At 35.7% G+C, this 72,089-nt stretch overlaps 1 pseudogene; it reads right to left on the minus strand.

Moving 5' to 3' along the window:
- Nucleotides 1-27,719: 27,719 nt before the first annotated feature.
- On the minus strand, nucleotides 27,720-27,838 carry LOC149191966 (5S ribosomal RNA; annotated as a pseudogene).
- Between the last annotated feature and the right edge of the window lie 44,251 nt (nucleotides 27,839-72,089).

Consider the following 72,089-nt stretch of genomic DNA (forward strand, 5'->3'; position numbering starts at 1 on the left):
ATAAATAATTAAGGGAACCCACTCCCTTTAGTAAATGTGTGATAAGACTCTTAGGTCTTATAAACCTTGAAGAATGCTCCTGCATCAGACTCCCCAGGTTGAAATAATTCATGGACTCCTGTTCATGAGTCTTCCCACTTCCTCTGTTGTAAACTTCATCAGATTTCATCTTCCAATTGGCTGTCTGACCTTTTCCAATTGCAGGTGTTTTTTCTACATCCTCTCCTTCTCCTGGATGCCAAACTCTATATTTTGGATGTCCTTGTGCTCTGCTGTCATGAGCATCTCCACTGCATAGTGTTTTTATGCTGATATCCTGCATAAACAACTCCTCAAACAACATATATTTTTGCTTCTTTGTCTGCTGCTTTCTTGTTGTCATCTCAATAGAATTGAGCTCCAACTTTATGTATTTTCCATTGTCTTGTACCTAACTGTATATTCTGATTTCTGACTCAATCACCAACATCTTCTTCTGTCTATAAACCATTTCCTTTATGTTGTCTTGTATATCCTTCCATCTTTCCTTGACTTGCTGACTTTGACAATTTCTCATGCTCATCACCTTTGTAGTTTTCATCATCCACCTATCCAATAGCTTGAGTAGAACCCTCTCAATTTCAAAAGAATATTGGTTCTTGTTTGATACAAGAACATATAACCTTTCAACCACATACTATCCACCAGTTGCAAAATTTTTAGTTATTGAACCTTGTTCAATTGTCTCCATATTCATATTAAATTTAACTAAACTGTTCACCCAATTTTCCAATTTCAAACTCAAGATAGATTCTTGACATTCAAATCTTCTTTTTATCAAAAACAAAATTTGTTCATGGACTATAATTTCACATCTTTTGCAATCTTCTTTCTCTTCTGCAATGACTTATTTAAGAGCTATGCCAACTCTCCTTCCTCTATTCCAAGCTTTTGATCCAATTAGCTGCTTTCTCCCATCTTCTTGTGTCCATAAGGAAAACATTATTTCTACAATTTTGGAACTTACATACTCTTTCATGTTTGCACAAATAAACATATCTCCAAGAGAAATTTGTCCTTCATCTTGAAAACCACATTCTACAATTAATAATTCAAAATCAGAAAATACATTACATGTTCCATTAATTTTGCTCCATAATTTCTCTGATTTGTCATCCTCCTGATATGCACATGACATGCCAAACTTGTTATGTTGTCTTGTCTTGAAAAAGTCTTCTTTGTCTTCACTCTGTTCTGAATGCTGTCTAATTTCTTACTTCTATTCTTTGTCCTTCTCTTTGGCCTTCCTTCCTTTCATATTTCTCTGCATCCTTCCCTTTTCTTCCTTACAAATATGTAAGCCACTAAGTTTCTTTTTCCATTCCTCTTTCTCTTCAATCAAAATTTTCAAATCTCTGAATTTAGAAACTAAAGTTCTCTTTGTTTTTATACAGGAAACAAAATCACCATATACAACAAATTTTCCATTCCACTGTAAAGTCCCTTTTACAACAGTAAAAATTATTGTCAACACCATGAATATCACATTCCACTGAAGTACTTTGCTACTTACTGCAAATGCATACTTCACGAAAGCATCCTTGCCTTCATCCTATGAGATTTCCTGTCTCTTTCCAAGTTGGTAATTATATTCACCCTTACTCTTTTTCAATTTGTACAAATAACACTGTCTTTAATTTTCTGCTGTGCATCAGTCTCTATCAATCTCTCTTTAAGTTCCTAATTGTCCTCTTTTCCTTTCTTCTTCACAACCTTTAATGGATTAACTGTACCTCCTTGGGCTGAATTCTCCTTATAAATTTTTGTTTTTTCATCTTCCATAGTGCAATCTTTAATAAGAGTCCTTTCCATTAATGCTTCATTATATGCTCCCAAGACAATTTCTTGCCCATTAACTATCAATACAAGTTCATAATTTTTGAATAAAATTTGAAGAGATAATCCCATTACCTCAAGTGTTTGTACTGCACATATACTCTTGTTTGCTCCTGTCATAAGGTTATATTCATACCTCTTTTCTACTTATCCTTTTGCAATCTGCAATTTTCTTTTGTCTTCAGATTTTCTGCCATATTTTTTCCAAGTCTTACTGGACTCATCATCTTAACCTTCCATGTTAGTCTTCAACAATTGTCCATCTTCAGTGTCTTTGAACACATGTTCAATTAAAAACTGTTTTATTACGACTATCTCTTCTAACAACTTCATTGCTTCAGCAACCTGCATAAACATATCTTCTAAAGGTTGTTCACTACCTACATACATACACAAATCATCAGTTTCAAAAACACTAGGCTCCTATTTCTTTGATGTCTCAATCATTACATCTCTCTGCTGATTCGAACTTGTCCAACAGTTCAAAAAATCATCAATGATTCCTTCCTCAACAAGGTAAACCTCTTGCTCAGGTCTACAATAACTATCTTTCACCTCTAACTCAACTGCTTTAAGTTCCTCACTTAATCTGATGTACATTCTCCTCTTTATCTGTCTCTGTAGCAACTTCCATTTTATTTTCTTTCTTTTCATAGTCCAACCATACCTTTGGTCTTTCTCATTCCTTTGTAACAGTTCCATCAGTACTTCAAGATGGACTATTATCTTAGCCTTCTCCCTCTCATATTCTTCATTAGTCAACTACTTCCATATGCCATTTGCCTTGGCACCTTTCTTTCTTCTGTTGTGGCTTTTCTCTGAACCCCTGCTATGAATATTAGTAGTCATTTTCTTATCTCACTCTATGAGTTCCTCACTCACTATGAGCTGCACTAAGCCTCTTGCAATACCAAGTCCTCCCTCTTGTCATTTACCTCACCAATCCCCTCTCCGGACTTGGTCTTTTGGTAAACACTTGTTCTCTATCTCTGGAACCTCTTGAGCACTCCCTTCTGCTCTCTTTAGGCTTATATCCTCAACTCACCTCTCTTGAGAACACTTTAACTGTACTCCCTATCCAACTTTCGGCTGGAATATTTAGGTTCACTACAACTAACACAACTCTCCTCTTTCTTTACACAGTCTGCTACTATGTGTTGCTGCTATCACTCTCTTCCCTATAAAACAATTCAAATGAAACTGACATCAAAATATAACTCATACCTGAGAGATATTCAAATGATCTATCTCTTTAATCTTTCACTGGCTTGGGAAATACACATGCTACTTTTCTTTTCATTGTTTGCACTTCAATTCTTCTTTCAACTAATTTTTTTTTCTTGCTGAGTACATCCATATTCACTTCATTTGCTGCAATTTCTTCATTCGCTTCTTTGTCACAGCTACTTGCTGGAACATCTGTTGTTACTTTGCATTCTCATATATATCATTGAAATTTTAAAACCTGCACAACCTCTACCTGATTCTGTCTTTCTCAAATCTTTTCCACAATCTGTCTTTGATGAAATGCTGAAGTCCTTATTGTCTACAACATCTCATATTTCCTCTATGCATGAACCATTGTGTCCTGTTCTCCCTCTATATCAGATCCATTATAATGAAAATTATATACCTTTTGGGAATAAAATTCAATCTCTGAACAAACTCCACAGAGCCTTAGTCTAGCTCTGATACCAAAAATGATGCAGCAAAGCCGCATCTTTCCATCGTGGCTGGTGGGTTATGGGCCCACTGTATGGTTAATTTTTATTGTGAGACGCTTTCATTGTGGTGGCCCATATTTTCCTTCACAAAAATCCTTCACAATATCGCAGCTCACACAATCATGTGACTCCTCTCGCATGCAATATGCTTAAACACAGCCGAAATGAAACAATCGTTTGACTTGTATGACCAGAATTCAAATAAAATTTAACCCTCTTTGATCACATATCGGGTCACAACAAGTACGCTAACCCACACACATGTTCATGCTCGATTATCGTCCGATCAATCAACCAAATAACGGTCTTGATGGCCGGAACTCAACGAGGTTTTAATCCTGTTGTATAAAACCTTATCACGTCCATTTCTAACGTTAACTTGCACGCACTTTCAAAAGCAATATGCATTTGATCACCCATTAAACGGACGGTCCGATCACTCTGAACCTTAAACTCTTTTTAATAATCACATCACGTCCATTTAAAATGTTAACCTGCTTGCATGTTTTGACGTGATATGCGTCGATATCCTCTGATCGGACGATCACCGCTTCCCCGCGATTTCCGTCAATTTTAGCAGTCTGCCAAATTTCTTTCTCATCCGCCACTTTTACCTTGACTCCAGTCTTCACTCTGTGGCCACAATACTCCTCTGAATTCACATAATTTCTGTCGATTATCTTCAATCCACTAGATTTTAGACTGTCATGATTATTCCTTCGAGGCTAATCAATAACCAGACATGAGTTTACAGAACATCCAACCACCAAGCCAAGGGTAGTTACCAGAATAATCCTCTATCACCAAAAGGATTATTACAGAATCAAAACATAACGAACACAGAATCGTGTGAGTTTGAAACATAAGGAACACAGGTTCAATCATTTCACAGGGAATCTAAAACCTCTGGAATTTGACCATTCATGCGTATAAATTACAGAGATGCAGCAAGATACCAATTAGGAAATTAATAATCACAGACTCTCGCTATCAATGCACAAATTCAACTATTCAAGAGAAGAAACCCTGATTGTCACACAGATATATACAAATCCACACTGTTTTGGTATTTATAAAATATTTACAAAGGAAACTGTCACATTCGACTGTTTCAGTTCTTTTCCATAAAATCCCTCTACTACTCTTTCTAACCTATATCTAACCTCCAGTTCTCTTCCCAAAAGGTAGAACTCTTTATTGAAAAAAACCTCTTGAATGTTTTTAAATCTTACAATATATAAAAGAAAAGGATTCATCAACCATTTCAGTTCTGATCCCAAAATTCTCTCACTTTCTCCTAAAGTATATTTTCAGGTCCATTTTTCCCTCAACAAAATCCTAAATTAGATATTTAAAATCCCTAAAATCCTCACTCTTCCTAGGATTACTCATTCATTCCTAAGATCTCTACAACTCATGAGATATTCCCTATTAATCAAATTACATTCCAATCTCTTTAAAACTCAAAATAAACTTAGGAAAATAAATAAATAATTAAGGAACCCACTCCCTTTAGTAAATGTGTGATAAGATTCCTAGGTCTTATAAACCTTGAAGAATGCTCCTGTTTCAGAGCGTCGAGCAATTTAATGGTCTAAAACTTAGTTGGACCCAGGGATTGGTCATGGGGATGATTGGGGAGACTTCTATGAGTCCTGTAGCAGGTACATAAGGTCTGTGTTTTGGGTTTCCTTCAATTCCACTTCCTTAAGGTCACTTAGGAGGCCGAGTCTTGTCATTGTAGCCCCTCATCTCATGTTTACCTTGAGTAAGCTAGTGAAAGTGGGTATAAATGAGGGAAGGCATGTTATAGAGTGGTATTAGAGTATGGTTGAACACTTAGACTGGATGGGAAAAATGTGTTTGTCATGCATGCATATAGGTTGTATATGTTCTTGTTATGTATGCATGGTAGTGGGCATTGTTATAGTTGTGTTTCCATGTGGAAGTTGATGATGTTGATGTCGAGATGTGGTTGTCATGAATGCATATCGGTTGTATATGCATGTCAGTGTCTATATGTTGTTATGCATGCATTATTATGGGCATGGTTTTCGTGCATGAGGTAATCATAGGAAATTTTAAGGTCATCATGATGTTATTGGTATGTTATGATGCTAATGAATTGGTTGAGATAAAGCAGGAGATGCAAACCATCAAAGTGAAGTTTTAGCATTGGACCTTGAGGCAAGAGAATGTCGGCATATAGGTTTTTATGTTGTGCATGCAGGTATGTAGGTTAAGGGTTGTTATATGCATTATGGTTATGTGTATGCCTTTCATTTTATTGATGTTATGGTTACATACATGATGTGTGCTAGTTGATTAGTGTAGTCATATGCATGTGTCAGATAGTCATGAATGATAGTAACCTGTGGTTATATGCATTGTTATTGTTGTTTTGTGTTAGATAACTTGATGATTAGGTTATATGTTGTTGATGAGCATGATATATAACTTTTTGTTTTTATATGCTAGTAACTTGATGATTAGGGTTATTACATTAAGATCTTGATGTTATATGTATCATACTAATTTGGATTCGTCTATGCAAATGGTTAGGGTTATGACATCTAGGTATGAGTTAATATGTTGTGATATTATGTCATACTAGTCTAGACTGACTGTGCAGATGTCATTATTATGTATCAATGATAATGTTTTATGAGTTTATGATGTGAACATTTTAGCTAGTGACTATTATGGATATCATGACCTTATTTATGTTTGAGTTGATATGTCTTGAAGTTATATCATACTAATATGGATTTATTTTGTAGATAAGGTAACCTCCCCTGAGATATGTTAAGGTATGAGATTACTTATGTCATCTACTTTGTTCTTGAATGCTTGATTTTGTCGTATATTTGGTGTTTGAATGTTGGTGTCTATTATCTCGTCTATCTGTTGTGGAATGTTTGATTAATCGCATGATATGAGTATGTGTCTATAAGATTGCATGAAGACATGATCTTATTTTAAGATGGTTTTACTCACACATATGTGTTGAGATAGCTGACATGTACTTGAGTGTAATAGGTGACAGTTGTAGCATTATGTCTAATGACTATGAGTTGATTATGGATTATGACGTGATTGTTAGTCTTGGTAAAGGTTGATTTTTAGATTGATAGATATGATTGTCTTGATATTTGGAACATATGGTTGACATGCGTGAGCAGTTGCAGGGTAACATGCTTGGCATTAGTATGACAAGGTAAGGTAACTAGTATGTTATTATGTTTACTTATGCATTTATAATCATGTGTTTATGGCAGTATGATGCAGGGGATTGCATGGAAAAAGAGATTTCCATGAATTATTAAAGAAGGATCGGGTTGATATTTCATTTGGAGGCATTGGTAACCATGGGGATGGAGTCATGGTTTCAGATGCTAGTTTTTTGCTTTCAGTATTTTTGATTTGGTTGCACTTGATTGCATCCTTGTTATGTTTGGTGCAAGGCCTTGCCATTTTGTTTGTAGTGTCATATTGTTATTGATTTTCATGGTTTTCTTCTTGTTTGTTTCTTGTATTTCCTTTTATATTTTGAGTCTTGGGAAATGGTTTGGGAAAGAGGAACGTTAATGGAGTTAGGGGAGAGTTGTGTGGTAGCTAACGAGTGATGTACGACTTGGATGAGGTTGAGTGCATGTATAAGGGCAGCTGAAGGAAATCATATGACATCTAGTTGGATTGGTTGGGTCCATTGAGGTAAATGGACAGTGATAGGACAATCATGAGAAAGGTAACATAAAGGGTAAAGTAAATGGATTTGAGGTTCAGATGCATTGGCTATGTTGGGAACTATTGTTCTCAATATTGTGCATGTTGAGCATGAATAAAGGAAGTTCTCTTAGCCTTGGCCTTATGATATCTAGTAATTATGTTGTGACCATGATTTTTTTATGCTAATGTTTGCACATATTGCTTTACGCTAATGTTTGTATATCTCCAAACCATTTAAATATTTATCCTGTTAGTATTGATTGTAACTAGGTACATAATGGTGTTGTCTCATAATCAAGAGATGAAAATATTGAATCCCTTGCCCGTGATATTTTCAATATGCAATATTTAACAAGTGAACAGGAAGATTCTACATCTCGAAAGGTTCAAGAAAGTCCTCCAGTCATTTTGTCCTTCTTAATCCTTAAAGAGTCTTTTGTGTTAGATTCCAAATCTGGTCAGATTAGTGGCTTTAAGTATTGTCATCCTATTAACAAGGTATTCACTCATACCTTTGATGATAGTTGTTTATATTCACTTGTCAATCTCACCAAGCCACCAAAATTTGACGAGCCACCTTATGAAAGTTTAGGGAATTTTTGGAATCAGTATTCGGAATATTAACCACAATAGTCATTTTTAATGTCGGCGTTCCAAGTCTACAACAAGGCTTATCATTAGGACAAATCCACAGAGAACAGTAAGGAGGAAGGGAATAAATAGAGAAAAGAAGGAAGACTTGAGAGAAATGACCGACCATGTAACCCTAAATTATTAATAGAGGAATAAACAGAAAAATGGGGGTTTAAAAATGATAAGGAATAAAAATGATGAGGGGAATTAGAAATGAAAATTACAAATGATAACAATAATTATTTATAAATGATATAAATTGTTAATAATAATTAATATAACTTAATTTAACATAATGGTTAATTAATAAAGTTAATAATCATGTTATTATTATAATAATTAATTATTATCATTATTGGTAATAATATTCATTACTAATAATGAGGTTGAATTAATTGTATAATAATTATATCATTAACTAGATTAATAAACATGATACTAAATTAAACCTATGCTAATAATAATTTGAAATTTTAGAAATTAATACTAATGATTCATATTAAGGGGCGGGTGCAGTGGTGGCAGGTGGGGGTAAAAGGGGAGGAAGAGATTCATTATAAATGATGAAAGATAATATTATTATAAAGGTTTAATGGTTATTATTAAGGAAATATAAACTAATCTTACATTACGATATTGGTATATTATTATTAAAGGGAATGATTAGTTTATAATAGTTAGGGAGATTTTAGGGAGAAAAAGAATGGTTATGGGAAGGGAGGGAAGGGAGAGAATTATGAAGGAGGGATGAATATGAAAGGTAAAAGGGCAGATTGTATACTGGACTTGTCATGGTTGAGAGCTTTAGCGTTTTGGGTGAGGATAGGAATCCAACTTTTGCTTACTTCCAGACCCCATTTCTATTAAGATTCCAAGGATGCTTTATAATTTCAAGAGCTTCCCAAATTTTCTGTTTATAGTGATGCTTCTAATTAGAGATTATTTTAGAGTCTTCAAGGCATATGTGGTGACATGTCTTAGCTGACTGTTCTGCCAGTAGACAACCTAGTTTTGTTATTTTTTATGTTAGCACCATGCTATTTGAGCCTTATTTTAAAGGACCTTCCTATCTCACCAATACAACAATTTCCACATGAACACGTTATTTTGTAAACACCTTTTTGCTGGAGGTGATCCAGACTATCGTTAACATATCTCATCTTATGTCTAATGGTAGTTAGGGGTTTGAAAGAGGTTCCGATACCATTCTCTTTGAGAACTCTGACAAGCTTGTTAGTGACTCCTTGAATGAAAGGAAGATAAGATTTATTGTTAGAAGATTGAGAGTTGGTAGTAGGGGGTCTAACTTGATTTTTGGTCTTATCTCTTTTTATGGTCTTAATAATGTCTTTATTTTTATACTCAATGCTTAAAAAGACCTTCCTTAAATATACAATTTCTTCCCCAAGGCGATTGACATCATATATTATTAAAGCCCTAGTGAAGCGGGTTTTCAGACTTGAAATATCGACATTAAAAATGACTACTGTGGTTAATATTCCGAATACTGTTTCTAAAAATTATCACAACAAAAATCTTCAATCACTCAATTTAGGGACTTATCAGGAAGTTGAGGCACTTTAGCTTCTGCTGATGGTTATGTAAGGTTCTCATGTTCCTGATGAGATCCATGAACTAGGTCAGATTAGGGTTTCCTCCCAAGATTATCCTTTTAGCATTGTCTTTCCAAATGAAAGCCCATTTCTGAAAGACTACACTGGCAATTACTTCAAATCCTTTGACCTCTCGTCTTGTTGTTTCAAATTGTGATAAGGTATACGTTGGTGTTATATTACATTCCACTATATGTGAGGGAAGAAATCACATGAATCATCTCTTTAATGAAACTCATATGATAGATTCATTTACATCTTGGAAACTAGAAGAGTCTAATCTTTTTAACAACCAGTCTATCAATATTCAAACATATAATCAATCTAGCAACATAGTTAATAATGATTTTGTTTTCATAGTCAATGATGACTGCATGCATTCATCTATTGATCTTACGAAATCACTGATATTCGATGATTTACCATTTGAGGATTTAGAAGTTTGTTAGAATGGTGGGGCACTTCAACTCTCCCTGATGGTTATACCTGGTCCTTACATTCTTGACAAAATCCCTAAACATGATCAAATTATGGTTTTTGCACTATATTCCTCTTGTATCTCAGTTGCACCAGATGGATGCCCATATTTGGAAAAATTTTAGGGTTTCCAAGTTTGTCATTTTGAATTCCAATGATAGGATTTTTGATTGGCTAGGAGAGTCTTATTTTGTAAATTCCTTTGCAAACAAGTGACATCTCATCTCTCTCATGCTAGAATTAGGGTTATGAACAAATGAATAGATACCATGGAGAGATTTTCAGGATTTTCAAGTTGATCAATCTATTTATCAAGATAGAGTTTCTGCCTAGTTGGAACAATCCTTTCTGACATGCTTTCCTGCCAACAGACATGACCTTCTTGCTATTGTACATGTTTTACAGGTAAACATTTTTGTTTTTGCACAATACTGCATACTAGGTCTAATCGGTTACACCTTTGTTTTTGTAGTTCGAGGATAGTTGCAGTGGTTACATTGAAAGTTTGACTTCACTTGACTTGACCTCCTTTTGGTTAAATTAGGGTTTTAGGTTTAAAATAGTTAGGGTTTACTTGTTAGCATTTGCTCTTGAGGGTTTTAGGTTTAGAATAATTAGGGTTTAGACATGCTTTTGTTGTATTTTCTTTATTGCAGGTAGTTTAGTTCACTTCATGGAATTATGCATTTATCTTGCATTCATATTCTCCCATTTCTCTTCACTGCATTACATTTACAAATTGTCTGCATAAGCATTACATGGCCCATTTAGTTGCAGTTAGCTAATTTTCCTTGCATGGAATTGCATTACACTGCATTATTTTTCCTATATTTTTGTCTATTGCATTATGTCATGCATTCATTTTACACTTAGTACTATCATCTCCTTACATAGCATACACTAATTTTTTACCTAGCATTGCATTTGTTCTTTATGTTACACGACATTACATTATCATTCATGTTTTAATCTAAGCATTTTTCTATGTGTTCTCACTGCAAACCTCTGATGCTGTAATGAACTTCTCTAATGCTTCTTTGCACATGTTAAAAACCTAGAAGAGCTTCTCTTGTCACTCTTCCCCAATGTTGAAACCCTAATTCCACATTTGTGTATGGTTGTGATGGTTGCTTCAAGAGGAAACCTCTCATAGATCTAGCTATTAAAAAATGTGTCCCAAACCTCCTTCCTACGAGTTTGACTCATTAACAAGGAAAATATGAATCGACACTTGTGGGGAATCCTTATTAGATCATATAACCTATATCTATAACATGAACCATGTGTCCTACTTTGTCTTGAATATTTCAATGGTATGTTTTCATTGTTCATTGATAAATTGGAGATACGATGTAGAAATGTGGCATAAGGGAAAACCTAAGTAAAAAAGCCCTTTAGTTTCCGAAAATAAGGAACAACCTCTCTTGTCTGTAAAATAAGTTAGGATCCTTCATCTCCCCTGGTGCAGTAAATGCCTAATAAATGATGCCAATGTGCACACAAAAGAAAATTAATATAAAAAAGACTAAAGGATTGAGAAAGGCTTCCAACCTTCCTGTACAGAGAAGTGATGAAGACTAAAGGATTGAGAAAGGATTCCTGTATAGAGAAGTGATGCAAGCAACCTCATCAGGGTATTGAACAAGCTTGCTGGAAGCGAAGTGATGCTTGTGATTTCTTGAGTGACTCTATCAGGGCACTGAACATGCTTGCTGGCAACAGTGCAACACCTAAAACTCACTTTAAAACTTTGTATACAATAATCCCTCTATCATGTTTTTGCATCATCATCGAAGACTTGCATGTATGAGCTCTTGTTTTAGTGTGTAAAGACTGACGAGACCTAGATAAGGAAACAAAGGAAGGGAAGATCTATAAAAGGTCAAGTAACCCAAGGGGTACCCACAATGTCTATTCAATACTTCATTGCATCATTCACAAGCCTCGATCTGTTGTAGGGACGTAGGCAGAGATGTTTGATTCTACTAGTGGTTCACCAATTGTTGCAACCACTACAACACCACCCAAAATTTTAGCCTAACACACATTTTGGGTCCCCCTATGTTGTTCAAGGTCACAATGGTTACCTTAGTTTTTTTAAATTGTTCAAACCTTTTAATGTTTTTGTTGCCACTAAATCTTATGGGAGCTTATACCCCCAAGATGTGTGTTTCATTTATTCACCCGGAATCGCATTGGTTCATGTTCTTGTGACTGCCCTAGGGTTTGAATACTTCTCATGACATGCATGTTCTACCATGATTCTTGCTCTCTAAGATGCAACTTTAATTTGATTCCTCGACAACGTAGTTGCATGATCATCATTGGAATTGTATTGCATAACAATACCACCTACAATTATTGAGCCAATTCATATGATTGAGGGTTTGAAAATTTTGAGGAAGACGTTTGTGCACATATTTGAAATAAAATCATCTAAAGAATCCATATCACATGTAGTTGCAAAGTCATCCAGAAGCAACTCTTACAATTTTACAATGTCTCATGCTTGTAATTCATTTTGCTTTAAAATTTGTAAAAGTCCATGTCGCATTATTGATTAATTCATTTTATGGTTGGTTATGCATGACAATATTTCAATATTTTGCATACTCAATGATTTTTTTCATTTAAAAATCCTTAGGATATGATACATGGGACACCATAGTCATGCCTTGGAGGAAAATCGACAAAGGCCATTGAAAGAACCTTCTTCAAGCATTGAAACAAGATTCATTCAATGACCTTTATAACAACCCAAGTTCCCTGTTATTTACAGACGTTGAAAGGTCTCGATGAGGATTGTAATAACACATTAAGGTGAAGGACGATGAAATGACATAGAGTCCCTTTCAAGTTTAGCACAAGTGATGGCTATGGTGCAATTTTTCTAAAGTCACAATGAAATCCATATCCTTGGACTAAGGTTTCTAGCATCACATTTGTGGATTCATTGGTTGGAGTTGGATTTTCATACACTGATACAACAAATTCCTATAAAATGGATAATGAGAAGAGAACAATAGATGCATATACCATCATCCTAAAGTGGTTTAATGAGTACCCAGAATTCCTATCTAATCCATTTCATGTGGTTGGAAGTTCATATTAGGATGTTTATGTACCCACCGTAGTAGAGGAAATAGTGAATGGCATTCAAGCTGGTGTAAAACCTATCTTGAATTGCAAAGGCCACACAGTGGGAAATGGTTTGACAAATAATGATTTTGATTTGAATTCAAGGATTCCATTTGCTTATGGAATGGTACTTATACAAAAACAACTTTACAATGATTTAAAGGAAACTCACAATGGAGATTACTAGAACCCAAAGAATTATGGATGTATGTCCAATTTGGAAGCTTACCGACAAGAAATTGATGGAATGAACTACTATCATACTCTTTTCCTACCTTGTCACTATGAAATGAGAACATATGAAGTTGTTATTGGAACTTCCGTGGATGCTTACAAATTATTATATAATGTATATGGTCATCTTTCATCATCATACCATCACAAAGATGACTTTTTCCACGACTATGATGAGCGTCCACAAGTGGAATACAAAATTTTGGATTTAAAATGTGATATCTTATCATACAACGTTACTAGTAAGGGATATCATGCATTCATCTACATTGCAACAGTGATCACGACTTATCTTTTCCATTCCTTGAAATTTAAGCTTGGGTAATATCCTTGGGATATGATATCTTTGAAAAATGGAAAGCAGGAGGCCCAAATGAAAATACAAACAAGAATGAATCAATCCTTGTCAGATGACTGGGCATGACTAGGGGAAGTTAAAGGTAGAGGCAGAGTAGAAATCACTTTCATAATTTGTAGTGTATCTATCTTTTAAAAGTGTGATTTGAATTGCATTATTGATTTGTGACTAAGCTTAGGTAACAAATTTGCGATTGCATAAATGCAACTAAGTTAAGGCCTAAACCTACGACTTGTGATCCTGTTAGGTTGCAAATCACATTGTTAATTCGTAGTATATTTATCACTAAGATTTGTATCTGTGATTTGAGACCCACTGAACCTTGTGCATGTGATAAATTTACAGTGCATCTTGAACCTATGACCTCTCTTATCTATGGCACATGCAACAAACATAGAGTGCACTTCCTAGTTGTGACTTACCCTCTGGGTTTTATTTTCATCTACGAATATTGAGTAAATAGCACATATCCTTCATCATCATTAATTATTCTCATTTCCTTGTCCCCTGCCTTGCATCTTTATATCTCTATTCTGAAGCCTATTAGGGTGAGTCATATGAGTTTACCTCTATTTGCTTGGTTGATTGAGTAGCATTGGTTGATAAATGAAAGTGCAGGAACCCATTTAATTGCACTTATGTATATATCAAATGAACTAAAATATGTCTGGTTTCAGGTTGTGTTAAGAATTATATGATGCAATTCAATATGTGATATGACTGTTGTGACTACCCATTTGACTTTTGGGTTTTCAATTTGTAGTAACAGATTTTCCTAAACTCAAAGAGTGATCCTAATCAATACTCCAAACCCTATCATTTGAATATGAGATTAGAAGCTGCAAGTCCCATTCATATGCCACAATGACACTGTGACTCCAATTAGTGACTAGGCTCAGAGACTTTGGAAGTCACAAATCACATTTACAAACTAAATTAAGAATGTGATTTGGACTATATATGGAGCTTGTGATTTGGCTAGAGATCGATCCTATAATTGGCATGAGTAATTGTCAATACCAAGCCATAAATCACACTTGCAACGTCCAATGCAACTAGCACTAGGAAATGAAACTAAGCCATGATTTTGATGGTGTGATTTGCACTGTAACGGTGAGATGCAACTAGGTCAATGTTGCAGATCATATTCGTGATCCTTATCGACCTTGTGACTAACAATACGAATTGTAGTGTGACTTGAGGAAGCTTCTATCATACATCACATCATATAGCTTAGGCATCTAGTCAAATCTCAATCTGAACATGGGGCGCTTTGCTAATTCTTATGGGCTTCTTAGAAGAAATTAAAGGTTGTAAATGAACCTATAATATAAAGAATGGATTTGTAATAAATGGCAACAACACCCTTGTGATTTCAAGATGGCTTCATAGAGTCCTATTTTCTCGCTAAATGTAATCTATTGGCACTTACATTATCCCTTGGTGTATTTATAAGGAATATATATAATGTAGGTTACACCCATTTCTGAGCATGTAAGCAGGATTAACTTCTGACAAATTTTGATTTTTTTACCTACTTTCCTATTGGCAAATGGTTTGATTTGAAAATGGGAGAACAACACTGGCCGATAAAAGCCGATTGTCCTCTAACACTTTGCAAGTTAACAAAATGGGTCTTTAAAGGTAAAATAAGTTTCACAACCTCTTCAATATGGTGAGTTAAGTTTTCAAATGAACTTAAAAGAGAAACAAAATCATATGCGACTTAAGATGATAAACATGAAGAGAAGAAATCCACATTTGATAATGTAGTTCACCCTTCCTGGGTTACATCTTTGGGCCCTGCTCCAATGACTAGGCCTGCTATATTGATTTCAACATCAAATGAGTACATCACACAAGAGTGGCTTGTTTCTACTACCAAGAAACATTCTCCTACAAAGAATTCTCACTCAAAAATATGACTCCCTATAGTAAGTCATGACTGTCAACAGAAAAAGGACACTCTCATAACAGGTCCCTATACTCCACTTGAAATCCAAGCACATAAGCATACAAAAACTCCACAATGAAGTGTAAGAGCTTCTCCCATGAGCACATTGACAAAAGACTGAAAATAGTTGCCCCGCTAAAGTAACAGTTGATGCAGATGAAACTAGAAGGCTATAAAACCTCTGACTAGGCTCTCTCCATGCTCAAATATACCTTCAACTTGCTGCAAAACTTTGTCTGTCTCTGGCACTAAAGGACTTGACTCTGCAAAATGTCCATCATGCAATGCTCAAATCATAAAATTGAGGATGCCATTGAGTCCAAGACACTAAAAAACCCCTATCTATGCTCTTCTTGAGCTCCTAAAGGTTAAAATATGAGCAAGAGATGCTTCTCCAAGCCAAGCTATGCTATATGTCCTGCAAATTGGCAAAACCTGCTAACTATGCAATGCTTTTGTCCTTTTGACAGTTCGTCAAGCGACAATTTTGACTAAGACCGACAATATTCCCATTGCAAAAAGGTTCATTTTGTCGCCTGTTTAAATTCACCAATAACCCTTAAGTTCCAAATTAGGGTCATATTATGCTATGTGGCCAAGGGTCGGGGCTAACTGCTGGCCAAGCTCGTTCTCCGTCGGGATAAGGTCACATATGGTGCGATATGGTCGAGGGTCGGGGCTAACTTTCTGCCCCGCCTGGCTTTGGCTCCTAACTGTTTTCATCGATGGTCATAATCATTTGCTGAGAACTAGGGGCTAGGGATTATCTGTCTGGACCTTCTGCCTAACCCTCTACATGGTCCTGTGGTGAGTGCATGTGACCAGGGCCTAAGGCATAGCCCCCGTCCTCTCTACTATAACCTCTGCTTGGTATTGTGGTGAATGCTGAGACCAGGGGTTGAAGCTTCTCGCTCACCCCTCTCCACTCTGCATGCAGTTGTATGGTGGTTGTCTTGACTAGGGGACAAGGCTTACCACCCAACCCCTCCTCCCAAACCATCGACCATTCAAACATAAATGTAGCTAGCAGCCTATGGTTGTTAAGGACCAACATTCTGGCTTGGCGGTAGAGAATTGTGTTGTTGTGTAGGAGGTCTAGAGGTCGAACCCTGTAGAGGCCCTAGGCCCGATATAAAATTTTTAACCAACCATAGAGGTCCACGTGGCACCCTCTAATTGGGCCACATGGTATCCTCTTATTGGGCCACCTCAAATCAAACCACCAGTCAAATGAGCCACCTGCAACCTGTATGGTGATGCCACATGTCAAGACTAGATTGGTCCACCGCCAACCATACCATGCACAGTCAGCAGATGACGTCAGTTGTACGGACTACCCAGTTAGCAACCCAATCAACCTTGTTGTTGACATTTTAGATGTTGGTCAAAAACTTCAGAACACCATAACTTATTCATACGACGTCAGATTGAGGCGGTTCAAGTATCATTGGAATCAGGATGATGAACACTATGAATTGAAGCTGATTTCGAGATATTTTGAGTACTTCCATTTTTTTAGTCTATTTTTAATCTCCAGATCATACCTCCCCACTAGGGACTTTTGGACCTCCAAAATTCTATCTTCACTCAGAAAATAAGTAAGGAAAAATCTCATTAAATTTCCTAATCTTGATCCTTCTTGTTATGTTTGAATTGTTGCCTTAGAGATCCAATCAGGGTATTCCGCCTTGCCTCTGCATGAAGTCCTTATCTTCCTGGTAAAAAATGTGGCTTGCTGCAATTCTTCTAAACATGCAGGAACAAAAACTTTGATGGATGGAATTTGATCATTCTCTCCAAAACCATATTTCTTTGACTCAAACAAAATTCACCTTGAAGTTTCTCTTTGTTGAAACCAAACTTTATTTTCCACCTGGAAATCATAAGCAACTATGCTTGCCATGCATTGCTTTGTACTTTGCTTTGTTTTCCTCAAGATGCACTTGTACTCTTAGATGCATTGGTTGCATTTGTTCAATAACATGCTCAGGTTTTTCCACATTACCATGGTCATATTCTGTACAATATTTACCAAATATCAAATTCACAAACAAGTTTCACATCAAAATACTTGTACAAGTGATGCTTGACACAAATGTAGACATACCAGATGAAATATAGTGCTCATCCCAAAAGTCCTAAAACAACTAGACTCATCATCAAGACAAAATAGCATAACATGCAAAATAAAACACACTTGTTGCAAATAAGTGATTTGTACATGAATTCAATTTACAAAGTACCCAAACAGAATATACAACAAGTAATCACAATTTTATAAAGCAAGTAGACTATACAAAATAGTCTACCCATTATTTCTCTAACTAGGTTTATGGGTTCTCTTTTGGCACCCGCTCTACTTTGAAGGCTGCTTCAGGAACTACATAAATTTCCACTTTTCCACTCCTCACTTTCCTTGCAAGGGATTGCATGACCTCTTTGTCCTTCTTGGGATGAATTTCTGGATGGAGTTTCCAAAAATTTTCAATCCAGTGCCCATTCATGCTACAATGGGTAAAAAAATGCTTACACTTGCCCATTGACAAGGAAGTCTTCATAACTAAGAGAGGTTCATCATTCCTTGTCCCAAGGATTTGCTCCATTATTTTGACCATTGCCTTATGTTTCTTGCGATCAACCACACAATGGTCAGATGCATCACAAAATGTGCAAGGAAACATTTCCCATAAATAATCAAAATCATCAACATTTCTGAAATCCCCATGACACTTATACCTGTCCTTTGGGTTGTGACTTTGATGAGAAGAAATGGACTTTGCATGTCCCTTGGAGCATTCATCTCTCTTTGGGAACAATTTTCCTTTATCACTACCATCATGGTGTGACATATCATCACTTGATAATTTCTTTTCCTCAATAATTTTAGACCACCCTCCAATTTCTCCATGGCCATAACCCAATCCTTCATATCGTGGTCGTTCCTTCACCTCGATAGGATTAATGATACCTTGGCCATTGAATTTGAGGCCTCTTCCATCATAACCCATCTGAGTTAAAAGATTCATACCAATACCTTTGGTATGCTTTTCAAAAGCTGCAAAAGATGTGTTATCAACATTAGCTGAAGGAGTAGAACTAGAAACACTAATTACCTCCTTTGACCTATCATCCATCTTTTCAGTTCAGATGTTGATGACGAAGTGGATGATGACTCTAGCCAACCACTTTTACCAAATGGAACATAGGGAGAATCTTTTAGATGATGACAAAAATTGCAAGCATCATTCTCAACATAGGGTCCATATCCTGTGTACGAACCATGCCCACAAATTGGCTTCATCTTGGAGGGATTATTTGTTGCTTCCAAGATGGAACTCTCACTAATTTGTTCCTCCACTACATGTTGCAACTGTAGGCACATTTTCATTTTCTCCTCCTCTGCAATTTCAAGCAATCTCCTTAGCTCGACATTCTCCATTCGAACAGATAAATTAATCTTCTCCAACTCTTGGAGTCTTTCATGCTTTTCTTGTCCATACTAGCAGCTTGGTCAAAACCTGCTCTGATACCACTTGTTCTAAAAATTGGAGAACAACACTACTTGATAAAAACTGACCGTCCTATGACACTTTGCAAGTTAACAAAATGGATCTTTAAAGGTAAAATAAGTTTCACAACCTCTTCAAGATGGTGAGTTAAGTTTTCACATAAATTTAAATGAGAAACAAATTCATATGCAACTTAAGATGATAAACATGAAGAGAAGAAACCATCATTTTATAACGGAGTTCACCCCTCCTGGGATACGTCTTTGGGCCCTTCTCCAATGACTAGGCCTATTATATTCATTTCAATAGAAAACGAGTACATCAAAAATTGTTTACACAAGAGTGGTTTGCTTCTACTACCAAGAAACATTCTCTTACAAAGAATTCTCACTCAAAAATATGAATCCCTATAGTAATTCATGACTGTAAACAGAAAAATGACACTCTCATAACAAGTCCTTGTACTCCATTCGAAATCCAAGCAAATAAACATACAACAAATCCATAATGAAGTGTTGAAAAGAGCTTCTTTCATGAGCACATAGAGAAAAGACTGAAATAACTACTTTGCTAAAGTAAGAGTTGCTGCAGATGAAACTAGAAGGCTGGAAAACCTCTAACTAGGCAATCTCCATGCTCAAATATGCCTTCAAGTTTCTACAAAACTCTGTCTGTCTCTGGCACTAACGGATTTGACTCTACAAAAATTCCATCATGGAGTGCCCAAATCAGAAAATTGAGGATGCCATTGAGTTCAGGACACTCAAAAACCCCTATCGAGGCTCTTCTTGAGCTAAAAAAGGTTTAAAATTGAGCAAGATATGCTTCTCCAAGCCAAGATTTGCTATCTGTCCTACAAATTGCCAAAACCTCTTAACTGCACGATAATTTCGCTCTTTTCACAGTCCATTGAGCAACAATTTCACTCGGGATTGGAAAGATTCTCATCGAAAAAGGTGCATTTTTTCACTTGTTTAAATTTGCCAATAACCCTTAAGTACCAAATTAGGGTCATATTATGTTATGTGGCCAAGGGCCAGGGCTAACCGCCCACCCCCGCTAGCCAAGATCCTTCTCCGTCAGGATAAGGTCACATGTGGTGCAATTTGGTCAGGGGCCGGGGACAACTTTTCGCCCTCACCGACTTTGGATCCTAACTGTTTTCGTCAGTTGTCATAACCATTCGCCAAGAACTGGGGGCCAAGGCTTATTTGCCCAACCCTTCCACCTAAGCCTTCACACAGTGCTGTGGTGAGCGCATGTGACCAGGGCCTGGGGCTTAGTCCAATTCCTCTCCGTTATAGCCTCCACTTGGTCCTCTGGTGAATGCCAAGACTAGGGGCTGGAGCTTCCCTCTTGTCCCTCTCCACTCTGCCTACGATTATATGGTGGTCGTTTTGACCAGGGGCAAGGGCTTACCACTCGACCCCTCCTCCCAAACCATCAGCCATTCAAACTTAAATGTAACCAATGTCCTATGGTTGTTAAGAACCAACATCATGGCTTGGAGGTAGAGAATTGTGTTGTTGTGCAGGAGGTATAGGGGTAGAACGCCACTGAGGCCCTTAGGCCTGATATAATTTTTTTAACCAACCACAGAGGGCCACGCAGCACCCTCTGATTGGGTCACATGGCAGCCTCTTATTGGGCTACCTTAAATCAAACCACCAATCAAAATGAGCCACCAACAACCTATACGGTGATGCCATGTGTCAAGACCATATTGGTCCACCACCAACCGTGCCTTGCACAGTCAATTGATGATGTCAGTTGTACGGATTGCCTAGTCAACCTTGCTGTCGATTTTTTAGTTGTTGGTCAAAAACTTCAGAATGCCATAACTTCTTCATACAATGTCAGATTGAGGCGATTCAAGCATCGTTGAAATTAGGACAACAAACACTATGTTTTGACATTGGTTTTGGGAGATTCTGAGCAATTTCATTTTTGAGCCTATTTTTGATCTCCAGATCATGGTTTCCTCAATGCCTCCCACGCAAGTAGATGGAAATATAATAGTTCCTATTTCAACTCTATTTTGCAAAAAATCTAGCGTCTTTGGGAAACAAGGGAAAATCCCTCCATCTTGATCTATACATCCTTCTCTTGGTGGAAGAAATTTAAACATCGACATAGATCATGCTTTCAACAATGAAGTTGTTTCATAGTATGTCTTGGAGGATTTGGCACCACAGGTGCATACCATGGTCACTCATGGATATAGATTTTTACAAATCATCAAGTTCTGCAAATCAATAGTAGGCACAACAACATAGGAAAAATAAATGTCAACAAAGGGACACACACAATTGCAACAAGTTTTGTGATGGTGTCAAGTCTTCAACTTGCACTAAGGAGCTACAAGTTTAGAATATGCTAGGAGCAAGAGGCTCACCACAATTTCAAGGCTTACATGTTCTAAAATGAGAAGTGAGCCAATAGAAATAAAGGGAGTATTAAATGTAAGGAGAACAAGACCTTCCGTGCTATGGACAATATACAAATTTGGAGTTCCTTGGGCATTAGGGATTAATTCTTACTAACAATTCAAATGACAAGATATATATTGATTCAAATGATGATATGAGTCGTGTGAAGTCTGAAGCTCCTCATGTGCCCAAACACGAAGTCACTCTTGTTAGCGCTTGAGATTTCACCCTAGGCTGAGGAAGGTAAACCTTCAAGGCAACATCAAACCATTTCACCTCGTAGCTAGCCCTACGGGGTATGAGAAGGCTCTCTCCGGTCTATCTCGGCAAATTTTCAATGGGATGAGATGACCAAATAAAAGGTAACACTGATATTAGGCTAGTAAACTGATTAAAAGGTTGATTTGGGGGTTTTTGGGGTTTTTTGGTGGCTAATTGAGGATCTGCAATTTTAGGGTGCGGGGATTTGACACAGTTTCTGCAGGTGGGTCTTTGGGGCAAGGTAGGAGTTTGTGCTGATGCCTTTAGCTGAGATGGATGATCAAGGAAGAAAAAAGAGAAGCTAAAGAGGGCAAACAATGACTTTGAATCCTCTCTAGACAGTGGAAAACATAAACATTAAACAAATTTGAAAGCTGAGCATGGCAAGCATGAATTCAAACTTTATCACTTCATTTGTTTAATAAGCTGCAGTAAAGAAAGAGATGGAACACATAAACACACTTACAATTACAATAAGAGAACACACCATCAACACAAGAGTCCACAAGAATCCCAATGATGTCTGCAAAACCCTGGTCTTCCTTTTCCTCAAATTGCAGAGATACAAGTAAAATATACAATAGGAGCTTCTCCCCCAAGAGTCCAACCTCTCCAACCATGAAAATGATTGAGAAAATACATAATATAGGCAAGCCAAACTCTTCCCTTGCCTCTAGGGGTCGAGCTCATCCTTCTAGGAGCTGTTTCAACCAATTCTAAACTGAGCCCTAAAACCTAGGCAGTCAAAACAACTTGCCTCTAAAACTTAGGAAACCTATCCATGCATTAAATTTTTACCATTTACATTCAAGAATCTTCTAGAAGTGATCAAGGAGAGTAAAAGCATCATAGAGCCATGAAAATTACACAAAAATCCATCATTTACATGCCCAAAACATTAAACCAAGTGAAAACAGTGTTTTTCTGGCCGAACTGGTCAAAACAGGCAAAATTCCCTGACATGTAGCGCACATGTGCCTGACGGGTAGCGCACATTGAGAGGCCTATTTGAGGGTCTTTCCGGTGTCCAAATCAGGTGCAAGCTAGCTCATTGGAAAGGTCTGCGAGTCTTCTTTCCAACCCCACTGGAATTTTTGAATTTGGAGTTCATTTGACCCCTCAAAACTTAATTCTCCCAAGACAGCTTTCTGCAACTCAAAATAAGGGCAGAAAGTCAAAATTTGCATGTGTTTTGACCTTTTGGAGGCCCAAATTTCCATAAAAACTGAAGTCCATCCATAGGTAGGTGTAACTTTGCATGAAAATTCCAAAAATGCTGAGTTTTGCCCATTCTGAGTTGCCCCCATGTAGGGTAGCGCACGGGGCGCTACCCGTTAAAAGGCCAAAACCTGTCATTTTCCCAAAAATGCCAAAAATACCTCAAAACTCTCAAAATTTCTTGTGCTAGCTGCTAGGAAGAGGCTAATGAGTATCATGGTGAGTGAGAGAAGCCTCGGCCAAGATACGGAGTGGGTTGGTCTTCTTCTTCCTCTTGAGGGCCTCGGACAACCTTTTTTGGACTTGGGGAAGGGATAGGGTTTACATATTAGGCCATGGGGGGAAATTTACATTTCTTTGCAAATAATAAGGGCAGAGACATAAGCATGACTTTGTGAAGAAAAGGGGGAACAAGGGAGGGAATCAAATGGGACCAAAAAACCTTGAAACAAACATAAAACCCTAACATTCTGCCCACATTGACAAACAGTTACAAATATCTTTTTCCCTTGTATTCTTGGAGGCATAATCGCAAGCATGTAGACCCATAACCATCATCAACCCATCAAACAACATGTATAGAGCCTACCTCAACCCAATTTTAAAATTTGAAGAATATTTGAGTGAGTTTGAGGTGATTCTGGCTTTTACAGCTCAACGGGTAGCGCACCTCTCAACGGGTAGCGCCAGTTCAAAATTAACACTGCGGGCAGCCTCTCAACGGGTAGCGCACCTCTCAACGGGTAGCGCACATTCACAGCCTTGTTTGAGGGCCTTCCCAGTGTCAGAATTGGGCACAGGATAGCTCGTTGGAAAGGTCTTTGAGTCTAATTTCCAACCCAAGTGGAATTTTTCAATTTGGAGTTGATTTGACCTGTCACAAATCAAATCTCCAAAGACTGGTCAAAAAGTGCCAAATGAGGCTGCCTCAAGGAAGAGTGATGTTGCAATCAACTTTGAATACCTTCCTCAACCCCAAATTGAGCTCATAATAGCTCATTGGAAAGCTATTTGTGTCGAGTTATCATTTTACCCATCAAGCAAGTCATTTGGTCAACCAAGCTAGGAGAAAACTTGATTTTCCCAAAGTCACTTCAGAGGTGCCTTTGATTCTCCTGAGGCAACGATATTCTTGACATTTTTCTCAAATCATGACACCTGTGCAAAAAGTGAATGAGGTTTTTCTTCCTTGGCATGTTTTGGACAAAAACCTCTCTCAGTTTCCCAAAATTTATCTTTGATTGCTCTGAAGCATCATTTGAGTGCGACTTGTCCCGATGTGTGAAACAAGGAATTCTGTCGAAATGAAGCGAAATGAAGGGGATAGGGGGCTTCTAAATTCTTGAGGAAATTTTTGGGAGTGGGGAGAGATGTTAGGAAGCAGGGAAAAGTGGAATCTCAGAGATTGAGTGAGGGGAAGGGGTCCAAAAGGGCAAAACACAGGCCCAACCTAGAAAATTGCCAGGTTGTAGCTAGAAACTAGGGTTTGTGCAAAAATGAGGAATTTGGCGGATCTAGGGGATGGGAAGTGTTTGGTAAGGTACTTTAAGGATAGGGGAAGGTGTATGAACATCAGGAAACAAGTTTTGCCGGTGATTTGACCACCCAAGAGAAATTGCCATCAAAACCCTAGGAGAGGGAAATGACCTTGCCTAGGCGCAACCGAAGCATGAACAAGGTGTAAAATGACTCATTAGACACTGACATGACGATGACAAACCTCTGAATGATGATACACTCAGCTGAATGATGACATAGACTGACATTTGGGCAAACCCTAGGCCTAATGCCTAGTGACCAAATTTTGCTTGAAGACTCACTGAAATGACAAAATTTTACCTTGACACTTCAAAATCACTTTGTAAGAGCACATTTGATCACTGGAGGAAGGCTGGAAAGACTGACACTAACAACTCTCATACCCAATGAAAGAGGGATCAATATTATTGACCTATGAAAAGAGAGATTGGATCAAATTGAGAGAAATAAGCCCTTCTATTGTCAAGGCAATGACAAATTATCTTATAATGCATCTTTTCCAAGATAAGGAGCTTGTGAGCCATTGATGACAGTTAAGGTTTTCTCACGAAGGTTGAAACTAGGGTTTCGACAAACAAACAAACTAGTTCTATACAGGCTTCTAGGACCATTTAGTAATACCAAAGGCACAACATCATAAGTTGGTCGGATGATCGCTTCCATGAAAATGGGGTATAAAGACAACTGATATGTGTTATGCAATGAATGGAATTAATTATCACATGAAGGCCCCATATAGCTGCCCAAGGCATTGGGTCAACCAAGTTGTGCGTGTTGAAATCGTTCCCAAAGAGTAATCTACTTCATGGTGGATGCAGTAGCAGGAAAGTATACATTGAACATGGAAAATGAATATGACCATGTTGTTCATCAGCTCATGTAGGTCCCTATTTATTTGCCACAGAATTGGAACCATGTTGTTCATCATCACTCTAGGGTTTCGAAAAATCATCTTTGCTCTCCTCATGACTTATCTTTTATCATAATGTAAATGTTTCTTATCATAATGCCTATAGCTATGCAAAGACTAATTATGCATGTAATAGGCATTAAATATTCGAGAGTCCAAGGGAATTTCAATAGTCATGAGGGAAAATGAAAGGTCATGGTAGGTGAATAATCGCCTCACTTCTATAAATATAACCTCATGGCTCATTTAGGGGGACTTTAGCACTTGATCTAGGACTAACATTAGATAGTTGAATTATGCTTAAGGAGCTAGAGGTACTTTGCTCTTGGCATCTAGCAGATGAATTGTGGTGAGGCTAGGGTTTTACTTTGAAGATGGTATGAGCAACCCATGTTTCACTATTAGGCTTTGATGGTTCACAAAACATGTACTTGTATTTGCAGCAGAATAATAAGTTCTTCACTTTCGGCATCGATTCCCATGCTTCTTCATTATGGTCATATCGATTGTTTGGTATTTCCATTGCATTTGTACATGTGTTTTCATGTGGGCGACATGTTAATGAACTAATTCATGGCTTTTGGATTTCATGTCTATTTTGAATTCTTCCTTTCTTATTTCACGCTATGTCGTTAACTTATTGTGAGCTGATTTTCAATTAATGTCTATCACTTTCTTATTTGTGCTTGTCTGAGATGGTTTTAGCTCACTACCCCTTCTTGAGGCATACTTCTTCTTGTGCTTTAGTTGTTGAATTCTTGTATCTTGTTTTGCAAGTTATCAATCATGGGTTGACCTCATTCCCACTGTCCAAGCATTTATTTCTTGTCCCCGCTCTAACATCATCATATTTGACAGCCAGTAGCAAAACATTCATAGTGACAGTTGGGCCCACATACTAGATGGGGCACCTATCCGAAATGGTGTGAGGCCTAATTGGGACTTCACACTAGGGATACCTCCTAGCTGTTGGCAAGACATTTCCCCCACTAGCATAACTATAATGAATAATGAATAATTAATCATTTTTATTTTTATGTAATTGGACCAAGTCAAAATGTTTAGATAACATAACATAACAAGACATTACAACATTTCTTCCATATTGGGCTAGAGAGTGTCTCTCGTTGCAAAAATGTAATAACATAAAATTAAAAATATATTTTATAGAAGAGTTTGATTGTGAAATGAGATGATTTTTAGGCATGTAGTATTGCTGAACCATAGTATTAACTCATAGTGTTGTAACAAAGTCTATTTACAAATTAATAATACCCATAATAAAAGAATAAATGCCCATATATATATATATATATATATATATATAATTCTTATTCACTCTTTCCCCAAAAAAAAATTTAATAATAATATTAAAATATTCATTTCTAGTCCGATGTATCTTAAATTGGGTTCTCATGACTTTTAGTTTTTCTTAATTCGTATTTACTCTTTCACTTCAACTTTTAAATAATTGGTTCTAAATCCTTATTTGGTTAGTTTTTTTTTTATTTTTTTTTTAAGGTTATAGTGTTTATTAATTAGTTTATTTTTATTTTCTCTTTATCTTTATTTTAGTTTTTTCTCAAGTAAAACTATTTAATTTTTATTAATTAATTGGTTCTTAAACATTGCATTAAATGATTTTTATTCAAATTGAAATATTATTATATGGTACGTTATAGTACCATTAACATTTGATTTTTAGAATTGTTTTTCTCTACATTATTTAATTGCATTATTAGATTAGACTCTCCATCTTAGTCTTGATAATGAACCACATTAGGTGGTTCGACCAGATATTTGTCAATGTGATTTGAAAATATTTCTCAAAACAATATGAATCAACTTGAATTTAGAAAATATTAAGTTTTCATGTGCTTATTAATGAAGTTTAATGGTTACAAAATTATTATTTTAATTTATATGGTAGAATACGACTCTTTTGTTTTTTCATAAATCCAGGGAGATTAACCTAAAGGGATCTACCTGCCGGCCAAACAAGCAAGGCCTAACCCCAAGGGCGCCGAGGAGATTTGACCCCGTGACCTCCCAACTGGCGAGGTACTTATCAATGATAACTTAACTAACTAAGCTAACCCTTAGGGCTTACAACAGGGGAGGGTGCAACACTAGGAATTTCCAAGAAGTCACCCATTCCATTACTACTCTAGCCCAAGCGCGCTTAGTTGTGGAGTTCTCATGGGATCTTGTGCATTAACGCTGGTATGATTGCACCCTTAAATTCCCTACCAACTGCTTAACAAACCCACATAGGCCTTAATTTATAATTTTATATATATTTTAATGTGATAGAGGGTTTAGATATATATCAAAACTAATTATAATATTTTTGCTTTTAAATTTAATATTTCAATTGTGAAATGAGAGATGGTTTTTGGGCTTGTGGTATTGATGAACCATGGTATTGGCCCATGGTACTGTAACAAAGCATATTTACAAGATAATAATATCTAATGCTAAGTGAACATGAATATTCATGGTTTAAAATATTGTTATATTATAAGTTTATTATAAATATTAAAGTTTTTTATGTGCTTATTAATGAAATTTAAATAGAGTTACATAATCATCTTTTTAATTTATAATGTAAAATGGATCTTAACTTATAGTTACTACTTATATGTTATATATTTTAATATGATATGTATATTGTGATTTGTTTTGTTTTGTTTTGTTTTTTTTTCTAAAAAGTTATTCTTAATTTTATTAATAAAAACAAAATTACAATATAATAAATTGAATTTTATTATTTTTATTACTTTTAAAAATAATACATTGAGTGGACATGTAGATGTTTACAAATCCTTTAAGTGTCATAAATCTAACATATTAATATAAATTCACAAATGTTTACATACTTTCTTACATTACAACTAGATATATTGTAGAGCACCTCTCAACGCAAAAACAAACCATGGTCAGACTAAAATTAAATTCAAAATTATAACTTAGCATAACCACCTCCACAAACCCATACTAATCCTAAAAGTGACCATATAGAGTAGTTGATATTTCAGGAGAGTATTCCATATTCCCTTAGTTAATTGGAAAACGTTGGCAACTCAAATAGAAGTTGGGGGTTGGGGTTGAAAAAGATTCGCCTCTTTATTTTAACACTTGCAAAAAAAGTCTCTAGAGGTTGGTATACAATGAAGACTTTGGGCAAGAGTTGTGAAAACAAAGAATTTAAGGGGTATATCTTTGAAATCATGGTTCAAAACTCAAATTCAAAAGGAAACATGATTTAGGAGCCTTTATAGCATGGAAAGCATTGGTAAAAGCTTTCCCCTCAATAGGTACATGGGCAAACCGGAAAATTAGGAATGGTAGCAAGCTGAGGATTGGAGAGGATCCCTAGATGGGGGTCACAGGCAATTCCAATTATTAGATGTCTTGTTGGAAGCGCTCCATGACCATGGGATTTTTACTTAAAATCTGCACCCACACAACCTACAGGTGAACATAAATGTTTGGCACAAGGATGGGAGACAACATATAGCCTGAATCTACAAGGGGGGTGTTTATGCCAGCCTACTTCATAGTGTTATTAAATTCACTGGAGAGGAGGACCAACTTAAATGATCCAAAAAATTGGGAAATGCGGTATACATTGTAAATTTGGGGTATTGTTGTGCTACTCAACAACCCCCCATTATCTTTAGACTTAGGAGAAAGAATAATGGGGACCCTTTAGAAGTTTTAGGATATAATCCTTGTGTGTTTAGATAAAATAGGATAAGTTTTATTTTTACTCTTTAATTTTAGAATAAAACAAAAAAGTTTATGAATAAGGTCATAAAACCTTTTAGGAACCCTTTTGTAGTTTTAAAAATATGAACTATAAATCTAAATCAATCACAAAATTAATGAAAAGACTATAAAAGAATAGGTCTTATTAAATAATACACATAGTATCAATGATTTCAAAGAACAACCGCAAAGCTAAAACTGCGAAAAGCCGAAATGCGAACTTGCGAAATCACGATAAGCCGATAAGCCAAATACAAATACCGATTGCGAAATTGCAAAATGTGAAATGCTGAGCCAACATTGCATACCATCAAGAGTCGATATTGCATTCTGTCAATTGATGGATGCTGATATCACGATTTGTTAAATTTCGATCTTTCACTAACATACATCCCATGCCTATATACTTTTTGGAAATGACAGATCGCTGAGCTATATTATGTCACTTGATACCACACACCGATAAAAGATTTTCCCATATAATGAAAAGTGTCAATATCATGTGAACAAACGTTTGGAAATTTAATGACCACTCTGCGTAGTTCTAATTTCGAGGTTTTTATTGATTGGTAATAGTTTTTAGTTAATGTGAAGGGATTTCCATATAACTCAAATTGAATTGATATGACCATTTGCATCCTTCAAAGCTCTTGCTACTTATCTTAGTTGGTTTCTTTACAGGTAAATTCTAATAAAGAGCAGTTAAAGGACATGTCAAGAATAACTAAGGCAAGGAGGAAGTCCGTAACACAATTAGAACCAGTCTTGCCACCTGAAGAAGTGTCTGAAATGTCTCCATTTTTTATACATACTACATGTACTCTGGGCGCAGGTTTCACCTCCTGGGAAGTGATATACAAACTATTCGAGGATGAAAATCCGAGAGTAATTGTGAAACAAACTGCTACTATTGATGATTCTCCTCCAAGTAACAATGCCGCATGGAATGATGTGGCCAATTCATTTCTTCATAGAATTGTTGCTCACCCTAAAATCCTACCATATACAGATATGGTGAGATGGGTTGTCGACCAACTCAACATTATAGACAGAACATTTATAATGCTGAGGAAGACAATTATTGGGTCTTTTAAAGCTGAAGATTTAAGGAAATTGTATCATCTACCTCCACCTCAGAAGAGGTATGATACAATTCATCTAGAAATTCATGCAAGAGGATTAAAACCCTGCAGACCTGATAAGAGAATGGAGAAGGGACCTGAACAAACATAAGTGAGAGGAAAGGGGTATGTATTCATTAGCCTCCATTGTTGGCCCTTTCTCTCATATTGCTGCTATGTTATGTCACCTCTATGGTTATCCAAATACGCATAAATTCTATGAAGAATGGGTGCCATTGATAGAAGGCTCTGCTGATGGGTATGTAATGGATTGGGTGACTATATTATCCAACAATTTGACCACCCAAATCCACAATTACAGACAAAAGCACATTATTCTCAAAAGAACGACTCCTCCTTTCTTTATGAGCACCTATGCCATGGATGCAATTTGTTTTTCTTATGATTTTCCATCTCTTGGATGGAAATTAATAAACCAATTTCCTAGCCCTATTTATGTTTATATAGATATCCTTTGGGAATGGAAATACGATGCTCACTTGTACAAAATTTGTCATGAATTTATGCTCCCCATCCACCAAGAAATCTTTGGCAGAAAAGCCCCTAGACTTACTGCAGAAGCCAATAAAGACCTAAAGCCTATAGGAAAGTGGTTTGGGGAAGAATCATTCACCTACATTCATGTTTTTGGTAGCCTTTCCCATCCTCATGTTTTTCCCCTTTTTGTCCTAGATAAGTTGTTGGCCAAAGAAGTCACTTATAAAACAATTGGTAAGGGCTTAACTAAAGTACTTAAAGATGCCAAGAAATTCACCTGGCCAAGTTTTCCTATTTCTTGTGGTACCTATGCCTTAGAAAATTTCAATAATTTTTCAATTGAGATTGACCAATTAAGAGCCATTAATTTGCCAACCATATTAAATTGATCATATGACCCATAGGGTGTAGCAAAAGATGTTACAGCACAGGCTAAGCTCAAACCATTTTTTAACGAGCCTGAGAAATTTGATGATTTGTTTGAAATGGTTTCGAAATATTATATGGTAGAGAAATTAGTAGCAAATCATCTAAGCCCTGACGAATTTTTTATTTAATCAATAATGCCAGTGGATAATAGCCCATTTTCTTGAGACCCTATTAAAACAATTCCGATAGAATTCAAAAACTTTAGATGCATAAACTTCCTCCTCAAAAGCTCCAATTTCTTCCCAAGTCTCTGAAATAACTGTGAGCACACAAGATAAATCAAAGTGGAGAACAAATTAGATGAAGTATGGGAGGAATTCAATCGCGTTTTGACAACAGAAGAAGCTTGGGTTACAAATTTCTTAGCCGATATACAAGCAGAACAAGTTGCAGTCAACAGAGAAACCGAGCAGGTTCCAGAGACTACAGGGACAACCTTGTTTACTATTAAGGCTTCCCAAGAGGATACTATTCCTAAAAATCCCGAGAGTAATATTAATGCTGAGATTTTCAATCAATCAAATTGTTGAAAATGCAACAAGATGATGGAGCTTAGTGGAAAGGAGTCGCCTTAACTAAGTGGGCCCGCAGGCCATTTTTGGCGCAAAGTCTATTTTTAGACTATGTGTATTTTTAGACATATGGATCATGGTCTATGAGTTGCAGGATGCTATTTGTGGATGATTGGTCATGTTGGTAAAAATAGATGGACTTCTATTTTTAGACATATGGGCAGAGTCTAGTTTTAGACTGCCAGGCTAAAAATAGAACAATCGAATATTATTAGCTCTTAATAATATTTGGACTATAAACATTATCTTATCCTCTTGGAGCACTTCAGTTCGAGCTACGGATGTGGCACATGCAAATTCCAGAAGGAAATGCGCTTTTCTTATGGGTCAGTTGAGCTATTGCATGATGGAATTCAGTTAGAACTTAAGTGATTGAGTTTGGTGGAGTTGATTGAGGAGTTGATGGAGTTGTGTTCAGTTTGACTTAGTTGAACTAGTTGTATTTAGTCTAACTACAGAATACACTAGTGATGAGTGATGTGAATTAAATGTTAATTAATTCACTAATTATTAACTCATAAATCAACTAAAGAATACATCAGTTAACTCAGTGCATGGACAGTTCAGTGGAGACAAGTGTTAGAGGTGGAGACTACTATCAGTTGTGACTATAGTTGTGCATGAGATTTACACAATCAATGATTGAGATTGCCAATGAGGATTGCGTAGTACAAGCCAAGGGAAAACGAGCTTGGATCATTCCTATTCTCACTTTGGATTGCGCAGTAGAGGCAGGCAGACAGCGGAGGAGATTTGAACCTGTGACTTGATTCAGATCTGAGCTAGCTTGTGTGTAGCAGGTGGAGATAGTACTGAGTACTTGTGAGGAGTATTGTACTATGTATTGTTACATGTTCTCTATCACTATAATATACAGATAGTTGGGGGCTTTCAGCTGTATGCACTGTGTTGATATGTGTGATTGATGTTTCAATGTGCACATGCGATTGTTTCTTAATTCTGCAAAATTGATGATCAACGTAGAGGAGGTTATGTATTATGCATGCATTTCGCAAATAGTGTATAATCAGGATAATCTTTGTGAATAAGTGTTATATTATTCAAAATTTCTACATGGTATCAGAGCAGAGTTGATCATCAGATCTATTATTCAGAAAGTGATTACATTTTATTTCTTTAGGCAGAGTCTGTAATCAGGCCAGGTAGCCTCTGGATTCATCCTTCTTTTGGAAGGTAAGATATCCAGTAAAAGCCCATACAGTCAATCTCTGTACGAGAAATACTTTGTTCTCACGAATTTTAGATAAGAAGCGGTTGAGTTTTGAGCTGGTGGAATTCGAATTTGCAGTAGTGTTTTCTTGGTGTCGAAGTTGAAATGTCTTTCAACGGATTGCGATTGGAGTATGCCCTTGAAGGCAGTTCGAATTATATTGCATGGAAAGACAGGATGGAGGCGGTGTTAGATGACAATGGGCTAAAGGAGTTCATAGAGGCTGAGGTCCCAAAGCCTATTGATGCTGCTCACGTTGAGGCTTGGCAAAAGAAGACAACAAAGTGTCGAAGGATTCTATTGGAGGGCGTGAAGGATCACATTGTATCCAGCCTGCATGGAAATGCTTCTCCATACTTGATGTGGAAAGCATTGATAGATTTATTCCAAAGCAAGAGTGACCAGAGGAAGTTGGCGCTCAAGGATAAACTTAGAAACATTAAGTGTGAGAATGGAGACAGTACGCCCAAGTATCTCACGAAGTTCACCCAATGCAGGGATGAGCTGGGAAGTGTGGGGGTGACTGTCGATGATGAGGACTTGGTGAGCTTGGCTCTCCTTGGTCTTCCGAAGAGTTGGCATTCCTATCAGGACTCTGTCAATGGTCAGGAGAAATTTCCAGGATGGGAGAGACTTTGGTCGGATCTTGTGCAAGAGGAGATCAGGCGGAATACCAGGGACGGATCTTCATCAAAGGAATCTGATGAAGAAAATTGCGCTTTGGCTGCCAAAGAAAAGAAGGGGAAGGAGAAGGGTTCTATTTCTCAATCCAGTTCTTCCAATGATGGGAAGAAGGTTGACAAATCGAAAGTGCGATGCTTTCGTTGTCATGAGGTGGGCCATTATGCTGCAAATTGTCCACGGAGGAAATCTAAGAAGGGATTCGGGGAAGGATCTGAAGGTGAGGCACTTGCTTCACAGTTTGAGTTGGATTTCACACTCTTCACATGCATGGTTTCATCCATGGTGGGAAGTGGTTGGTTTCTTGATAGTGGAGCTTCTTTCCATATGACCAGTGACAAGAGTTTGTTCATTACTTTGGAGGAGAAAGATCTCCAGATACTCATAGTGATGGGTAATGATGAGAAGTATAGTGTCTCAGGTGTAGGCACGATTATTTTTCAGAGGGAGCATGGAGCTCGCCTTACCTTGACCGATGTCAAGTATGTACCAGGACTGAAGAGAAACTTGGTGTCGATCGTGATGCTGGAAGATGGAGGCTATGGTGTAGTCTTCAGTAAGGGAAAGGTTTTCCTTAGACACATCATCAATAGACAGGTGAATCAGATTGGTTCACGGGTCAAGAACCTGTATGCTCTTGAGGTTCAAGATGCATGCAAAGCCTTCAGCAACAAGGCAACTGATGGAGACTTGGTGGTTGAGAGGGAGCATATATTACCTCTCAACATGCAGAGCCAGAAGAAGTCTCAAACGATTGTGGAGGAGCCACGATTGGTGCAGCAGCTTCAGGAGGTTGTGGAGAAGCCACAATAAGGGAAGCTGAGAGGAGATCGAGTAGAGACATCTACTCATGCAGAGACCTCCAGTAGGGGGAAACTTCGAGCCAGGTGGGCAGAGGGATCACATGCAGCCATACCTCCAGGTAGGAGGTGGGGTGATGTGGATTGATCGTCCCAAGGAGGAGGGGCAGGATCCTTGAGGTACCCAACCTCTTGGATGAGACCTTGCTACGAGAACCCCGATGTGGAGTAGTAGGAACTGACTGATTGGGTAGAGACAGATGCGGATGGAGCGGTAGAGAGAGCGACAGTGTAGGGAATCCCAGGACAGCGCATAGCTAGCAGGCTGCAACAATACGAGAGGCACAAGTGTTTTGCACAATGCTAGGTGGCACAGAGAAGTGTGCAATGGTGTGAGATGCATGGAGATGTTGCAGTAGCGCAAATGTCAGAGAGTGTGCACTTTTCAGCAGCAGGTAGAGCTTCAGCATCAGAGTATGTTCCTAGCCCAACAGAGTAGTCAGTTGGGAGTGTTTTTGTTCCAAGTGTTGTTGGAGCAAGTGAACCGGGCAAATGTGTTGCATGCAGAACATTCCAGAGTTGCAGGATAGGGGTTGTAGATAATCCATATCTTGTTCAGAGGGAGTGTTGAAAATGCAGCAAGATGATGGAGCTTAGTGGAAAGGAGTTACCTTCACTAAGTGGGCCCGCAGGCTATTTTTGGCGCAAAGTCTATTTTTAGACATATGGATCATGGTCTATGAGTTGCAGGATGCTATTTGTGGATGATTGGTCATGTTGGTAAAAATAGATGGACTTATATTTTTAGACATATGTACGGAGTCTATTTTTAGACTGCCAAGCTAAAAATAGAACAGTCGAATATTATTAGCTCTTAATAATATTTGGACTATAAACATTATCTTATCCTCTTGGAGCACTTCAGTTCGAGCTACGGATGTGGCACATGCAACTGCCAGAAGGAAATACTCTTTTCTTATGGGTCAGTTGAGCTATTGCATGATGGACTTTAGTTAGAACTCAAGTGATTGAGTTTGGTGGAGTTGATTGAGGAGTTGATGGAGTTGTGTTCAGTTTGACTTAGTTGAACTAGTTGTATTTAGTCTAACTGCAGAATACACTAGTGATGAGTGATGTGAATTAATTGTTAATTAATTCACTAATTATTAACTCATAAATCAACTAAAGAATACATCAGTTAACTCAGTGCATGGACAGTTCAGTGGAGACAAGTGTTAGAGGTGGAGACTACTATCAGTTGTGACTATAGCTGTGCATGAGATTTGCACAATAAATGATTGAGATTGCCAATGACGATTGCGTAGTACAAGCCAAGGAAAAATGAGCTTGGATCATTCCTATTCTCACTTTGGATTGCGCAGTAGAGGCAGGCAGACAGCGGAGGAGATTTGAACCTGTGACTTGATTCAGATCTGAGCTAGTTTGTGTGTAGCAGGTGGAGATAGTACTGAGTACTTGTGAGGAGTATTGTACTATGTATTGTTACATGTTCTCTATCATTATAATATATAGATAGTTGGGGGTTTTCAGCTGTATGCTTTCCCCAGTACATACTGTGTTGATATGTGTGATTGATGTTTCAATGTGCGCATGCGATTGTTTCTTAATTCTACAAAATTGATGATCAACGTAGAGGAGGTTATGTATTATGCATGCATTCAACAAATAGTGTATAATTGGGATAATCTCTGTGAATAAGTGTTATATTATTCACAAATTTTTACACAAATGTCGTTGATGATATTGAGATAATTCTTAAGTTTCCTACTATCGAGATAGTCAAAATTGAAGGAATCCCGCCTTTGGATGTATTTTATAGTCCAAAGCATAAAGCAGTAATGAGCAAGTTAAGGAAGAAAAGAAAGCTAGAACAGTCGCGAGCGCTAGTTACAAATGACTCCTTTTCAAGTTCTTTGGAAGGGAACTCAAACAACCCTAGACGAAGAATTAAACAAATTATCTCAGTTCGCAGGAGCTTATGCTAGTGCTACCATCAACAAAGCTATAGAAATACAATTGCTAATGAAGGAAAAGGATCAAAGGGTTGTCCAGTGGGAACAAACTTTTCAAACAGAAAAGTAAGCAATTGAGCAAAAGTGGAAAACAAATCTTATCGAGCTGCAAAAGAGATTTGATGATTTAAAGATACAATTTTAAGCTGAAGTAAAGGACAAGGATGAAAAAATATTACAGTTGCAACAAAGAATAGACCAACTGAGAGAAAATCCAGATATAAATGAACTCCGCAAAGAAGCATCAACACTGGATATACTCTTAACAAAGAAGGAGGCTATTTTCTATAACAAATTGGCCTTAATTCATGACTTTAGGACATTTTAGGAAGATATCGACGAGAAAATCTCTGAGTATATAGATTGGCAAGACCGTGCTCAAGGAAGATCATCTGATCTTCCTCGATTTGAAGAATCACAAAAGAATATCGTATTTGGTGATTGGGATATCAAAATGAAACAATCAGATATGGTTATTATTAGAGATAGAAACCTTACCTCAAATTTCACCGAATGCATCACAGATACCTTATTGCAAGCCGATCTAATTCAGGAATGCCCAAAGGACTACTTTCCAAATGTCATAACTTTGAAACAATCTTGGCAAGAAACATCTAAAAGGAAGGTTCAAGACATTCAGAGTTTATCACAAGCAAACCTTGAATGTTATTGGAATTTTCTGGTGAATCCTCATAGTCAGTGGCTCGTGCTGAGGTGTCTCTCAAACGCAACAATACAGTTTCTTCCAGCACTTAATGATGTAATGTTTACGAGACAAATGTGAATGCAACTGATACATCCCCCCTAGCTGAAGCCACTCACAGACATATACAATCTCAGAGAGCAGATGAAGAATCAATCTAGAGCATAATCATGAGTTCTTGTTGCAACATATCAAAAATTTAGCTGTCCTTTATCTTAGCTTAGTTTGTTTAATATTTTTGGAAAGATTTTATTTTAAATATACTATTTTTGTAATATTAATAGCCTATTTAAACCCCTTTCATGCATTTAGAAAGTGGTCCAGAATTTTGAGAAGACAACTTTTGAACTTCACTATTGTTTGATTCAAAATTATCTAATTAAGAAGCTGAGCCTGAAAGCTATCTTTTTCATAAGCATAGCGATAATATATAGGGTACTATTATCTTTGTGATATCGCTATGTATGCTTGATTTAGATAGTGAATCTATTATGCGTTATTTCGTTATATAAATCTTTGATAATAATCAGTCATTATCACTATTGATGTGCAAGATTGGATGATTGTGATTATGTATGAGATAACGAGATTTTTTTATGTGATTGAGTTTTAATCAACTAAATTAATTTAGTTTATCATATATGCTTTCTATTCATTAAAGCATTGAATGATCTATATCATTATTTACTTTGTGAAATCTTTCTTTGAATCACATATGAAGATGTACTATCCTGGGAAATAAGTAGAATAAGTTTATTTAGTAATTTTACCATTAGCTATAAAATCATTCCATCAGTTTTTCATTCTGTTACTATATTAAATCTCTTTAAAATGGGAAACTGGTCCCTTTATATCCACTCGGACCTGCCAATTTCAATGGAAACAGAGTTGCTTTAAGCTCCCGACCGGGTGGTGTTCCCCAATGTTGAGGCAGTCAAGTTATATCCTTCAACATTTTTGGCGCTAGAAGGAGGGCCCCCGACTATGAATGGAAATAAAGTATAATCCCAAATCAAAAGGTCATCAAAAGAGTCATTCGCCCTCAAAATCTCCTCCGACTTCCAGATCTCACTCGAAATCTCCAACCCGTAGAACGAAAGTTGTAACTAAATCTCTTAGTTCATGCCCTAAGACAACTGACCAACCTCTTTTACAAGATTCACTTGAAGTTCAAACCTTAATTGAGAAATTAGAATGGATATGTATTTCCCAAGAAAAGACTCAGCATTCTGAGTTATCCAGAAGGTAGTGTATCTTCATCTTTTCCCACTTCACATATTTTGACTCGTTCTCAAAATGATAAATTCAAGATAACTCCATTTGAGTTTCCCTTACCTTCTCACCGAAGAATAACCCATAAATCAGAAGTTCAATCATCCACTAGTAAGATTTTTTCTTCATCTCCATTAAAAACACCATTATTTCGCTCCGCTTCATTCATTTCTTCCTATCCAACTAATCCATTCATCCCTATCATTCATTCCCAATCAACATGTGCTAGTTCAAGCGGTGCTAGCACAGGGGCTACATCTTCCACATAATCAACCTCTTTTATCACTACAACTTCTTTTCAAATTCCCATAATGGCAGGTAGGCAACAAAACCCACTAGTGGCTAGACAATGGACTAGTCTTGGAGCTATTCAGATGGAAACACCTATCCATCCCCTACCTAAGCATCCTGAATGATGGTTACCAAAGTTCAATCATGATGAAGGAATTCCTGCTGAAGAACATCTCCATAATTTTATGCTTTCCATTAATCTTAATGGAGTAGTAGAAGAAGATTTTGTAGTAAGATTATTCCCATACACCCTTGAAGGATCTGTAGGTTCGTGGTATTTTTCATTACCACTAGCATCTATCACTAGTTGGGATATATTTGAAGAATTTTTTTGACCAAGTTTGGTGATGATCGCACAACTGCTACTCTAATCAATGATCTATCAAATCAAAGCCAACCCCAATGAGAAAATCAAAGATTTCAATTCCAAGTTTTATAAATTGTTAAATAAAATTCCAGATACCTCTAAACCTAGAGTTGATGTTCAAATTGAGTGGTATAATTCTGCTCTTCCTTCTAACACTGCAATTTTTGTAGACAGGGCTAATAAAGCCACTTTAATTGATAATATGAAAGAGTTAATAATTGTAGAAAAAAGGATTCCCGCTTTAGAGAATAAAACTGCTCAAGAAGAGAGGAAATCTAAGAAAGTGACTTTTAAGGAAGAACAAAAGAAGAAAAATCCTAAAGATCCTTTTGATCTTGAAGGATGACAATTTTTTTTTTAAACTATGTCAAATGACATGGTAGATATAAAAAAAACAGGTAGCTGAATCTTCTAAAAATCCTTTCTAATATTTTAGGAGATCCCAAACAACAAACCCTCAACCTCCTAATGTCATATCAAATGCTAATCCAATCAAGAGGAGGAAGAGGAAGAAACAAAATTATCTGCCGATGAATGCCAAGAGGAAGAAGAGCTAGTTGAAGCACATGGATTATGGGATTTCATCCTCACTACATTAGAAAATTAGGAAGAAGAATAAGCCTTAGTTGTAGAGATTAGAAGTAAAAAATCTATTGATTCATCTTCTTCAAGTGCGAAATAGAGACCAGTTACTCCTATAAATAAGGATAAAAACACAATGAAGATATCTCCTCCCAAATCTACTGAATCCATCCCATCCCCTTCCAATTCTCCTTCTACATAAAAAAAATCTTATTGTTTCTGATAAATATATAGAGTATAATATTGTAGAAGATATGAAGAAAATGAAAGCCAATATTTCCATGTATGAGGCAATTAAACTTAAGCAGCAACACAATTTTTTGCTAAAAGAATTAAATGTTGTTCTTACATCTCCTTTTCCAACTGTAAAAGCCTCATTAGGAAAAGGAAAGCCTCCATATGATACTCCGAACAAGATTGATGCTTCAAATGCAATTTTAATTAGGGATCGGTCTAATTCTCAAACCCCTCCTTTCTTATTGACCTTTGAGGTTTTCAATAAAAATGTTCACAATATCTTAATAGACTCAGGTGCTTCTTCAAATATAATGCCATATTCAGTTTGTCTCAATCTAGACATAACACCTGAAAATTCTGCTATGCAAATTGTGCAATTAGATAGAACCAAAGTCAAGGTCTTAGGAGAATTAAATTTTGTTTTAATAAGATTATCTTCAAATCCAAGGGTTTGTCAGATTATTGATATATTGACTGCTAATATTATTGAATTTTATGTCTTATTTAAGCATGGATTGGTCTGAGAAATTACAGGGTTATTTCACCATAGTTTGGTTGCATATCTAGCTTCCTTATAATGGAAAAACAAATCAGATTCGAGTAGACAGAGAAAAGCATATGAAACACTCGGTTACTGATTTAGATGAAGAGAATGAGCCTGTAGTTTTTATGAATAACATCCTTGGCAATTATTCTTCAGAATCTTTCTTTGGAAGTTTTGCAGCTCATGAATCTCCCTTTTTAACAAACTCTGTTTCTTCTCAAACTGAAAATTATTCGCAACAAAAATTGACTTGATGTATTAATGTTGTAGATACTGTTGTAAATAAACATGAATCTTTATTTTGGACGCTTTATTTTGATGGTTTTAAATTTGTTGAAGGTTCAAGAGCTAGATGCATATTAATAAGCCCTATTGATGAAAAAACAATGCTAGCATGTAGACTAGAATTTGAATGTACTAATGATATTGCAAAATATGAAGCATTAGTACAAGGATTGTATAAAGAGATAAATAATGGTGTTAAATATCTTCAAGTCTTTGGTGATTCTGAAATCGTTATAAAACAAGTCAGAAACTATATTCATTGTGTTTCAAACCAGCTTAGACATTATCAATCCTTAATTCAAAAACTTATCTCACATTTTGTAGCATTCAATATTTATCCAATACCAAGAATACATAACACTAGTGCTGATATTTTTGCCAATGTTGCATCCAAATTAATCCCTTATGAAGATTTTAGTCCAGACAATTTTTCTATAGAATTGATTTTTCGCCCATCCATTCCTGATAATGTCACCAATTGGTGAGTGTTCATTGATGATAGAGATATCCTAGATTTTTTAACATCCGAAGAATCCTATCTTGACCAAGTAATTGATGAGGACGAACATGATTCTCAATTGAATGGATCAAAAGACAAAAATGCTCTGCCAACACCTGTAGTTAAGCTTGAGGATCTTTATGATCTTAAAGACAGATTTGAAAATGTCAACAACTGCGAACTTCAACACTCAACTTTGAGATTTGAATTAGTTAACCTAGGATCTGATACAAAACCCCAAAATATTAACTTAGGTCTTGGTCTCTTATCTAAAGAAAGAAATGCATTTATTCGTCTGTTGAAAAAATATAGAGATATTTTGTTTGGAATTATCAAGATCTGAGAACATATGATGCCTCCATCATTCAACATATCATCCAATGGTACCATATGTTAAACCCATTCAGAAAAAAATTAGGAAGACACATCCAAATTTGGAAACTTAGATTAAGAGTGAGTTGAATAAACTTCTAAAAGCTAAAATCTTCTTTCCAGTAAGACATTATAAATGGGGTTCCAACCTTGTGTAGGTTAGAAATAAAAATGGTGAGATTCGTATTGATTTCAGGAATCTAAATAAGGCATGTAAAAATGCTAATTTTCCTCTCCCATCAATGGAACAAGTTCTGCAATCAGTTGCTGGTTCTGAATTAATGTCCTTTTTAGATGGAATTTTAGGATACAATCATATCCTTGTTCATCCAGAATACCCATTAAAAACTACATTCAGAATGAAGTGGGGAACATATGCATATAAGAAAATGCCTTTTGGATTAATGAATGCAGGAGATACATTCTAGAGTGCTATAGACATTGATTTCAAAGGGTTGATTCATAAAACTGTTGAGGTATATCTTGATGATATTACAATATATTCAAAGAAGAGAAATAATCATTTGCATGATTTAAAGCAGATCTTTGAAAGGTGAAGACAACATGGAATTTCTCTAAACCCAAAGAAATCATTTTTTGCTCTGAGTGAAGGTAAACTACTTGGTTTTATTGTATCCAAACATGGAATTTGTATTGATCCAGAAATAATTAAGGCCATTTCTGAAATTCCATTACCTCATACCAAAAAATTAACACAGTATTTTCTTAGCCAAATCAATTTTGTTAAAAGATTTGTCCCCGAATTTTCTCAAATTTCCCTACCGTATATCTTGATGATATTACCATATATTCAAAGAAGAGAAATAATCATTTGCATGATTTAAAACAGATCTTTGAAAGGTGAAGAAATCATTTTTTGCTATGAGTGAAGGTAAACTCCTTGGTTTTATTGTATCCAAACATGGAATTTGTATTGATCCAGAAAGAATTAAAGCCATTTCTGAAATCCATCACCTCATTCCAAAAAATCAATGCAGTCTTTTCTTGGCCAAATCAATTTTGTTAAAATATTTGTCCCCGAATTTTCTCAAATTGCCCTACCATTACGAACAATGATAAAAAAAGATTCAACTTTTAAATGGGGTGATCATGAAGAGCTGCATTTAAAGAAATCAAACAAGTTGTTATTGATGCTCCTTCTCTATCAACCTCCAATTCTTTTGATCAGTTTATTTTGTATACTTTTTCCTTTGAGTTATCAGATGCAACGGTCTTAACACAACAAAATGAACAGAAAGTCAAAGCTCCTATAGTTTTTTTCAGCTCAAATTTTCAAGGAGTAGAATTAAATTATTCAGGAGTAGAAAAGCAAGCCTTTGTAGTTTACAAAGCTATCAAATATTTTAGACCTTTTCTTCTAAAAACTCATGTTAAAGTTATTGTTCCTTTCTCAGCGGTCAAAAAATTACTTATTCAAAAAGAGTTAGGAGAAAAGAGAGCCAACTAGGTGACTGCATTACAAGAATATGATCTAGAAATCAAACTCGCTAAAATTGTAAAAGGTCAAGGTTTTTGTAGGTTAGTCACATGAATGAATGATACATTAATGGATGAAGTAACATGTAATATTGAACAAATCATAGAGGTACTCCCTATTAGTACTCAGTCTCAATATGATGAGTTAATATTTTATTTAAAAATAGTTATGCTCCACTGAAAAGGGATGTTAAGAAAAATGGAGCCTTGAGGTTGAAAGCTAATCAATATCAATGATGTATTATTTAGAAAAAAATATGATTATGTTTTATTAAGATGTTTGGAAAAAACTGAAGCAGAAAAGGTCTTATAGGAAATGCATGATGGACCAGCAAGGGGACATTATAATGGAGATACACCGGCTCACAAAATTCTGCACACTGGATATTACTAGCCAACTTTATTCAAAGACACCCACATGTATGTAAGAAGATGCAAAATTTGTCAAAACGCTTCAGGAAGACAGAGGAGACCTTCCATGCCCTTGCAACCAGTCAACATCGAAAAACATTTTGAGCAATGTGGACTAGATATAATAGGTGAGATCGTTCTTTATTCTTCCAAACAACATAGGTACATTTTGACTGCAACAGATTATTTTACAAAATGGGTAGAGGCAATACCCCTGAAGCTAGCCAATTTTGAGAACATCATTGAATTCATTGATCAATTTATTATTCCCAGGTTTGGTATCCCTCATGCTCTTATTTTTGACACTGCTTCTTATTTGTCTGGAAATGCAATGACTGAATTTTCTTTGAAGAGAGGATTTAAACTTAAGTATTCCGAAAATTATTACCCTCAGGGAAATGGCTTAACAAAATCCACTAATAAAAATCTTATAAGCATCATCAAACGAACTATCAACCAAAATCAAAAGAACTGGCACAAAGCTTTAATATTTACTTTCTTGGTTGATAGAATAACTGAGAAAACCTCAATAGGCACCAAGGATAATTTTAGGGGCGAATGTTCGCCCTTTGGCGAAATTAAGGGGTTTTAAATTTTTAGTGGGCGAATATTTTGTATCATAGTACATTTTTACAAATCACCTCAAATAGCCCACCTTATTTTAAGGGAGAGGGTAAAAAAGGTAAATTTAGCTCTTGAAATTATGACTTACAACCTTCCATTCGCCCATTTTCAAGAATAGGTTTTATTTAAGTGAATCCATTCGCCCATTTTCAAGAATAGGTTTTATTTAAGTGAATCCTATGGGCCAAATACCATATTTATAAAAGAGGTATGGTAAATTAATAAAAATATAAATAAATGAGAGGTATGGTAAATAAATAAAACATTTTTTATATTTACTCCATAAGTCACCTTATATACATGTAACGGTGTAAACAAATAAAAATATAAGTAAAGTGGAGGTATGGTAAATAAATAAAACGTCTTTTTATACTTACTCAAACGGTATGGTAAATAAATAAAAATATAAATAAACTAGAAGTATCGTAAATAAATAAAACCTCTTTTTATATTTAGTCCATAACCCTCGTTCTATTTATGAAGGCTCAAGAAAGAGGTTTTATTTAAGTGAATCCTATGGTAAACAAATAAAACATTTTTTTATATTTACTCCATAAGTCACCTTATATTTACGAACACTCAAAAAATGGGTTATATTTAGGTGAAACCTATGGCCAAAATACTATGGGACAAATACCATGGACTAGATTGTTATTAATACCATGCAAAAAACCATTATTAACCCTAATATTAGAATTAATAAAAATAAAAATGGCACATGGTATTGACCCATGGTATTGACCCATGGTATTCACCAAAATGGCACATGGTATTGACCCATGGTATTCACCTGGAATGTAGCCTATTTAAATGGGGGAATCAAACCAGCATTTAGCCTATGCTAAGATTCACTAGGACTTTACAAAGTTTTATTATTTAGTGAAAGACTCGCCAAGATCTTACAAGATTTTATAATTGAGTAAAATATTCGCCATGCCTGGTGAGAGATTCGCCAAAAAATTATATATACATATTATATTATTGATAAAATCGCCTTCCATTTTTCCTATATACCATGGAGATTCACCCATTTATTATATTTATAAATTTAGGGGGGGTTCTTAAAATTTTCCCTGATAGGCACTTCTCCTTTTAATTTGGTATACGGGAAAGAAGCTATTCTACCTCTAAATCTATATATCCATTCATCAACCCTGGTTCAATTTATTGAAGAAAAACCTTCTTCTGCTTTGCAATTACGAATGTCTCAAATCCTAAAGCTAGAAGAAGAAAGAAATAAAGCTAAGCTAGTCCATGCTCACCATCAACAATTGGTCAAAGCTTCATTTGATGTCAATTTAGTCAAAGATAAAAATTTTGAAATCGGAGACTTAGTTTTGAAATGGGACACAATGCATGAGGACAAAGGAAAACATGCAAAATTTTAAAAACTCTGGCTTGGTTCCTTTCAGATTTTTGAGAAGATAGGTCCATCAACCTTCATTTTGCAAGATTTACAAAGGAAGAAGGAAATTCTTAGTGTTAATGGACTTATACTCAAAAAATATTTTTCATGAAGGAACATAAGTTCTTTTGTACACTATATAAATATTTTTATATATCATTTCCTTTTGTTATTAAAAGTACTATACTTTTGAAAAACACGTTGGAAGTTTCTCTTTATTTTTTTTGAATTGTTAAAATTATTTATGGAACAATTTAAAAAGCAAAAGTTTAAGTTGGAATCTAAGTATTGAATCTGTTTTAAAGCTTTGAAATAAGATAATCATTTAGTTATGAGATCTTTTGGTTTGAAACTCTTTAAAAAATGTATTTGTTGTGAAATGGTCTTGAAAAGTTATCTTTATAAAAGTAGAAATTAATATGAAGTCTTTAACATCTTTTACTTAAAGAGGTCATCCAAGACTCATAAAGAGTGAATGAAACCTCCTTGTCCATTTTTTTTTTTTTTTTTTAGAGTGTAATTCAAAATAATAAAAAACTTAAAAATTAAGAGGTCTCATCACGAGCCTGCTTACCATGATCATAGGAAACTAATAAAATTAAAATTATCATTATTAGCAACCAAACCAATATAATGGCTCTTAGTCACCAAAATTTGAGACAAGAGATCTCATCACGAGTCAACTTGTTCAATTTTATTACAACTTGTGAATGACATTATCATTTTCTGGCTACCAAACTAGGATAATGACTTTAAAAGTAAAAAAATAAAAATAATGAAAAATAAAAGAAAAAAGGATCTTCATTGCCTCTAAAGAATGTTATTATAATATGGATGGGATATTGATCCATTTTGGTTAAATGGTAATGCTGTCGAGGCTATGAATGCCTACTAGCAGTAGTAGCTCTACCAATGACTTATAAGCTTATTCAATACGCTAAGCTTCTAATAGTTTTTACTTTATCTTTTCAACCTATTCGCTACTGATTTACACAAAAAATATTTTCATCTATTGCAAACCTTGAGAATTTTTACGATGAGATGAATTATTTCATTTCAAAGTTATTTATATCGATCTAGATTTCAATTGTTTTTAAACTTTCTAAATAAATTTCTTGATAAAGGTTAACATTTTATAGAGATTAATTGTTTCGTTGAAAATTATCGTCGTACTCAATAAGCCCTCCATTATATTTAGACTTAGGAGAAAGAATAATGGGGACCCTTTAAAATTTTTAGGATAGAAACCTTCTTTGTTTAGATAAAATAGGATAAGTTTTATTTTTACTCTTTAATTTTTGAATAAAACAAAAAATGTTTATGAATAAGGTCATAAAACCTTTTAGGAATCCTTTTGTAGTTTTAAAATGATGTATTACAAATCTAAATCAATCTCGAAATTAATGAAAAGACTATAAATAATAGGTATTATTAAATAATACACATAGTATTGGTGATTTCAAACAACAGCCGCAAAGCTAAAACTGCGAAAAGACGAAATGCGAACTTGCGAAATCGGGATAAGGCGATAAGCCAAATACAAATGCCAATTGCGACATTGCGAAATTACGATAAACCGAATTGCGGAATGCCAAGCCGATATCGCATCCCATCAAGAGTCGATATCGCATTCCGTTAATTGATGGATGCCAATATCACAACCTATTAAATTCTGGTCTTTTGCTAATATACATCCCACGCCTATATACTTTTTGGAAATCACAGATCACTGAGCTATGTAATGTCACCCGATACCACACGTCGATAAAATATTTTCCGATATAATGACAAGTGTCAATATCACGTGAACAAACATTTGGAAATTTAATGACCACTTTGCGTAGTTCTAATTTCGAGGTTTTATTGATTGGTAATAATTTTTAGTTAATATGAAGGGATTTCCATATAATTCACATTGAATTGATATGACCATTTGCATCCTTCAAAGCTCTTGCTTCTTATCTTGGTTGTTTATTTACAAGTAAATTCTAATAAAGAGCAGTTAAAGGACATGTCAAGAATAATCAAGGCAAGGAGGAAGTCTGTAACACAACTAGAACCAATCTTGCCACTTGGAGAAGTGTCCGAAATGTCTCCATTGTTTACAAATACTACATGCACTCTAGACGCGGGTTCTGCCTCCTGGAAAGTGATATACAAACTATTTGAGGATGAAAATCCGAGAGTAATTATGAAACAGACTGCTACTATTGATGATTCTCCTCCAAGTAATGATGCCACATGGAATGATGTGTCCAATTCATTTCTTCATAGGATTGCTGCTCGCCCTAAAATCCTACCATATATAGATATGGTGAGATGGGTCGTTGACCAGCTCGACATTACACACAAAACGTTTATAACGCCAAGGAAGACAATTATTGGGTCTTTTAAAGTTGAGGATTTAAGGAAAATGTATCATCTACCTCCACCTCAGAAGAGGTATGATATACAATTCGTCTAGAAATTCATGCAAGAGAATCCGAACCCTGCTGACCTAATCATAGAATGGAGAAGGGACCCGAAAAACCATAAGAAAGAGGACATGGGTATGTATTCATTAGCCTCCATTGTTGGCCCTTTCTCTCATATTATTGTTATGTTATGTCGCCTCTATGGTTATCCAAATACACTGAAATTATCTGAAGAATGGGTGTCACTGATAGAAGCCTTTGCTAATGGTTATATAATGGATTGGGCGACTATATTATCCAACAATTTGACCACCCAGATCCGCAATTACAGAAAAAACCTCAATGTTCTCGAAAGAACGACTCCTTTCTTTATGAGCGCTTATGTCATGGATGCAATTTGTTTCTCTTATGATTTTCCATCTCTTGGATGGAAATGAACAAACCAATTTCCCAGCCCTATTTATGTTTATCTCGATATCCTTTGGGAATCGAAATACCATGCTCACTTCTACAAAATCTGTCATGAAGTTATGCTCCCCGTCTACCAAGAAGTCTTTGGCAAAAAAGCCCCTAGACTTACTGCAGAAGGCAATAAATACCTAAAGCCTATAGGAAAGTGGTTTGGGGAAGAATCATTCACCTGCATTCGTGTTTCTGGTAGCTTTTCCCGTCCTTGTGTTTTTCCCCTTTTTGTCCCAGATAAGTTGCTGGCTAAAGAAGTAGTTTATCAAACAATTGGTAAGAGCTTAACTAAAGTACTTAAAGATGCCAAGAAATTTGCCGAGCCAAGTTTTCCTATTTCTTATGGTACCTATGCCTTAGAAAATTTCAAGCATTCTTCAATTGAGATTGACCAATTAAGAGCCTTTAATTTTCCAACCATATTAAGAAGACCATATGACCCGCAGGGTGTAGCAAAAGATGTTACAACACAGGCTAAGCTCAAACCGTTTTTTAACGAGCCTGACAAATTTGATGATTTGTTTGAAATGGTTCAGGAATATTAAATGGTAGAGAAATTAGTAACATACCGTTTAAGTCCTGACGAATTGATTAGATTCAATGAATATCACCAACGAAGAACAACCCATTTGCCTGAGTCCTTGTTAAAACAATTCTGGCATAATTAAGAAACTTCAGACGCATCAACTTTCTCCTCAAAAGCTCCAATTGCTTCCCAAGTCTCCAAGAAAACTACTATAGTTGTTGAGCACACAAGAGAAATAAAAGAGGAGAACAAATTAGATGAATTATGAGAGGAATTCAACCACATTATGACAACAAAAGAAGCTTGGGTTATAGATGTCTCGACCGATATATAAGAAGAACAAGTTGCAGTCAACAGAGAAACAGAGCAGGTTCTAGGGACTATAGGGACAACCTCGTTTATTCTTGAGGCTTCCCAAGAGGATACTATTCCTAAAAATCCTAAGAATAATATTAATGCTGAGATTTTCTATCAATCAAATGTTGCTGATGATAGGGAGATAATTCTTGCGTTTCCTACTGCTAAGATAGTCCTCAAAATTGAAGAAACCCTGCCTTTGGATGTATTTTACATTTCAAAGCATAAAGAAATAATGAGTAGGTCAAGGAAGAAAATAATGTTAGAACAATCGCAAACACTAGTTACAAATGAGACTCCTTTTCAAGTTCTTTGGAAAGGAACTCAAACAATCCCGGATGAAGAATTAAACATATTATCTCATTTCGCAGGAGATTATGCTAGTGCTACCATCGACAAAGATGCATAAATACAATTGATAATGAAGGAAAATGATAAAAGGATTGTCTAGTTGGAACAAACTTTTCAAACAGAAAAACAAGCAATTGAGCAAAAGTGGCAAACAAATCTTACCGAGTTGTAAAAGAGTTTTGATGATTTAAAGATACAATTTGAAGCTGAAGTAAAGGACAAGGATGAACATATATTACAGTTGCAACAAAGAATAGTCCGAATGAGAGAAAATCCAAATATAAATGAAGTCCACAAAGAATCATTAGAACTATATATATTCTTAACAAAGCAGGAGGCCATTTTTTGTCACAAATTGGCCTTAATTCATGACTTATCAAAGACGAGTGGTTCTTTAGTAAATCAATTGTCTGACTTGAGGACATTTTATGAAGACAGCGACGAGAAAATATATGAGTATATAGATTAGTAAGACAGTGGTCAGGGAAGATCATCTGATCTTCCTCGAATTGAAGAATCACAAAAGGATATCGTATTTGGTCACTGGGATATCCAAATGAAACAACCAGAGATGGCTATTATTAGAGCTAGAAACCTTACCTCAAATTTCACCGAATACATCATAGATACCTTATTGCAAGCCAATCTAATTCAGGAATTCCCAAAGGACACTTTGCCAGATGTCACAACTTTGAAACAATCTTAGCAAGAAACATCTAAAAGGAAGGTTCAAGACATTTAGAGTTTATCACAAGCGAACCTTGAAAGTTATTGGCATTTTCGGGTGAAGCCTCATAGTTAGTGGCTCGTGCTGAGGTGTCTCTCTAACGCAACAATAAAGTTTCTTTCAACACTTAATGATGCAGTGTTTACGGGACGAATGTGCATTCAGCTGATACATCCGCCCAGCTGAAGCCACTCATGTACATATACAATCTCAGGGAGCAGATGAAGAATCAATCTAGAGCATAATCATGAGTTCTTTTTGCAATATATCACAAATTTAGCTGTCCTTTATCTTAGCTTAGTTTGTTAAAGTTTTTTTGAAAACTTTTATTTTAAATTTACTATTTTGTAATATTAATAGCCTATTTAAACCCCTTTCATGCATTTAGAAAGGGGTCCAGAATTTTGAGAAGACAACTTTTGAACTTGGACTATTGTTTGATTCAAAGTTATCTAATTAAGAAGTTGAGCCAAGCTATCGTTTTCATAAGCAAGCAGAGCGATAATTCATCGGGTACTATTCTATTATCTTTGTGATATCGTTATGTATGTTTGATTTAGATAGTGAATCTATTATGCGTTATTTTATTATATAAATGATTTGATAACAATCAGTTATTATCACTATTGATGTGCATGATTGGATGATTTGTGATTATGTATGAGATAACGAGATATTTTTATGTGATTGAGTTTTAATAAACTAAATTAATTAAATATTTAATTAATTTAGTTTATCATATATGCTTTCTATTCATTAAAGTATTGAATGATCTATATTGTTATTTACTTTGTGAAATATTTCACTTTGTGAAATCTTTCTTTGAATCACATATGAAGGTGTACTATCCCACGAAATAAGTAGAATAAGTTTATTGAGTAATTTTACCATTAGCTATAAAATCATTCCATCAGTTTTTCATTATGTTTCTATATTAAATCTTTTTAAAATGGGAAACTGGTCCCTTTATATCCAGTGGGACCCGCCAATTTCAATGGAACGGAGTTGCTTTAAGCTCCCGACCAGGTGGTGTTCCTTGATGTTGAGGCAGTGAAGTTACAACCTTCAACATGTATGTAATGAGATTTGCCGATGGTTTGACTAATGAGAGAATTTGGCGGTGAATATCTGTTTGGAAATTGTCTTGTGCACAAAAGAACAAGAATTCTCATGTGGTTGGCTTTAGCCAGTGAAGTTTTAACCTTGGATACTAGACATAAGAGGCACTGAGTAGGGCTAGGCAGATATATACATTACAAAATAGTGAGGAAGTCGTGGATCACTTATTAGTTCTTCGAGGAAGAACAAATTCTGTCGATAACTTTATGCACTTGGAAGCAATTTCTTTTGACATTTACGTTGATTTCATTCCTTTGCAATAGCACAAATTTACGTGTAGTTAGTTTTTAATAATAACAATGATTTTTTATCTTCAAAAACTACATGGTATTTTTAGATTAATACTTTGCAAAGCCCTTCTCTTGCCTTCTAAGGCACTAATATTTTTTTCCTTTTGGAAATCCAGACTATTAAATGTTTCTTTAAAGGAACCGATGTCATGAAAATCGGTTCGTCCGAGGGCATGAATATAGCAGTTGAGTAAAAGGAATCGATGACATAGTAGATATACCTGGTAAACAATCACCACTAAAAGCATATTCTATGGCACACTAATGGAAACTAGTGTTATCACGGTCAAGTGGAAAAAGAAAATTACAGATTGAGTAGAACAAGGCAACTGGTGTGGTGTAGCGGTAGTCCCTGCTGTCATGCAATTTCTGGACATAAAATAAATGATAAATTAACTTACTTGCAATTTCATGACACACAAATTTAATGATAAATTAAACTAGATAATAAATTCAAGAGTATAGGTAAATATTAGAATTGTTGAAAATATAATTTCAACTGCGATACAGTTGAGCCATGCAGTAGCATGAGGACAGTAACCGTGCAATTAATCAAGAATCGGGAGGAAAAATCATCTAAAAATCAAATTGCAGGCAGATGGATCTGTTTTAAATCTCAGCCGTCGGATCTTACCGATTAGCGGTCCAGATCGCGTCGGCGTATCGGCAAGACGATGTATCGGCGGAATGAAGCATTGGAGATAGGCAGCGGCAGCGATATGAAATATCGCCAATGAGCGATCGCCGATATCGCATCGGCGAAGTCGCAGTGGAGGACTTACAAAGATGCATTTAAAAGTTGCGATGAGCGATCGCCGATATCGCATCGGCGTATCGATATCGACATTTTCAATATGGCAGGGTTTAACATGAGTTATGTTGCGATGCGATGGAGCGGACCCGACAGCATTATAAATGGTTTTTGATAAATTTTCAAGTCCGCGCTCAGGGCATTTTTAATGTATTTCAGGCATATATATATATGATCGGAGGTATCGGCACATAGTGCGATCGGCATATCGCAATCGGGGAAACCATGGGTACACAACCTTTTTATATATGAGCGCTATGCGATGAAGCCCGGACCCGATGGGTTTCCAAAAATCAAATTGTATAATGGTTGAAGTCCGCCCAAAGAAAATTTTTGTGTTATGCAACGTTTTTGTATATTTTCAAATATATGATGAAACAGAGGATCGACCGACTAAAGGCAAAGGGGGCAGGATTCTCAATGGCGCGAAGCCGATTAAAGGAAGCATGGAGCAGTACAGCAGTAGGCGAATGCATTCAATTCACAGTATGGCCGAGAAGGAAGCAGGTTGCGTTCAAGCTCCTGCACATTGGATTTTTCAGCTACCAGAGTAAAAGCTCAACTCAGTCAAGGACGTGAAGGACAGCCTCGAGCAGTTCACAGCATGGGACTCCATTATTATTCATTAATACCATTCAAATTTTGTATGTAATTGTAGTTGATGTTGTGTAGAGGAAGTCGGTAGAGTTGAGTGTGTGTGACAGAGTAGAAGCGCAGCAGCGCAAGTGAATGTGAGTAATACGCAGCAGCGTAGTATGTTATGGGAACTGAATGAATAGAGTAGAACTGTGTTTTCTTTTTGGTGAATCCCTCTGAGTCAAAGAGGAAGAATTTTGTATCAGAGTTTTCATTTTAATGAATACAAATCCTTGTTTATGCATGTTATACTCTGTTCTCAGAAACAATCTTTTAAACTTCCGCTTTGTTAAAGATCCTGTGGCAAAGATGGAGCATTGTCCCTGTGTGCAGTTTATGTTGTTTTTGGGATTTTGACAGAAAAATCCCCAACAGTGGTATCAGAGCCAGGTTCAGGCTCTTTGAAGGGTTCAAAGAAGCTGAAGGAAGGATTCTTACTGCAGCAACTTCTCCAGCAGTGTGAAGTCTCAGGCAAAAGAATCCAAGGTATTTCTCTTAAATACTTGACTGTATTTTGAAGCATAGTCAAGTAGTGCAAGAATGGCTGGCACCAGCACCAACAATAGCATGGGTATGCAGCTCCCATTATTTGATGGTAAATATTACGACTATTGGGCAATAACAATGAAAGCCTTGTTTTCTTCCCAAGACTTATGGGAAATAGTTGAGGATGGTTTTGAACAACCAACAGATGAAAATGAGTTTAATGCATTAACTCAGGGAGAGAAGGATCTGTTAAAGAGCCACAAGAAGAAGGACTCAAAAGCCCTCTTCTTCTTGTATCAGGCAGTGCATGGAAGCGTGTTTCCAAGGTTAGCAGCAGCTAAGACATCCAAAGAAGCATGGCAAGCTCTCAAGACAACCTATCAAGGCATGAAGAGAGTGAAGACAACAAAACTACAATTGCTGAGGAAATATTTTGAGAATCTGAACATGAAAGAGTCAGACAATATTGACTCATTCTTCACTCAAGTAATTGGTCTGGTCACACAAATAAGATATCATGGAGAGATACTTGAAGAAAGGAGGATTGTGGAGAAACTATTGAGGTGTTTACCCTCAAGGTTCCATGTGATTGTCACCACCATAGAAGAGACAAAGGATCTCTCAAACTTTTCAGTTGATGAACTTCATGCATCACTGATCACACATGAGCAGAGGTTGAGTAGGAATGAAAACTCATCTCTAGAGCAAGCCTTCAAGACCCAGATGCCCTTTGGAAGAGGAAGAGGTCAAGGAAGAGGAAACAAGAGAGGAAGAAGCAGAAGCCAGAACAGAGGTGGAAGGAACAGTCCAGCGAATGTTCAAGGAAGAGGCAGCAATTCTAATCAGAACCAAGGTCAAGGCAGCAACCAACAAAGAGGACACCATCATGCTCAAGGACAAAGGAATGAAAAATCCAATGTCCAATGTTATTACTGTAAAAAATATGGGCATTATGCCAGTGAATGTAGGAAGAAGCAGCATGATGTGAATAATAGATCTAATGCAAATATTACTAGAGAAAATGTGAGCCAAGGTAATGTATTGTTAGCTTGTAACATGGCTGAAACAAACAGTGAAGACATATGGTTTCTAGACTCCGGTTGCAGCAACCATATGACAGGAAACATAGCTTTGTTTTCTGCTTTAGATCAAAGTGTGAAGTCACAAGTCACACTTGGGACAGATAGTAAAATTTCTGTTATGGGTAAAGGAGAAGTTAAAATATTCACAAAGCAAGGTGAAAGGAAAACCATAGCAGATGTCTATTATGTTCCTGGAATGAGATGTAACCTCTTGAGTATTGGACAGCTTGTTCAAAAAGGTTACAATGTATTATTTGAGAATGATGTATGCACTATCATGGATATAGCACCTAGCAAGCGATGCATTGCTGAAGTGAAGATGACGAGGAACATAATGTTCCCTCTCAGAATAAGGGCATATTTGAAAAACAAGAATGTAATCGCAGCAGTTACCCAAGAGGCTTTCCAAAGCGTGCCAAAGGATGAAAATTGGTTGTGGCATTTGAGATTTGGACATCTCAACTTTGGAGGTCTTAACTTGTTGAGCAGAAAAGGAATGGTAAGAGGATTACCATTGATAGAGAAACCGAACAGCCTTTGTGAAGGCTGCAAATTGGGAAAACAACATAGAGAAAGTTTTCCAAGCGGGAAAAGCATAAGGGCAAAAGCACCTTTAGAGATTGTCCACTCAGATTTATGTGGACCAATGTAAAATTCATCTTTAGCTGGCAGCCAATATTTTCTAACATTCATTGATGATTTTACAAGAAAGACTTGGGTTTATTTCTTGAAGAACAAATTGGAAGTGTTTGAAAAATTCCGAAATTTCAAAGCACTTGTGGAAAATCAAAGTGGGCTGCGTATTAAAGTCTTGAGAACAGATAGAGGAGGTGAGTATATCTCCAAAGAATTCCTACGGTTTTGCAGAGAAAATGGAATTCACAAGCAATTTACAGCAAGGTACACCCCGCAGCAAAATGGAGTTGCTGAAAGAAAGAACAGGACCATCATGGACATGGCGAGGAGCATGTTGAAGGCAAAGCATTTGCCAAATGATTATTGGGCTGAAGCCGTAAACTGTGCAGTATACGTTCTGAATAGGTGTCCTACAAAAGCTGTGATGAACAAAGTGCCAGAAGAGGCATGGAGTGGGAGAAAGCAAGGAGTCACCCACATGAAAGTTTTTGGATGTGTGGCTTATGCACACATTCCAGATCAGCTAAGGAGGAAGTTGGACAGCAAAGGGGAGAAATGTATCTTCATTGGGTACAGTGAGGAATCCAAAGCTTACAGGTTGTATATCCCATCTACCAAGAAGTTCTTTGTGAGCTGAGATGTTCAGTTCATTGAGGAGGAAGCTTGGGATGGAAGCATAGAGAAAACAGTTAATGTTAAAAACTGTTTGTCTCATGATGAAGATGATGAAGAGGTGGCTGAAATTCGTCCCCAAACAACAGTGTCAACACAAGGACTTCAAGGAACACCCTTGAGAAGAAATGAGAGTGCTTCTCCAAGCACACCACTAGGAGGAGATTCAAGTGCATCTTCAAGCACTTGCACACCAAGTGAAAGAGGTAAGAAGTTTAGGAATCTAAGTGACATTTATAATGAAGGAATGAATTCCTTATTTGCCTTGTATTGTAATGTTGAAGACCCTATTCATTTCGAAGATGCAATTAAAGATAAGAAATGGATAGAAGCTATGGATGAGGAGATTAATGCCATAGAGAGAAACAAAACATGGGATTTGGTTGAGCTACCAAAAGGTAAAGCAGTTATTGGAGTCAAATGGGTCTATAAGACTAAGAGTAATGCTGAAGGCAAGATAGGAAGACATAAGGCAAGGCTGGTCGTCAAGGGATACAAGCAGCAGTATGGGAGAGATTATGAGGAGACTTTCGCACCGGTCGCAAGAATGGAAACCGTGAGAGCAGTGCTGTCCATAGCAGCACAAAACAAATGGAAAGTCTACCAAATGGATGTGAAGTCAGCATTCCTAAATGGAGTGTTAAAGGAAGAGGTTTACATTGAACAACCTCTAGGCTATGAGAAGAAAGGCCAAGAACACAAAGTTTGCAAATTGAAGAAAGCTCTTTATGGGCTGAAGCAAGCACCAAGAGCGTGGTACAGTAGAATAGATTCCTATCTACTGGAAAATGAATTTGACAAATGTGAGGGAGAACCCACTGTCTACATCAAAGAAAAGGATGGTAAGATTTTAATTGTTGTTTTATATGTTGATGATGTGATTTTTACAGGTAATGATGACTATCTCATTGAAAATTTTAAATCAGTCATGAAAGATGAGTTTGAGATGATTGACATGGGTTTGCTGAGATACTTCTTAGGGATAGAAGTAAATCAAAATGAAAAAGGAATTTTCATCACTCAAGAAAGATATGTAAATGAAGTGTTGGAAAGATTCCATATGCAAGAATGCAAGGCAGCAATCACTCCCACAGTGATGGGATTAAAACTCAGCAGAGAGGACAGCAGCAAGGATTTTGATCCTAGCTTATATAAGAGCATAGTTGGCAGTCTTATGTATTTAACTGCAACTAGGTCTGACATAATGTTTGTTGTTAGTTTAATTTCCAGATTCATGGAGAGACCAAAAGAGGCACATTGGCAGGCAGCAAAGAGAATTCTGAGGTATGTCAAAGGTACAAAAGGATTTGGCATCTTATATACTTTTTCAGAAAGTTCAGATTTAGTTGGATATACTGATAGCGATTGGGCTGGAAGTGTAGATGATCGGAAAAGTACTTCCGGTTATGTTTTTCACATGGGTTAAGGAGCAATATCATGGGCTTCCAAAAAACAGCCAATTGTGGCATTGTTTATAGCAGAAGCAGAGTACGTGGCAGCTACAGCAGCAGCATGTCAAGCAGTGTGGATGAGAAGGATGTTGAGGAGCTTGGGCCAAGAGCAGGCAAAAGAAACAATCATTTTCTGTGACAATAGCTCAGCTATTGCCCCGTCCAAGAATTCTGTGTTTCACAAAAGAACGAAACACATTGATACAAAGTTCCATTATATCAGAGAATTGGTAAGCAATGGAGAAATCAGTTTACAACATTGCAGGACTCAGGAACAGGTAGCAGACATTTTGACAAAGCCATTGGATCAGAAAAGCTTTGAATTTTTTAGGAAGTGTTTGGGTATGTTTGAATGCCCAACAATTGAAATTAAAGGGGAGTGTTGAAAATATAATTTCAACTGCGATACAGTTGAGCCATGCAGCAGCATGAGGACAGTAACTGTGCAATTCATCAAGAATCGGGAGGCAAAATCATCTAAAAATCAAATTGCAGGCAGATGGATCTATTTTAAATCTCAGCCGTCGGATCTTGCCGATCAGCGGTCCAGATCGCGTCGGCGTATCGGCAAGACGATGTATCGGCGGAATGAAGCATTGGAGATAGGCAGCGGCAACGATATGAAATATCGCCGATGAGCGATCGCCGATATCGCATCAGCGAAGTCGCAGTGGAGGACTTACAAAGATGCATTTAAAAGTTGCGATGAGCGATCGCCGATATCGCATCGGCGTATCGCTATCGGCATTTTCAATATGGCAGGGTTTAACATGCGTTATGTTGCGATGCGATGGAGAGGACCCGACAGCATTATAAATGGTTTTTGATAAATTTTCAAGTCCGCGCTCAAGGAATTTTTAATGTATTTCAGGCATATATATATATGATCGGAGGTATCGACACATAGTGCGATCGGCATATCGCAATCGGGGAAACCATGGGTACACAACCCTTTTATATATGAGCGCTATGCGATGAAGCCCGGACCCGATGGGTTTCCAAAAATCAAATTGTATAATGGTTGAAGTCCGCCCAAAGCAAATTTTTGTGTTATGCAGCGTTTTTGTATATTTTCAAATATATGATGAAACAGAGGATCAGCTGACTAAAGGAAAAGGGGGCAGGATTTCTCAATGGCGTGAAGCCGGTTAAAGGAAGCATGGAGCAGTACAACAGTAGGCGAATGCATTCAATTCACAGTATGGCCGAGAAGGAAGCAGGTTGCGTTCAAGCTCCTGCACATTGGATTTTTCAGCTACCGGAGTAAAAGCTCAACTCAGTCAAGGACGTGAAGGACAGCCTCGAGCAGTTCACAGCATGGGACTCCATTATTATTCATTAATACCATTCAGATTTTGTATGTAATTGTAGTTGATGTTGTGTAGAGGAAGTCGGTAAAGTTGAGTGTGTGTGACAGAGTAGAAGCGCAGCAGCGCAAGTGAATGTGAGTAATACGCAGCAGCGTAGTATGTTATGGGAACTGAATGAATAGAGTAGAACTGTTTTTTCTTTTTGGTGAATCCCTCTGAGTCAAAGAGGAAGAATTTTGTATCAAACTTTTCATTTTAATGAATACAAATCCTTGTTTATGCATGTTATACTCTGTTCTCAAAACAATCTTTTAAACTTCAGCTTTGTTAAAGATCCTGTGGCAAAGACGGAGCATTGTCCCTGTGTGCAGTTTATGTTGTTTTTGGGATTTTGACAGAAAAATCCCCAACAAGAATAAAGTAAATTATAAATTGATGTACGTGCAATTTCATGATACAAATTTAATGATAAATTAAACTAGATAATAAATTCAGGAGTATAGGTAAATATTCAAATATTTAACCAGATGATTTAAATAACTGTCGCTACAATTTCATAACTGTCGCTACACTTTCATAGGTCACAAATTTAATGATAAATTAAATTAGATGATAAATTCAGGAATATAGGTAAATATTTGAATATTTAACTAACTGTCATTGTCGATTTGTGGAACTTAATGATTACATCCATGTTTTGGTTGAAACGATATGTAAATAGGTAAATATTCTTTAAAAAAGTTGAAACAATTTCTAAACAATTAAATATTCCTTGACTACTTAACTAGATGAGCATTAAATATGAAAGTGGGTAAATGACTTTGTCACTGCGGATTATTTTTATTAAACAACAGAGCACAACTAAGCAACTACATCAATGTTTTGGTTGACAAAACTCAAACAATTTTTAAAAAGTTTTTGGTTGACAAAGCTGAAACAATTTATAAAATTTCTGGAAAGCTTAACCCTGATACGCATAGAGCCTTGAATTACAACTTAGTCTAGTTTGATATGATTCATTTGAAAAACTAATTAAAAATAAATAAATTTTACTAGAAAACTTGAATTTCATTTATTTCACTGTTCAACCTTATCAACTAGACGACCGTTTACCTTATAAACAAGGCATGTTAGAAATACAATGTCCTGTTTCTAGTGTTAGAAATAAGGTGGTCTGTTTCTATTTCACGAAAGAGAACCAGAACCATCAAGTTAAAAATAAAACTTTGAACTTCCCAATTCGTTAATACCCTATAACTATGATGACTTGATAAATGTCTGAACCCTTGGATATTGTAAATGGCTATCATAATGTTCATTTAACATCTACATTGTTTGGCCATCATAATGTTCATGTAACATCTACATTGTTTAACAAATAAATAAACACGTCAAAGCAAGATATTGTGTTACTAGTTCTTAGGGAAGAATTGGATCTTCTTCAGTGGCTTTACTGTAAATCAATTTCGTTGATTGTAAGTCAGAAGATAATTTGTTTCGTTGATTGTAAATCAGAAGATAATCTGTTGGTGATTTCTGAGAATATGCATCTTCTAGTTGTGGTGGCTATCCATTCAGGATTTGTAATTCACATTTGGAACTATCCATTCAAAATTAACAACAATTTTAACTTAAATAATCATATAGTTATAAATTAATAGACATGGTTGATTAGAAGACATCAATTAATATAGATGGATGATTATGAAACTTAAAATAAAGGAAAATAAAAAACAAAACAATATTCACGGACACTTTTGATCAGGATTCATGCTTTCCATTTCCATCACAGTTCTTAGGATCTCTAAAATTTTTCTCATAATATCGCCCTGTAACGTGTAGCAGAGAAGAGGACCTGAGTGGAACCACAAAGAGAGGGAAACCCATACTTTTTGATGCCCATCAATAAGGTAAGCTGGCTGCAAGGAGGCTATCAGTATTTAAGAAATGGAAGAAATGCTTTAGCTAAGATGGAGATCGTGGATTTGAAAATGGAATTACTTGTGGCTGGAATTTTCTATTTACTAGGTTACCGCTGTTATAAAGTTTTAGTACTTACCAATGGGGGCTCGGTATGAATCCTGAAATTTAATATCTTCATCAAGAGCAACTGGCTCAGGAACCATATGGGTTCTCTGGCTAATTTCGGTTGAAACACTAGGACTTAAACTCATGCTCTTGCCTTTGTTATTACTCCAGCAACTCACCTAAGTTATGATCATAGCTTGAATCGGGACCAACAAGGTCATGGGGTTGGGATACTGGTTCGACCTGCTTATGCAAGGCCTGAGCCGGATGTTTCGGGAAACATACATAAGGGTTTATCTCATAGGAATCGTAAAGCTCATAATCCACATACACTACTTTTGTTGCTACAACAATATCTAGATTTGGATGTCGAACTGGGTAAACTGTTGAATATACAACTTCATCCATTGAAGAGAAATTTGTGGATCCATAATAGAAAAGACCAAAACATAGATAGAACACGCTAAAATGGAAATGGTATCTGTGACAAATCACATGCTCCATGGCCATTGATCTTCGTTGATTCTTGACGTTACAAAGAGAATTTGAAGTCTAAAAACTTTGCTAATGGCATTGCTTGTCGAACGACAAGATTCAGTAAAAAGAAGTAAATAACGCCATGCTGCCAAAACCTTAGCAACAACTTCTGAAATATACCCAAAGGCTTTAGCAAGATACACGTGTAATGCATGTGAAAATGTAACATACATGGAATGATGCATGTCCTTCATACTGGCAATGACAAAGTCATTGACTGACTATTAATGTTTTAATTGAATATAAATTACTACCTGTTTGAGGTTGTGGGCCCATAATTTTACCACTTGTCTATTCTGCCATGACCCAACACGCATGTGAAAGTTGAGATAAGTCTATGCCATTCGATAGAAGAAATAGTTGATCATGGTGAAGCATTATTTGATTGCAGCGCCAACAGATGAAACAATGGTCACAACAGAAACAATGGTAAAATCAATCTCGACCCCTCTACCCCATTTATTATTTCTCCAATGTCACTGACTGAAGGGGAATATGCTTTAAGTCAAAACATTGCTTCATTGTAATGGGTACGGGCAACCAGAGCTATGGAGCTCTGTTCTATTATGAATGACTCTGTTGTATAATTCATCATGTCGAAGTACAGAAAAATGAGTGGCAGTCATTTCCTCGGGGGCTGCTTTAAGTCAAAAGATTGTTGCATTGTAATGGGTACGAGAAAATAGTTGAAAGCGTACCTTCTTTAGTACCAATATTACTTTATGACAACTCCTCAGGCTCATATTCAACAATCTACTCCTCTGTTGCCTGTTGTTGTTCCAGTTCATCAGTTTAATAACTAGCCTCTACCTCATCAGATACGACCTCAATGTAATGCACTGGGTCGTTGTTCTTAATTCTCAATTGGAGCTCTTCCAACCCAAAGGACATGTGGACTCGTAGGTTGCACATCGTATGGTCCCTTTGCCTCTCCTACAAATTGCAGGTATTTACATGGTTGGTCATATACCAAGGGTAGCCAACCAAGGTCTGCTTTGCAAAAAGTGGAATCACGGATGGACTATGCTTAGTGTGTGCAAAACTGGAGATAGTGAAGCATGACAATAACTTCAGAGTACCATTTTCCTTTCCCTTATGGTCAAGCAACCTTACCGCACTCTAGCAAGTCAAAGTCCAGAAAACAAGTGGTAGTCACTACTTCTAGCTATTACTACAATAAGACCGAGCCTTAGAAGAATTCATTATTATATATGTAAGCCCAGCAAAGACAGGTTATGGTTTGAGTAGTTGTTTTCCATTTGTTATTGAAGTGGTGTGCCGCCCTGCTTCATTTGCTTCCCTAGAGTCTGAGTTTAGATTGAAACCTAGAGTGAGCCCAAGTAAGCTTGCCATATCAGGAGGAGCACAGTGAAAGTAACGATAAAAAAGGGAATATGTGGTAGGGAAAGTGAGAGGAACCGCTGTTGCATTGTGGTGGATACGCGCAATCACAACCATGGAACATCGTCTGAATGACTCTTGCATAATCCAATCGTTCTAAGACAAGAAAATGAACGACAATCATTACCTCTAGCTATTACTGCAAGAAGACCATGCCTTTCAGGAACCCATTATTATATATGTACACCGAGGGAGAGACATTCGGTAAGCGGTAAACCTTGTCCAAGAGGGTAAAAACATGAATTTAAATGTATATGTTATTTTCAGTAGTCATATCTCTAACAATCTCTTGAATACAAGCATGGTTTATGCTTAACATCAATAGAGATGAACCAGATAGATAGTGCATTGATTAAGATTTACCCCTTAAAATCGTTGGTTATGTGGTGTCATGAACTATAATTGTAACTTTTCATATAAGTTGACTTCAATCAAACCTTCAAATCTTAGTAATAGTGTCTTGTACTAGGTAGGCAGTCATACCTTTGCTTCCTCTGCTTCCTCTTCCTCAACTTAGAAAATTTCGTACCTTTGCTTTCTTTGTTTCCTCTTCCTCAACTTACAAAATGTCATATCTTTGCTTCCTCTGTAGTGGGAACTGTAACTCATTGCAAATACAACCCACTATTAACTAGCTCTCTAGCTCCCTATAGTGGGAACTGCAACTCGTTGCAAATGCGGCTCCCTGGCTCCCTACCCTAGTCGCCTGGATGGTTGAGCTTCCAGCTCGGGTACATTTGGAGATTTCTACTTGAGCCTTATGCACCAAACAGATCCAAGGCAGAGTTGCATGTAGATAGCCAAGTAGAAATGTCATTGGAAGGACATTGGCTGCCGAGAAAACTTTGGATATAAAAAAATTTCTGAACCTTTTTGCATCGGGACAAGTGACGTTTCCAATAAGAGGTGGAATGTTTGCACAGCCAAAAACTTTGGTTTAAATTTCAAAATGAATAAATATTGTTACATAAAAATTTTAAAACTTTGGTTAAATTGTGATAAGGGAAAAAAAAATTATTCACTCAATGGATTAATAGTTGATCAACGACCAAGCGATCGCTATAGTCCTGCAAGGCAGGGACTAATAACCATGAGCAGAGAGAAGAGACACCTTACTTAAAAAAATAACAAGTTTTTGTTGTTGTTGTAAACATCCCCCTCGAACTATCTAAAGTGCACCACAACATCTACTTATAATCCATGCATATTAGGATCACATTTCCATTCTAATAATTGAACTAAAATTTTAAAAAATAATAATAACAAATAAATAGTATCCATAATAAATTAAATTAAATATCAAAAATCTTATTGTATAGGCATGCCGGGCTTGCATGCTACCCACATGCCCCTTATGGACTCCCACATTAAACTATTCACAGAGTTTAACAACACAACTTTCAAAGATGGTGGCTTATTTGCTTCATAGTTAGTTTTCTATCTATTGGGAGATGAGATGAGGGTTGTGAAGTCCTTAAACTCTATGGGACACTTTCTGCATCCTTGTAATATATTTTCAGGCACCAGCAACAATAAGTCCATGTTTTCATCCTCCTCCTAGTTCTAACCTCCTTCCAGGATTCTAGGATAGATTACTTACAACAATGGAACAATGAACCTTTTGTAGACCTCTGTCGAAATGAATAATGGGGGCTTAAATGGATCTGTAATGTTAAAATCCCCAAGCTAGTCTAAACCAATGGAGGAGAAAGTATTGAAATTTGTCCACTTTTAAGATCATTCTAAATAAGATTTGAGAGACCTATTATTATTTCTATTCATTGGAAAGGATTTCGGTTGTAATGTCTCTCTACAATTCTCAAGTTGAGATATGTGATGATACTCAGTCAATTCGGGTTGGTTCTTAATAAACAAATGAAACAAGAGAAAATGATTGTGGCTCACAAAATAGATGCGATGATCCACGTTTCCTTCACTAGGATGCACAAGGACTATTAGAGTGATAACTTGTTGAGTGTAATTTTGAGGCCTACCTAGGTTAGAGGCTTTATTGAAGTCTAAGGTTTACACGAGGCTGCACGTGGGTGAATAAGTCAGATGAGCTAGTTCCTTGTTTTACCACCAACTAGATTAGGAGGTTTATGCTTAGTATCCAGCTAGCCAAAGGAATAAAGTTGAAAGAGAGATAGTGAGGGGAAATATGAGTGCCGACCTACTATCAAGGCCATTTGAATGTGTTGTATGGCTACCTACTATAAGTGATAAAGAAGGTTGATGAACCAGTAGGAGCAAAGCCAACAAGAGCATAGAAACGAGTAGGAGTAGAGAAAGCACAAAAAATCTATTCCTCTGGAAAATGAAGAATGAGGAATGATCTATACAAATCATTTCTTGTTTGGAATCTACGACAAGCCACTTAGAATCTACAATAAGTCCCTTGGTAAAGGATTCTATAGAAACTTTACAAAACACTATATTTTCTAACTTAATACATTTCAACCTCATCTCAATACAATTTCCCACTATAAAGTGTACTAAATAATGTGCATTGACCATTAAATCCTAAAATTCATCGAATTAGAGGGATCTTTAAATTCTAGAACTCCTTACCTTCTCCATTTTGTGATGAACGGGAAGAGGTACATTGAATGCATAGCGGCCAATCTATTCCATTATCTCATATTGTTCCGTTAAGCTTGACTCCATCGGATCCAACCCTCCACTCTCTAAGCTTTGCCAATATTCCTTAATATATAAACATGTAGCCTTCCTTTATCTTGTTTCGAATGGTGTTCCATTTTCAAACAATGAACAATTCAGTTCTCCCTAGTTGTCATAAGTTATTGGCCCCAACAAAAATCCATGAAGTACAGAAGTTAGACCTTCTTTTCCAGTTGGTTGCCAGGTTAAATGGCCAAATGCGGGCCATTAACAACAGATATTCGATTACCAGACACACATTGAAATCCTTCGTTCATGTTATTGTTGTAAAAAATACCCGTGATTGGATCTGTATTTATGCACCAAGGGGAGCTAACCAACGAAATAGGCTTCGAGAGGTGGCAAGGCCCTAACAAGCATGCAATAGCCAAATGGTTATCTCATAGTTACATAATAAACTATGGCCTAAGAAAAAACATTGGCACTATGTGAACAATAAAGTCACTAATAAGTTCTGTGTAATAAATAATTAATTTTAAATAAATTTTAGTTAAATTTTAGTTAAATCATTAATATGGAAAAAAAATCAAATCAATTAATAGGCAATCAAACAATATCTATTGTTATATATCATAGTTATCAAGTTGGAATTGGAATTCAAATTTGAGTTCAATTTGATACCCAAAAAAAAAATTCCTTAAAATTCAATATAGAAAAAATTGGGGAATAGGCATCTTATAAATACTTAAATATATTATTTTTTTAATATTTTAAAAAGTTGAAATATATAATATAATAATGAAAATCTCAAAAACATTTTAAAAATTGTTGTCATATACTAAAATAAAATGCATAGTTTTACATTAGAATAACATATTGCTAGAATTTTTGTGTTCATCCATATACACAATTACACTTATTATATGATGCGTAATATAAACTGAATTTTCATTCAAATTCTATATTAGAGTGAACTATATAGATTCCACATTACAGACCATGTCTTTGTTTGAAATAGAGTCATATGCAAACATTTTTTAAATATACATTTGGATTCTCAATTAATAGTTACTCATTAACTATAACTAACCAAACTTTACTCTGTAACAATTAGCAAAAACATCTATTATTTCATATATTACTTATTGAGGATAAAATTTAACCAAATTATATATTATAACAATTAACAACAACATTTGTTATCTATTATTTTATATAATAGAAAGCTTAAACATTCTAATCGACTATTTACTCAAATTTTCAATTGAAAAAATATATTTGAAAAAAGTTATGAAATTTTTCCCAAAGATATTTCTTTTTAAATTTGATGAATATAAACCATACATATACTTATCCTCTATTTTACATATCTTGTTTGCGAGATAGTCTATTCTATCACTTATACTTTTTACAAAACTTATGGTTAGATAGTTAACTCTATCACTTCTGTTATACATCATAAACAAATAAGTTTTTTACAAATTTCATTAACAAGCTTGCTAAGAGATAACTTATTGTTAGATAGTTAACTCTATCACTTCTGTTATACATCATAAACAATAAACAATAAGTTTTTTACAAATTTCATTAACAAGCTTGCTAAGAGATTCATTTTGGTAAGGAATTCTATAATTCTAATTGGAAACCTATTATGCTCTCTTTGTAAACCTAATATCCTAAATCTAAGCTCATTAATGGAAAGTTGTATGCAATTTTAATCGGTAACAATATGCAATTTCAAGAATGTGAAAGGGTTTATGAAGAGTAGGGTCACATGGAAAAAAGTTGTGCTCTCCTTATAAACTAATTCATGAACTGAATAGAACCACTAAGTTTGATAACTATGATATATACCAGCGACATGAGGGAGATGTCATTTCATCGAGAGAGGATCTATAGCCCAGTATATGAAGGAGATGTTGTCGACTAATCTATGTATATGCGAGAGATCTTGTGTTGTGCGTAACGTTATTCTGGAAAATAATAATAATAATAATAATAATAATAATAATAATAATAATAATTTAAAAATCAACATCGGCCATAAATAAAATACTTCAATTTTGACCTTTATTTTACATCAAAATTTATATAGTGTGAGAGAGTAATGAAATTAATTTTTTTTTATTACTTTTTAGTATGACGGATATATGTAATCTCTTCATTGAGCCGAGATCTAATGCATATAGTATGCTAAAAATGTGTAACGTAAAGTAATGTAAACAATTTGACTAGGTCAAATTAAAATTAAAATATAACTATGATAGAGATGTGTAACTTAATGTAATGTGATGTAATGTATACATTTTAACTCGATGAAAATAATATATATATATATATATATATATATATATATATATATGATCCATGGTATTGACCCATGATATTCACGTGGAATATATATTTCGAAGCAAAATTAAACTAGCTTAGATCCATCTTAGTTTGATGCTATATTTAAATACATAATTAGCTATAGAAAATGATGACATTGAATCCATGTAGCCTGTAAAAGTAAAAAAAAAAATTATTGGAATTTGTATGGATATGTAGGTGGGAGAAATATTAGGAAAAAATTAATTATTACATTTTATCTAATATTTTTGCCTACCTCCATCCACTTTTTAATAGGTTATATTAGGTAAAATATAATATTATAATATTACATTTTACCTAATATTTCCCCTCAACTAGTCCACTTCTTATTGTAATTTTTCTTTATATTTGAAGTTTGAAAGTAAACAAACTCAACTATAAAATTAGCACCCGTGAGGGGAAATATTGAGTAAAATGTAATATTTAGGTGTGACGGGAAATATAAGATAAAATGTAATAATATTACATTTTAATAAATATTTCCCTCCACACCTTTCCACCTTTTATTGGATGGAGGTGGTGATAAATATTGGGTAACATATAATATTGTAATATAAACAAGGGGGTCTCATACACCAATTTGGTGTCTCGCTTGGCCGTGACCTTAAAATTTGATAATAATAATAATAATATTTTATCCATAATTTCCCTCACCCAATTCACTTTTTTATTAAGAAAATTATTTATATCTGAGGTTCATAAGTAAACTTAACTCTTATGTAAACATTTGATCACATTGTGGTAGAGATGTAATCTTTAATATTTTGACTTGGTAAAAAAAAAAAATAAAAAAAAAAAACATAAAATTAATAATTATAATTATAATTGTTCGCAGGGTCTTGGATAGATGGTGATAGGGTGCTATGTTAAGGCACTCCTTGATGTGAAGTTATCGGTTCAATTCCCTGCCCTAATCGGGGTGATATATTGGACATAATGAAGATGTAGTCCCACCCAGTGTACAAAAAAATAATTAAAATTATAATTAATAGTTAAACCAACCTAGATTCACCTTAACTCTGGATCTATCAAGTGTCAAAAGGGATCAAATTTCTTGAGATGCAAACATTTTTTCAAGTGAAAAGAGATTTGAACCCTCTAGGTGCTTGGTAGATCCAAAATTAAGATGGATATAAAGTGGTACATAAATAGTTATAATGATCTGCTATTTTTATTTTTCATATCAACGGTTTCAGCAAGGCATTATTTTTTAAACTACTTTGAACATTATAATACATAAATGGTTATAAACAAAAAGAGAGAGATTATTTGTTCGAGGGATTTATGATTTTTTTTTTTTTTTTTTAATACCATGGTGAGGGATTCATTATTATTTGTCACATATAGACTAGCCATAAGAGCACCATAATTGCCGCCCTTACTAATTACTGCGTAAGTGCACCTCTATTACTCTTATCACTGCAGGTTGTAGGAATTAATATAGGTCAAGGACGATATTTTGTTGCAAATTATACATTTGAATTAAGATGTTAGACTTTTGTAATTTTTACTATTTATTTTTTAAATAGTGATTTTTTAATTTTATTTTTAAAATAGATATTGGTAATACAATATTGGACTAAAGTTAATTGGATTTATTTCAATTTTTTTGGAGAAACGATAATTATTCTCTCAATTTAAATTCAGTTTCCACGTATAACATGTTAAACTCATAATAAATATATTATTATAATTGTTATTGACTAACATTATGCTTTGAATGTTTCTATAAGCGTTATTCATATCATTACATCTTAAAACTAAAGTTTATAAATTAATCAATCAACAAAGACATTTCAAATATATATATATATATATATATATATATATATATATATATATATATATATATACATACATACATACATATATATTTTCCCACTCTGTGATGTGAAGGTCACTGGTTCAAAACATCGGGTTGGTGTGGCCTAAGCCAGGTGCGATCGTTGAGTAATTTTGACACCTTAGATGCCCCTAGGTTATGGTTTATCAAGCCACAGGTCAAGCCTGAAGTCAAACTTAGACAACTTGACAATCTATATATATATTATAACACTTTCATTTTAATGAAATGAAAATATAATGTTCATATCATTACATTTTAAAACTAAATCATATCACCCTCTCTTATTGATTATATTTGCATTCCATTGAAATGAAAGTGTTTATAGAATCTTGAAACTTCTTGTATTCAAAGTTACTATTGGTTATTATACTAATGAATGCTCCATATTTTGAGTGGATTACTATGTTGCGATTATTTTTGTGTGCATTGTAACTATTTGACATAGTCATGAAACTCATGGTATAATTATATGGTATAATTTTATGTTATGTAGTACAGTAAAGCCTAAGGAAAGGCATTGCAATGCGATTTCATCCATGTGGTTCAATAAGTATCGACCAAAGTTACAAGTATATGTTTATGAAATAACCCAAGGAATTAACTCTTAATGAGTTGGTTGAGAGGAGATATTGGGTAAATAATATTTACCATAAATAGTATTTGTTGAATATTTCCCTCCTCCCCACCCTCATATTATGCAAATAATATTTATTGTAAATAGTATTTTCCTAATACTCCCCTCAACCCCACCCTCATATGGGGAAAATACTATTTACAATCAATATTATTTGTTAAATATGAGGGTGAGGGTGAGGGTGAGGGTGGGAGTAATTATTGGGCAATACTATTTACGATAAATATTATTTACCCAATATTAGGGTGGGGGAAATTACGGGGAAAATAATATTTACACTAAATAATATTTTCCCAATATGAGGGTGGTGATGGAAGGAATTACTAGGAAAATAATATTACATTAAATATTATTTTCCCAATACTAGGGCGGGGGTAAGAGGAAATATTCGGCGTGAAAGCTAGGGGAATATTAGTAAAATACTATTTACAATAAATAGTATTTTCCTTGGGAAAATACAATTTGCAATAAATAATATTTTCCTTGGGAAACTATTGTTTATAATAAATATTATTTTCCCAATATGAGGGTGGGAGTAGGGTAAATATAGGGCATGAAGGTGGGGTTGTGGGGGGTGGGATATTGGGCAAATACTGTTTACAATAAATAGTATTGTCCAAATATTTCTTGCCTCCCCTACCCTCATATAGCCCAAGTGGGTGGAAGTAGGGGGAAATATTGGACAAATGTTGTATGAGGATGAGGGTCGGTGACTAGAAATTTTGGGCAAATAATATTTATGGTAAACATTATTTTCTCAATATCCTACCCCCCACACAACCCCACCTTAATATTGAGAAAATAATATTGATTGTAAATAGTATTTGCACAATATCCCCCTAACACCACCTTAATATTGGGAAAGTAATAACCACAAATTATTTGCCCAACATTTTTCCGTACCCCCACCCTCACCCTCATCCTCATATAAAATTTGCCCAATATTTTTGCCCACTATTACCCTCACCCTCACTCTCATTGGGAAAATACTATTTACAATAAATAGTATTTGTCCAATATTTATCACCACCCCCACCCTCATATAACTGAAGAGGGTGGGGGTAGGGGAAATATTGGACAAATGTTATATAAGGATGAGGATGGAGGTGAGGGGAAATGTTGGGCAAATACTATTTGCAATAAGTAGTATTTACCCAATATCCACCCCCTCCTCCCACCTAGCCCCACCTTAGTATTGGAAAAATAATATTTATTATGAATAGTAATTCCCCAATATCCTCCCCCCAACCCCACTTATTATTTTCCCAATATTAAGATGGAGTTGGTGGCAAGATATTACGAAAATAATATTTATTGTAAATATTATTTGCCCAATATTTCCCCTCATGCTCATATAGCATTTGCCCAATATTTTCCCCCATTCCTGCCCTCACAATATTATTTTCTCAATATGAGGGTGGGGGTTGGGGGGAAATTGGTAAAACACTATTTATAGTCAATAATATTTTCCCAATATGAGGGTGGGGGATGG

Source organism: Pinus tabuliformis, chromosome 2_2, assembly GCF_031772625.1.
Source record: "Pinus tabuliformis cultivar Carrire ecotype Pingquan chromosome 2_2, CPIR1, whole genome shotgun sequence".
NCBI lineage: Eukaryota > Viridiplantae > Streptophyta > Pinopsida > Pinales > Pinaceae > Pinus > Pinus tabuliformis.